Here is a 72,089-nt window from a genome sequence, read left to right on the forward strand (position 1 = left end):
ATATCATTAAGAAAGCAAAAAGTCAAATCACAAACTAGGAGAAGAGATTTTGAACCTACATAACCACAAAAATATTCTAGATATGTATCCCATATGTAGAATACATAAGAAACTTCCACAAATCAATAAGAAAGGAATAGAATACTGAATAGATAAAGAAACAAAAGATTCCACCAAAGCCAACAAAAGGATATTCAAAAGTCCTGTTAACATTTGAAAAAGTGCTCAACTTCATTAATCATCAGAGAAATGCAAAATAAACCACAATGCAATACTATTAAACACCCACTAGTAGAGCTATATAATTTAAAAGGCTGCCAATCACCTGGAGTGGAGGATGAAGAGCAAGACTAGATATCTGATGAGGATAAGATAGCAAAGATGGCTAAACTGATTGAGCAGGATTTTCATTCATATTGGACAATGCAGAGATGAACATGGAAGTCAAAAGTTGAGGCCTAGTTGAGAAAAAGCTCAGAAGACCCTCAGTAGGGTTTTTTCAAGAGGAAAGTATTTGTCAGCACCTGTATTTATTTATTTATTTTTAATTGTTTTATTGTTGTTTAATTACAGTTGTCAGCATTTCCCCCACCCCAACCAATCCACCTCCCTCCCTTGCTTCTACCGTCCCCCTTGGTTTTGTCCATGTGTCCTTTATAGCAGCCCCCCAAAACACTTCCCCCCATTGTGCCCTCCCCCCTCCTCAAGCTATTGTTAAATTGTTCTTAATTTCAATGTCTCTGGTTCTATTTTGTTCTCTTTTTTTCTTTTGTAGATTATGTTCCAGTTAAAGGTAAGATCATATGGTATTTGTTCCTCACTGCCTGGCTTATTTCACTTAGCATAATGCTCTCCAGTTCTATTCATGCTGTCCCAAAGGGTAGGAGCTCCTTCTTTCTCTCTGCTGTGTAGTACTCCATTGTGTAAATGTACCATGGTTCTTTTATCCACTCATTTACTGATGGGCACTTAGGTTGCTTCCAGCACTTGGCTATTGCAAATTGTGCTGCTGTGAATATTGGGGTGCATAGGTTCTTTTGGATTGGTGTTTCAGGGCTTTTAGGATATAATCTCAGCAGTGGAATCAGCACCTGTATTTAAAAGTGGGTTGTAAGAAAGATCCAAGATGGTGGTGGAGTAGATGGAAGCTACACTAACCTCCTCCCAGGACCAAACTGGAATTATAAGTAAATTATAGAAAAATCATCCTGAATAAAGAACTGAACACTAGCTGGAGAGAAGCCTTATAACCAAGGACTTCAGAGAAGAAACTACATCACTACAACAAGACTGATAAGAAGTGCAGAGGCACAAGAGGACTGACTGAGCTCCCACAGGTGGCAGCTGAAATTCCTGGGGGACTCCCCCTGAGAACTGTGGGCTCTAAACCCCAAGTGGACTTCCAGTCAAAATAGAGCCATAGGTAGACACACTGTGCCTCCTCACACGACCAAAAGAAGGACACAAATTTAAAAACAAAAAACAAGCCCTAGCTGGTGTAGCTCAGTGGATTGAGTGCAGGCCTGCGAACCACAGGATCATGGTTTGATTCCCAGTCAGGGCACATGCCTGGGTTTCAGGCCAGTTCCCAGTATGGGACTCATGAGAGGCAACCATGCATTGATATTTCTCTCCTTCTCTCCTTCCCTTTCTCTCTAAAGATAAATAAATAAAATCTTTGAAAAAAGAAAAACCAGAACTGACAGAAAGTCGAACTATATGGGAGTCCAACAACCAAACAGTTAAAAAAGAAACATTCATTCAGACCAGTAGGAGGAGCAGAGACAGACAGCTGGGTGGAGAGGACTTGAGGCTGGAGGACGGGGGCTGGCAAGGCGGCAGCTTTATGAGTAGTGGGGGAAGTGACTGAAAACTGGCAGAGAGGAGAGCAAGTGGCACTGATCCTTCTCAGATCCCTCCCTCACATACAGTATCACAACCCAGTAACATGGGTTGCCTAGTGAACACCTAAGGCTCTGCCCCTTATTATGTAACAGGTGCACAGAGAAAAAGAAATGGCCCAAATGAAAGAACAGATCAAAGCTCCAGAAAAAATACAACTAAGTGACAAAGAGGTGGCCAACCTATCAGATGCACAGTTCAAAACACTGGTAATCGGGATGCTCACAGGATTGGTTGAATACAGTTGCAAATTGGAGGAAAAAAATGAAGGCTATGAAAAATGAAAAAAATGGAAAATGTACAGGGGGCCAACATTGAGGGGAAGGAAACTGGGACTCAGATCAACAGTATGGAGCAGAAGGAAGAAAGAAACACACAATCAGACAAGAATGAAGAAACAAAAATTCAAAAAAATTAGGAACCTCCAGGACATCTTTACACATTCCAAAATCTGAATCATAGGAATGCCAGAAGGAGAAGAGGAAGACCAAGAAATTGATAACTTATTTGAAAACATAATGAAGGAGAACTTCCCCAATCTGGCAAAGGAAATAGACTTCCAGGAAGTCCAGGAAGCTCAGAGAGTCCCAAAGAAGTTGGAACCAAGGAGGAACACATCAAGGCACATCAACATTACATTACCCAAGATTAAAGATGAATCTTAAAAGCAGCCAGAGGAAAGGAGTTACCTACAAAGGAGTTCCCATAAGACTATCAGCTGATTTCTCAAAAGAAATCTTACAAACAAGAAGGGGCTGGAAAGAAAGTCATGAAAGGCAAGGACCTACATCCAAGATTACTCTATTCAACAAAGCTATCATTTAGAATAGAAGGGCAGATAAAGTGCTTCCCAGAAAAGGTTAAGTTAAAGGAGTTTCATCATCACCAAGCCCTTATGTAAAATGTAAAAGGGATTTAGAAGATCAAAACTATAAACAGTAAAATGACAACAAACTCACAGCTATTAACAACTAAACTTAAAAAACAAAACAAAACGAAAAACTAAGGAAACAACTAGAATGGGAACAGAACCACAGAAATGGAGATCACATGTAGGGTTATCAGTGGGGGACTGGGAGGCGGAGAGAAGGAGAAAGGTACAGGGGGGAAAGTAGCATAGAAGGTAGGTAGAAAATAGACGGGGGGGGGGGGTGGTTAAGAACAGTATAGGAAATGTAGAAGCCAAAGAACTTATATGTAAAACCCATGGACGTGAACTAAAGTGAAGGCAAATGAGGGTGGGAGGTGGTGTGCAGGGTGGATTGGAATAAAGTGGGGGAAATGGGACAAGTGTAACAGCATAATCAATAAAATATGTTAAAAAATAAATAAACCCCAAGTGGGGCTCTCTATCATAGAGCACCAAAACTATGAAAGGAACCCAAATAATACCCAGCCGTGAAATGCAGAGGGGCTTTCTTCTGCCAGGGAGAGATGACTAGAGATGCAGAGAGCCTCTTAATGGGCCAATGTACAAAATATCTATAGACAATTACCCAGAGCTCCAGCAGTGGGAGGGCAGAGCACGTCAGAGTGAGGCAAAGAAAGTCTGGGATTGGTGTGGCTGGGGAGAGAGCTAAGGGTCAGCTGCCAGGATCCCTGTGCTAATCATTCTCCATAGTGCAGAAGCCATCTTTCTCACTCCCTCCATAGGAGGAAGCAATTGTCCTACCCACAGGAATCCCTATTGCACCATCCAATGGAGCTTATGCCAGGCTGCTAAGGAGTACAGCTGAAGGCCATTTCAGTGAATAAGCTGAGCAGAAAGCCTGCAGGCAAAGGCAGAGCTCTGAGAGCTCTAAGACTTTAGCCGACCCCAGACCGAATGCGGGTAAAAGCCAGACTTGCTACACAGCTTGGTTCTTTCTGCATACACCCAGGCCCAAGAGGAAGTCACAAGTAGTGGATTGCTGATAGCTCCAAACAGATTGCCCAGGACCAGTCATAGGCAGTGTGTAACATAGGTCTGCACCAGATACTTTTCAAATCAGCCTAATACATAGAAACAAAACAAAGAGGCAGCCAAAATGGGAAGAAAAAGTAACAGGCCCCAAAAGAACAAGAGAATTCTCCAGAAAAGGAGCTAAATGAAACAGAGGAAAGCAATTTATCAGATACAGAGTTTGAAGTAAAGATTATAAGGATACTCCATAGCATGGAAAAATACACAGGAACCACAAAAAAGGACCAGTCCAAAATAAAAACTGCAATATCTGAAATAAATAATAAACTGGAAGAAATAAACAGGTTAGATGAAGCAGAGGATCAAATCAGCAATATGGAAGATGAGGTAAAAAAAAAAAACCCACCCAAACAGAGTAGCAAAAAGAAAAAAGAATTTTAAAAAATGAGGAGAGTTTAAGAAGCCTTTCAGACTACATGAAGCATAATAACATTCACATCATGGGAATACCAGAGGGAGAAGAGAGTGAGCAAAGAATCAAGATCCTATTTGAAGAAATAACCACCAAAACTTTCCTAATCTGGTGAAGGGAAAAGACACACAACTCCAGGAAGTGCAAAGTCCTAAACAAGATGGATCCAAAATACCCAAACCAAGATACGACATAATTAAAATGGCAAAGCTTAAAGACGAGGAAAGAATCTTAAAAGCCAAAAGAGAAAAGCAATTAGTTACCTACAAGGGAGCTCTCATAAGAAGGTCATCTGATTTCTTAACAGAAGAAATTGCGGCCAGAAGTGGTAGGCATGAAGCATTCAAGGTGATGAAAATCAAGGACTGACAACCAAGGATGCTTTACCCAGCAAAGCTATCATTTAAAATTAAGGGAGAAATGAAGAGCTTCTCAGACAAGAAAAAGCTAAACCAGTTTGTTACCACCAAGCCAGTATTGCAACAAATGTTAAAGGACTAGAAGGAGAAGAAGAAGAAACAGGAAGAAAGAAAGTTAAAAAATAAAATGGCAATAAATTCATATCTATTAATAATCATATTAAATGCAAATACTTTAAATGCTTCAATCAAAAGACGTAGGGTAGCTGAATGGATAAGAAAACACGAATATATATATATATCTTTTGTATATATATGTACATATGTATATATATATATGTATCTTTTGTTCTGAGGTGTGTCTTTCAGAGTCAGCATATATATATATATATGTATATATATATATATATATATATATATATATATATATATATACAGTGACTAAAAGATACACAGTGACTAAAACTAAAGGATGGAAAAAGATATTTCATGCAAATGGAAAGGGGAATAAAAAGCTGGGGTAGCAATACTTATATCTGACAATACAAACTTTAACAGCAAGATTAGAGTAAGAGACAAAGAAGGACACTACATAATGAAAAAGTTAACAATCCATGAAGAGAATATAACCCTAGTAAACATTTATGACCCCAACATAGGAGCATCTAAATATGTAAAGCAAATCTTGATGGACATAAAAAAATAGATAAACAAAAATAGTCATCATTGGGGATTTTACCACCACATCGACTTCAATGGATAGATCTTCCAAAAGAAAATCACAGGGAGACAGTGGCCTTAAATGACACACTAGCTTAAATGGATTTCATTGATATATTCAGGGCATTTTATGCCCAAAGCAGCACAATATACCTATTTTTTAGTACACTTGGAATGATCCCTAGGATAGACCATATCTTAGGACACAAAACAAGTCTCAATTAATTTAAGAAGATTGAAATCATATCAAGTATCTTCTCTGACAAAAGTGTTATTAAACTAGAAATCAGTCACACACAAAAACCCTGAAATATACACAAAGACATGAAAGCTAAATGTAACATTATTGAACAATGAATGGGTCAACAAGGAGATCAAGGAAGAAGTCAAAAGATACCTTGAAACAGATGAAAATGAGAACACAACAACCCAAATCTGTGGAACACATGAACAGCAGTCCTAAGAGGGAAATTCATAGCATTACAGGCCTAACTCAAAATGAAAGAAAAACCTCCAAAAACAACAATCTTACTTTACACTTAAAGGAACTTGAAAAAGAAAAAACAACAAAGCCCAAAGTGAGTTGAAGGAAGGAAATAATAAAGATCAGAGCAGAAATAAATAAAATAGGGTCTAAAAATGATACAGAAGATCAATTAATCCAAGAACTGGTTCTTTGGAAAGATAAACAAGACTGAGAAACGCTTAACTACACTGATCAAGGAAAAAAGAGAAAGGACTCAAATTTTAAAAATCTGAAAGAAATGAAAAGAGTAGAAATAACAACTGACACCAAAGGAATACAAAGGACTGTAAGAAAATTATGTATTATGAACAACTATATGTCAACAAACTGGACATCCTGAACAAAATAGGTAAATAGCTAGAAACATACAACCTTCCAAAACTAAATCAGAAAGAATCAGAGAAACTGAATAAACAAATTAAACCCAGTGAAATTGAAGAAGTAATTTTAAAAAACTCCCAATAAACAAAAGCCATGGACCAAATAGCTTAACAGGTGAACTTTACTAGACATTCCAAGAAGAACTAATGTTCGGAACCACCCTGCTTGGTTTGGGGAGCTGTAGACCTCCCATGGACAAGGCTGAGTGAGGGACCTCCAGACTGTGAGCCACTAAGGAGACAAAGCTTATGTCCCCGGCAGGAACACTGCTTCTGCTTCATCCATCTCTGGCCCCCAACACTAAGTCAGTTAGTCAACAATGGGTAAGACCCCTCAGAGGAGGGGCAACCTAAGACAGACACAACCACTTGGGAGACCTTCAAGGAAGGACTTGAGGGGCTGCAGCAAAAAGGGGGTGATGGACCCTTACCCCCCTGGCTTTGACAGAGCCTGAGTCCTCAGTCTGTCTGCAAGAAGTTTCCAAGAATTGCTTGGCTATCTGCCTCCTTGCCTGACTTAAGCCTGAAAACAGTGACTGAGGGTGGTGCAGCCCTGTGCTGGAAATGGTGGGCTCCTTGGGTAATTAGGGCTGAGAAAGGATGTGTGAAATCCTGTGAAACCTGCTTTGCTAAGAGGGCTCTTAATTAAATGATAAAGGCCTAAGCAGAAAATGAGTTTGTTTTCCCAAAGTTCTGTAGCCTTTTAGCTGATAGACTCTGACTTAGAAGAAGCCCTAATAGTTCTTTGTATGCTATCTACTGTTTACTGCTGACAATGATTAATAAGTTGTACCTGAACTCCTGTGCAAATAAATAAATAAATAAATAAAAACCTGTTTAGGCAAGGGTCAGTGCGCTCTTCCCTTGAGAGGGTGGCCAGGCCGTTCTGAGGTGCTCCCCACTTGAGGGAGTAGCCATGCCATCCCTTTTCCTCCACAGGACTTGGTAGTCCGTGCGAATTTGTCTTGATTTTCCATCCATAACTCCATGGGCACTGCTGGCCAGTGTGCACATCAAACTAACACCTCTCTTCAAACCATTCCAGAAAATTCAAGACTCCCAAGCTCATTTTACAAAGCCAACATTATTCTAATTCCAAAATCAGATAAAGACATGACAAAGACAGAAATTATAGGCCAATATCCCTAATGAACATAGATGCTAAAATTATCAACAAATATTAGCAAATCAAATATGGCAATAGATAAAAAAAGATCATACGCTATGAACAACTGAGATTTATTCTGGGAATACAAGGTTAGTACAATATTTGCAAGTCAATAATTGTGATACACCACATAAACAAAATGAAGGATAAAAACCACATGATTATACCAATAGATACAGAAAAACCATTTGATAAAATGCAATACCAATTTGTTATAACAACTCTCAAAAGAGTGGAAATAGAGGGAATATATCAGAACATAATAAAGGTTATACATGACAAACCCACTGCCAGCATCATACTCAATGGGCAACAAGTACAGGTGTCCCCCTTAAGATTGGGAACAAGACAAAAATGTCTGTTTTACCTCTTTTATTTAACATAGTACTAGAAGTCCTAGCCATAGCAATCAAACAAGAAGAAAAAATAAAAGGCATTCAAATTGGAAAGGAATAAATAAAACTGTCATTATTTGCAAATGACATAATACTGTACATAGAGAGCCCTAAAAATTCCACCAAGAAACTACTAGAGCTGATAAATGAATTCAGTAAAGTAGCAGGATACAAAATCAAATCCAGAAAGCAGCTGCATTGTTACATGTCAATAATGAACTATCAGGAAAAAAAATTAAGAAAACAGTCCCAGTCACAAGTACTTCAAAAAGAATAAAATACCTAGGAATATATCTAACAAAGGTTACAAAAGACATGCTTAGAAAATTATAAGATGCTGAAGAAAGAAACTGAAGAAGATACAAATAAGTAAAAACACACACTGTGCTCATGGATAGGAAGAATTAACATCATTAAAATGTCCACACTAGCCAAAGTAATCTATAGAGTTAATGCAATTCCTATCAAGACTCCAATGATATATTTTACAAAACTAGAATAAATATTTCAAAAATTTACACGAAACCACAAACTGCCCTTAATAGCAACTGATCTTGAGGAAGAAGAACGAAGTTGGAGAAATTTACTACCTAATATCAAGCCATACTATAAGGCTATAGTAATCAAAACAGCCTGGCAATGGCATTAAAACAAACATATAGATCAATGGAACAGAATAGAGAGCTCAGAAATAAACCCACACCTTTACAGTCAATTAATATTTGACAGAGGAAGGAAGCACATACAACGGGTTAAAGACAGTTCATTCAATAAATGGTATTGGGGAAATTGGACAGATATATGCAGAAAAAAATGAAACTAGACCACTTTCTTACACTACACACAGGAATAAATTAATAAAGACTTAAGTGTCAGACTTAAAACCAGAAAAACCCTAAAGAAAATATAGACAGTAAAATCTTGGATATTGCCTGTCCCATATTCTGATATGTCTCCTCAGGCAAGAAATACAAAAGATAAAATAAACAAATGGGACTGCACCAAACTAAAAAGTTTTTGCACAGCAAAAACACATCAACAAAAGAAAAAGACAACCCACTGAATGGGAGAATATATTCACCAATACACTTGATAAGGGGTTAATGTCCAAAAGTTATAAAGAACTTATAAAAAATACTCCCCCCCCAAAAAAACCAGCCCAATTAAAAATGAGCAAAGGACCTGAATAGACACTTCTCCAAAGAGGAATAAAAATGGCCAATAGATATTTGAAAAGGTGCTCAATATCACACATTATCAGAGAAATAGAAATTAAAACCACAATGAAATATCATCTCACATCTGTCAAAATGGCTACCATCAATAAATCAAGAGAGGAGAGAGGGGAGGAAATTTTAGGGGAAAGGGGAAGAGTTTACAGGAACAAGTATAAAGGACACATGCACAAAAACTAGGGGGGGTGGAAACAGGAGGGAGGTGGGGAAGGCTGGGGGATTGGGCTTGGATGGGAGTAAAAGACAGAAAACTGTACTTGAACAGTTAAAATTAAAATTAATGAATGAATGAATCAACCAGTCAATCAAGAACAAGTGCTGGTGAACATATGGAGAAAGGAGAACACTTTTGCACTACTGGTGGAAATGCAGATTGGTGCAGCCACTGTGGAAATCAGTATGGAGATAACTAAAAAAATTAAAAATGAAAGTGCCTTATGGCCCAGCAATTCTACTTTTGGGAATTTATCTGAAGAAATCTGAAACACTATGAAAGAACATAAGCACCCCTGTGTTCATTGCAACATCATTTACAATCACCAAGATTTGGAAGCAGCCTAAGTGCCCATCGGTAGATGAGTGGATAAAACTACTACGGAACATTTACACAATGGAATACTACTCAGCCATAAAAAGAAAGAAAATTTTACCTCTTGAGACAGGATGGATGGACCTGGAGAACATTATGTTAAGTGAAATACATCAGTCAGAGAAATACAAATACCATGTGATATCACTCATATGTGGAATATAATGAATGAACTGAACTAACAAGTAAAATAAAGACAGATTTATCAACAGAGAACAGGCTGACAGCTCTGTGGGTAAGAGTTAGCAGACAGAGCAATTGGGCAAAAGGGGAAAAGGACCCATGGACATGGACAACAATAGGGTGATTGTGAGGGGCAGGGGTTATAAGTGGGTAAATAGCAGTGGAAAAATACAACAAAAATAAATTTAAAAAAGAAAAGACTGCTAATTTCAAATATTTCCAAGGACATGAAACTGAAAATTTGCATTCACTGGTGGTATGTAGGTAAATTTGGAAAACTGTTTGGTATTTTCTACTAAGGTTGAATATACAATTACTATATTGGCAATCTATTGCTGCATAACAGCAGTATTGTTCTAGTAGGTTAAAACAGCAAACATAATTTTTCTCACACTGTGCATCCAGAATTTGACAGTAACTTATTTGTATGTCTCAGGTTCTCTTATGAATTTACAGTTAAGATATCAGCAACTCAAAAGCTTGACTTCGAAAATTTCCTCTCAAGATGGCTCGCTCATATGACTGTTAGAAGGAGGACTCAGTTCCTTACTGTGTCGTCCTCTTCATAAGACTGAATGTCCTCATGAGATTGCAGCTGGCTTCCCCAGAGTGGGCAAGGAAGAAGCAGTAATGCCTTTTATGACCTAGTCTTGGAGGTAACACAGTGTCACTTCTGCTATTCTATACATTATGAGTGAGTCACTAAATCTAGCCTACACTTGAGGATCATGGATTTAGGTTCCCCCTCTTGAAGGGAGGATGGCAAAGAATTTATGGACATATATTAAAATTACCATACATGCTCTATGACCAATCAATTTGACCCTGAGTTATAGCAGCAAAAATGAGGGTTACCTGTCCTACATGGCTGCTTGGTGGTAATGTCCTGAAATTCACTCCCATCCGATGGCTGTGGTATCCATAACCATACCATGGATATGTTAAGGTACCATGGATATGTTATGCTCTCCTGGTGAAGAAGCCAGAAAAGGGAAGTTACCCATCTCAGGACCCTGGGCTTTGGAGTAGAGACTCTCCTACTCTGTCACTTGACGGAACGGCAAAGTAGTTGCCAAAGAGAAGCTCAGATAGGAAATGTGTTGGAGAATGTTCTATTTAGGGACTACCCTGGGGAATGCCCTATTTGGTAACAAACCCTTTAACTATCTTTTCAACTCTTGTTATACATTAGAACCCCCTGGGAACTTTTAAAAAATACTGCTTCCTGGGCCTCTCCATAGACTAATTGAATCACACCGTCCAGAGTGGGCTGGAAAGAACTAGATATTCTGAGCTTTACTGAGCTTTACGGAGATGTAAAGGACTGAGATGTGCAAGGACTGAGCTCATTATCTCAGAGCAGTCTAAACAGCAAACTGGGTATTGCCACCAGAGGAAGAAACACCAGAGAGAAAAACAAATACCTCTGATGGAAGTAGAAGTTCAGGCTCTCCTTCTTTGTTTCAGTGACTTCTCCATGGCTCCAGCCTCAGGAAAGCAGGCCCCATCTGCCCCCAGTTACTCTCCTTATAATAAAATATTGAGAGAACCAGATTCTTAGGCCATGTCTGACAAGTGTAGTTAAAGTACCTTGGTTTCATGCATGATTTTAGCAAACATAGAATCTCATCCAGTTTCCCATTTGGCAGATAAAACATTCTCGGCCCAGAGTGGCTTATATAATGCCACACTGGATACCAGTGGAAATGTCCTGGCACAGACACACCTGGTCTGATTCCATACCTGCTGCTCATTCTTGTTTGTTTAAAAGCATTTTTGATTACAAAATATGCCAAAGATACAGAAAAGCACCTAAAATAGTATGATCAGCACCACTTATACCACTTAAATGTAACTGATTCCACATTTTTAGTGTATTTGCTTTAGGTATTTAAAAAAATAAATGGTACAGATTCAGCTAATGTCTCTACCGACCCATTCCTCTCCTCTTTCTTCTCAGGAGGAAAGACACTCCAAGACTGGTGAAGCCCACTTTCCTGAATGTGTTCATACTTTGTTCTACATATACCTGTATCTTTCATAATACTATATAACACTGTTTTTTGTCATAACATTTAATAAGTTTCTGTAAATAGTAACTTTTAACCTCTTTACTGAATATATGTTTATTATACTTATCTATGGTATAGATCTAGTTAATCCATTTTAACAGTGGCATATTATTTCATACCATTGATAAGCCCCATGTTGTTTATTCTTCTTAATGGAAAGTTGTTTCCAAGTTTTGAACAAATTGCTTTGCAATGAACATCCTTGCACATGTAAGTGTTTGCACAGAGTGACAATTTCTATAGAGTGCAGACCTAGAAAGAAAATTGCAAGGTCCTAGGATATGTGCACCTTCAATTTTATGAGGTTTTGTCAAACCGTTCGCCAAAATAAAGAGGATTTACACCTCTTACATCTTTACCAGCACTTGGTGGGCTCACTTTTACATCTTAACCAATTTGCTAAATGTGAACTATTATTTATTGTTTTAAATTTATGATTTCTGATTATAACTCATGTTGGGAATCTTTTTAAAATATATATTTTATTGATTATGATATTACAGTTATCCCATTGTTCTCCCTTCACTCCCCTCCACCCTGCACACTGCCTCCCATCCACATTCTCCCCGCCCCCGCCCCTTTAATTCATGTCCATGGGTCATACATATAAGGTCTTTGGCTTCTACATTTCCCATACTATTCTTACACTCCCCCTGTCTATTTTCTACCTACCATTTATGCTACTTATTCTCTGTACCTTTTCCCCTTTTCTCCCCCTCCAACTCCCCTGTTGCTAACCCTCCATGTGATCTCCATTTCTATGGTTCTGCTCCTGTACTAGTTGTTTGCTTAGTTTGTTTTTGTTTTTGTTTTAGGTGTGGTTGTTAATAACTGTGAGTTTGCTGTCATTTTACTGTATGTATTTTTTATCTTCTTTTCTTAGATAAATCCTTTTAACATTTCATATAATAAGGGCTTGGTGATGATGAACTTCTTTAACTTGACCTTATCTGAGAAGTACTTTATCTGCCCTTCCATTCTAAATGAAAGCTTTGCTGGATAGAGCAATCTTGGATGTAGGTCCTTGCCTTTCATGACTTGGAATACTTCTTTCCAGCCCCTTCTTGCCTGTAAGTTCTCCTTTGAGAAATCAGCTGACAGTCTTATGGGAACTCCTTTGTAGGTAACTCTCTCTTTTCATCTTGTTGCTTTTAAGATTCTCTCCTTATCTTTAATCTTGGGTAATGTAATTATGATGTGCCTTGGTGTGTGCTTCCTTGGGCCCAACTTCTTTGGGACTCTCTGAGCTTCCTGGACTTCCTGGAAGTCTATTTCCTTTGCCAGATTAGGAAAGTTCTCCTTCATTATTTGTTAAAAATTTTCAATTTCTTGCTCTTTCTCTGCTCCTTCCAGTACCCCTATAATTCAGATGTTGGCATGTTTAAAGATGTCCTGGAGGTTCCTAAGCCTCTCCTCATTTTTTTGAATTCTTGTTTCTTCATTCTTTTCTGATTGGGTGTTTCTTTCTTCCTTCTGCTTCAAACTGTTGATTTGAGTCCCAGTCTCCTTCCCATCACTTCCCATTGGTTCCCTGTACATTTTCCTCTATTTCACTTAGTGTAGCCTTTATTTTTTCATCTAATTTTCCACTAAGTTCAATCAATCCTGTGAGCATCCTGATTACCAGTATTTTGAACTGTGCATCTGATAGGTTGGCTACCTCTTCATCACTTAGTTGTATTTTTTCTGGAGCTTTGATCTGTTCTTTCATTTGGACCATTTTTTTTGTCTTGACATGCCTGTTATGTAATAAGGGGCAGAGCCTTAGGTATTCACCTGGGCAGGGTAACCCACGTTGCTGGGTTCTGACACTGTATGTGGGGCAGGGGCCCAAGAGGGAACAATGGCACTTGCTCCTGATTGAGAATCTTTTAATATGCTTAATAATGAATCAGATTTTCTCTTTTGTGAACTGCCTCTTCATCTCCCTTACTGTTGAGTTGTATCCCACTTACATTTTAAGAGGTTTTTAAAAAATATATACTGGTTATAGTTTTCTGCTTTTTAAATGCACAAAAATATCTTTTTCTAGTGTGCTTGTTTTTTCATTTTGTATATGTTGTATTTTTTATGGAACTTTAAAATTTAATATAGTCTTATATATGCCTTCCTTAATAAATTATTCTATTTTGTTTAAGAATTCACTCTTTTCTTCAAGGCCATGTGAGTATTCTACAATATATTCTCTTAAAAGGTTGATACTTTTGCTTTTAACATTTAGATTATAATCAGTTTTAAATTTTATTTGTGATATAAAGAAAAGATATAGGCATGACTCCTTTTATTGTGCTTTACTTTGTTGTGCTTCACAGATGCTGTGTTTTTTACAAATCAAAGGCAAAACTCACCACCAGCAAAAAGATTATGACTCAGTTGATTGTAATACTTGCTTTACTGCAGTGGGCTGAAGCCAAACTTACAATGTCTCTGAGGTATGCCCGTACATCTTATCTTCTAACACAACAAACACTAATTGTCTCAGCATCACCTATTGAATAGTTTATGGTTGTCCTGATGAATTATAATGCCACCTCTGTTATACATTAAGTTCCAATTATATGCATGCCTACTTCTAGAATCTCTTTTATGCTCCACTTGTCTATTTATCTATGAAGTCTGCCCAGAAAAAGTCCAACCATTGTTAATATAATGAGAATGGTTTGTGTGACACCAATGTTTCAGGGCAGCCAAGGTCAGTGGACTGGAATGCACATGCATGAACAATGATGACTTCACTCTACTAGTCAGTGGGGGTGGTAGACGCCTTTGGATGAGCCTGTGTACAGTGTGGCTGTTGCATCAAAAATGACTGAGCCATTAGAGCAACGAATCTGTACCAAATTTTGCACTAAGCTTGAATATTCCTCTTTGGAAACTGTTCAGATGATTCAGAAGGCTGCAGCTCTGGGCAACTGGTGATTGGTAGCTGCATCACTACAATACGCCCATTCATGCATCACATCTCATGCAGAGTTTTTTGGCAAAACATCAAATCATTCAGGTGACTCAGTCCTCCTACAGCCCATACTTGACACCCTGTGACTTCTGGCTGTTCCCCAAACTATAATTGCCTTTGAAAGGGAGATTTTAGACAGTCAATGAAATTCAGGAAAATATGATGGGGCAGCTGATGGTGATTGGGAGGACTGTGTGAGGTTCTAAGGTGCCTAATTTGAAAGGGACTGATGTGTCATTGTCCTATGCATAATGTTTCCGGTATCTAGTATCTTCTTTAAAAAATGTCTCTATTTTTCACATTACATGGCTGGATACCTTTTGGACCTGATGTCATATATATGAATATCACATTGTTTTCATTGCTCTAGTTTCATCATTTTAAGAGGTAAATTTCCCTCTTCCTTCTTATTTCTCTTCAAAGTTAGCTTGGCTATTTACCACCTATAATTTCCATTCAACTTTAGAAATGGCTTATGAAGTTCTGAGGAGATATTTTTGTATTTTTTAAGAAAAATATAGGATTAATTGATTAAATTTAGAGAAATAACCATTCTTAGTAATACTAAATGTTATCCATGAACATGGTACATCTTTGCATTTGTCTTTTAAAATGTTTTCTGTAACTTTACTAATTTTCTCTATAAAACTGTTCCACATGTGTTGTTGGACTTTATTTCTAGTTACTTTATAGATTTATTGCTATTGCACATGTATATTTTAAAGTCAATCTTCCCAATTGATGTTGCTGGTATATACAAATTCTAGTGACATTAAGGACATATTAATATATTGTCCTTGTTTCTAGCAACCTCTCTTGTTGGTCCTTATACATAAGATTCTCAATACTCTGTGCAATCATAATACTGTGAGTAACATCTTTATTCTTCATTTTCACCCATTTTATTTTTATTTTCTTACTGTGCTAGTTATAATATCTAATATAATATTAAATATGAGTGGTAATAATGAACATATTTGCTTCCAGACACCTTTTACTAGATTCCTCCACCTCCTGCTTTTAGCTTTACTCCAAGATTAACTATCTTATTATATCCTACTTCCCAAGAAGCAGGTCACCCAGCACCCCAGACTTCCCTATGTAGATATGTAGAGCCTACCAACATCATCTGATCAATTGCATTTAACAAACTATTCCAACCATCCATAGGCACTTCATTTGGATAGTCCACTATATTTTCAGGTACAATGTATATGAAGTGATTAAAAACCTCTCTATATATCTATGTTCTTTAAATGCAATACCATCCACCCAGGTTTAATAGTCAGAAACTTATATTTTTATCTCAGTTTCCACATCTAATTTATCAGCCAAAATATTCTCTCCTCTCCATTCCCAACACCAGTAATTGGTTTGAGCCCTCAGAATGTACCACTTTGACTACAGTAACAGTTTCCTAACTGTTTTTCCTACCTTTCATCTCGTTTTTTGCCTACCATTCTTCGCATTGCCGCCAAGTTTATCTTTCTAAAATCCAAGTTTGATCATGTTTGTCAGGCTTAAAACCCTTCACTGGCTTCCCATTGTCTACTGTATAAAGTCTTATTTCTCTAGCTGGTTGTGCAAGCCCTTTATTTACCCTGGCTAACTCTCTAACATACTTTCCTACCAATCTCCACCCTGTACTATAGTCTAGCAAATTTTAAATGCTTATAGGAACTATGCTATTTCTTGGTGCCATAAATTTTTGCACATGCTGTTCTCTCTTCTTGGCTTGCAAAGTCTTATTCATTTAGAACCCCACTCACAGCTCACTTCTTAAGAAGTATGGATAAAGAGCTCAATAAATATTTATTGAGCACTATCTATATGCCCGGTATTATGCTAGGTGCTAGCCATACAAAGATGAATAATATATACCGTTGTACCTCAGGGTTATTAGTTCCAGAACTCCACATGGATACCAATATTCATGAATCCTGAAGTCCTTTAGTTGGCCCTCTGTATTTGGGAGAGATTCAGTTGGTTGAACCTGAGGATGTGGAACTTTGGACACAGAGGGCCAAGTGTATTACAAATGTTGCAGTATTAGTACTTTCATTTCTTGCCTTTCTTTAGCTTTAACTGCCTGGGGATGTGCTTACTTACATGTTTATTTCATTTTCTGACACTTCTTTTCTCAATTCTTGATAAATATACATTTGTAGATGAACAAATATCACATTATTCTCAAATACAGAAGCACATGTGCATATAGATGCAGTGTTCAGAAATGTTCACAGACACAGTTTCAGCTAGCAAGTGTGATTGTGAAGGATGAGATCATAAACTTAGTACTTTGTGGTTAGACCCTGGACCAGTTAACACAAAAAAGCGTAGTATGGCTAGGGCAGTGATAAAGGGTGTATGCTCTGAAGGCAAATGGCCTGAGTTTGCATCTCAGCTCTGCTCCTTACAAGCTGGGTGATCCTGAGTAAGTAACTGCACCTTTGTGCCTCAAGTTTTTGACAGTCCCTGTCTCACAGTGTTGTTGAGAGAATTATTCAAGTTAATACAAAAAAGTGCTTAGAACAACACCTACCACATATGTACTAAATGGTAGTTATTAATGGTAGTTATTATTATTACTTTGTATGTGAGTATACTTCGGTCTCAGTCACTATCAGCAAGTCAAGTGATTTTTACTTCTATATTTATCAATGAAAGAACTGGGTTTTTTTTTCTGTGACTGGCCCAGGAGAGCTCATGCCAGTGGAATGGAATTTTCTTTATGCAAAGCTCAATGACATATGTGGAAAGGAACTGCATTAGCACACACTGATAGAGTCAGTTAACTGTTAATACAGATGAAGATATAGCTACGTGAAAGTGTATGGTGTAATAGCCAAGGGCATTAGTCCTGGAATCAGACTACCTCACGTAGACTGGTAACTCCACTAGTTACTATCTTTGTTACCTTGGGCAAGTTATTTCCTTGTACCTCAGCTTTCACATCTGTAAAGTGTGATTGATAATAACTTATTTTATACAGCTATTGTGAGGATGTAATGAGATAATGCATGTAAAGTACATAGAACATTGCTTGGTGCATAATACATAAGTGGTGAAGAAAATAGTTGCATGCAGTCAAGAGAGAAACAGAAAGTTAACCATAAAGTGTTCACTCTAAAAGAGCAATAGAGGTAGATGTTCAACTGAATACTGATTCCCAAGAGAAAATAAAAATTCTAATTCTCCTGCATTTGGACGACCTTTGTTAAAGTCATTTTTTTGTTGTCGTTCCTACAGAAGTCTCCAAGGTATTCTCCCCAGTCATGTTTAAAACACCAGGATTTCCCAAAATATCTATGGCACATCTGCGTAAGATATGTGTAGGGGGCAAAAAAAGGTTTTGTTATTGAACAATGTTGAGATATGTTCCTTTGGAAATTCAAATATACACTAGCACCCTAAGGGTTTGGTAAGTCCTGAGAAAATATTTTATTTAGTTTAATCTAGCATTTCTTGAGTTTATTTGATCCCATATACTATTTCTTAACATCCCACAAAACTACTGTTCCATGATATAAACATGGAGAAATGCTGGCTTCAATGAATATTAAAATGACCTTTATCCCAAAGCAAGGTGAAGGAGTATGGGAGGTAGGTGTGGGAAGGAGAATACTTATTTAGACTAGGATTGAAAATCTGCCTAGAACAACTCACTAAGCAGCAACCACACAAATCCTCCAGGGTTACAAACACTCAAACACATACGATGTTCCTGGGAGCATGTACAGGGTCTCTGGATGGGGGAGGGGGAGCATCTTTCACTCACATTGTACCCTGATGCTATCGTGCTGGGATCCCACTGTAGAAGATTTAAAGGCTGCTGAACGCACTGTACCATCTGCCTTTGGTCATGACTTCCTGAATTTACTTCCTATTTTCTGGAAGAGAAACTACAAGAAAAACATTTAAAGTGGAGAGGCCCAGTTACGGAACCAGAGGCCAGACCCAGGAGTGGAGGAGGAGGAGGAGGAGGGAAGAGGGTCAGAAGGGACTGTGTTGAGAACTCTAATCAGCCTGAGGCCAAGGATGTTGTTTCGGGTGGAGGTGAGATGAGGGACACCAGTTACATCGTGAAGAGGACTCTTCAGAGCAGAGCAGGGCAGGGATACACGAATATTAACTTCTTTTCTTGAGGAGAAAGATGGTGGCTGGGAGGAAGGATAATTGTGTTTGTTACAGAAGCAGGAGGATGATGAAAAATCCCTGATAAGAGAAAGTCATATAAAATGGTTTGCTGTCTATTCACGTTCACCACTGTATAGGTGATTTTCCAAATTAACGTTACCGGTTGGCAACTGAAGGCAAAGGTGCCCTCCTCCTCTATTTTCCTTTTCCCCTTCCTGTGGGTTTCTGCTAAGGAAGAAGTAGAGACAAATTATATCCCAAGAGGCCTGTTGTAAAGAGACCTGGAATCTTTGACCTTGGGAAGGCTGAAGTCTCTGAGGGGCATCTGAGCTGCATGCACGATGGGAAATAAAAGGAAAAAATGTACCCCAGGATATTTTCTTGTTTTCACGAATTTATAGTTTTCTAACTCGTCATAAACACCTGTTACTTTTATAATGGTCATTAAGTTTATTTCTCTAGTTCACACCCTGTATCTTTAGTTTCTAGAAAACCTGAATAGACACAGTGTGTAAACTTCTCATTGGTGTGTATTTAGCGGGGGGTGAGTGGAGGGACGCTTTCCAAGATCATATGAGTGAATGAAAACATTACGCAGGAAATACTCCCTAGTAAGTTACGTTTACATAATTCTACAAAAACATGGTGAGAGATGGTCCAGGGGTAAGAGTTCCCGAGAACTTCTGGAGAAAAAATGGTCACATTCTCTACCGGCGAGAGGGATGAGTGGCAGGAGAAGCTTTTCGGTCAGAAGGGGAAAATACCAGGCACCGTGCAGACAGCGCAGTTGCAGACAAGCAAGGTGGCCGTGGCGTTCAGGGACCTGGGGCGGAGCAGGAAACGGCGGCACCGGTGTGGGAGGCGGAGCCGCGGGGAGCGGCTCAGGTGGGGATGAGCCCGAGTACCGGCTGGCCGCCGGGCCGGCCCTCGCGCTGCTGCGAGGAGCTAGGGGGAAGCGGAGGCATTCCAGCAGAAGTGCTGAGTCCTGGGGCGGCAGCTGATGAAGAGGGTGACCCTGAGCCCCTGAGTGCCTGAGCTGAAAGGGGTTAGAGAGGGGCCGGCATGGGCCTCGAGTTACCTGCACCTTGGCTACTGCTCTTCACCTGGCTCCCAAAAGGTGAGCGCCTGGGCCCAAGGAGACTGGAAGCCATTGTTGCCTGCCTTGCAGAGCTGGCCACAGGCAGGGCCGCGGAGGCCTGGGCCTCGCTCCGCTGGCTCTTGGCACGGGCGCCAGGAGGTGCGGGGACTGGATAGTTTCACCTGTGGGAACCTGTTGTTTTCCTCTTTTACTAGCGCAGGCCCGTCAGAAACAGGTGCAACTAAGAAAAAACCCTCTAGGCTTCCCCTCCTGCAATCAACAGGCACTTCTTAGTCTCTAAAGCTGAAGTGATAGATGAGGTAACACCACTTTTACAATTCCTAATTACTGTTTCCTCTCATCTGATACTTGCTTTTAGGTTTTGGATATGATGACAACCCTATTGCCCCAGAAATGCATTTACTTCACTCCTGGGAGATTATAATGTGCCCTCAAGTATATAATGGATGTTCATTAAGACTCAGAATCTATTTTGCAGGACCACAACATTTAGCTCTTTGCTAACCATCTTCGGGGGTCACTTGTATGCTTTTTTGCTAATCACCCGCCTCCCAACTTCCACCTTGCTTAGTATCTCCCCCTCGGGTGTCCACCCACCCATCATTCCTTCCGCTTCAACTTCTACGCCAATCCCCTGTCTGCTTTGGAAAGCATGGTTTTGTGTGTCTCGGTTGTTATCTCCCGGGAATATGACTGAAGTGTGGATCGGCACGAGTGAAACCTGGTAGCAGAGGGTAGCCGAATGATGGCATGTGCAGGCTCTTCAGCCCCTTTCAGTAAGGGTGCAGGTGTGATCTTGCAAACCAGAACTTACCGTTTCCCTTCGAGTTCTGCCCTGCTTTATTCTGTTTTACCCTTTTCCTTCCCCCTCCACCCCGACTTTTAGGAGCAACTGCCCTCTCACCTTTGTCAGCTAAGTGGGAGGTCACCTCAATTTGCTCACAGATCAATTTACGTCTTGTGTTTTTCTGAGGGAAAAGATACAATCTGAAGGTACAGGCAGAGTTCCATTTTTACAAGCTTACTAGGACATGAAAATCGCTCAGATGGAATGAAAATGCATTCACACAGGATTCTATAATAACTTGAGCTTAATTAAGCTGAGGGACGATTGCAAAAGTGTAGAAAAACTAGAAAATGGGTATCCCTAAGGTCTTCTAGCTTACCACATTTTCTGTAGGAAGTAGGGCCTACGAATTATCTGAAACTGACGAGATGAGATATTGGACACCCATGCATGGTACACAAGAAAATGGGCTAAACCTCACCTAAATCAAAGTGCCTGAAATTCCACCAGGGCAATCAGCAGTTTGGACTATGAAAGCAAACTCATAAAAATCCCAGTTTTGCACAGTTTTCTCTTCGATGACTCATGTGTTCAGCTCAAAATCCACAGCAGCCATGCAGTGTGAGTAGCCAGGATATTGGAGTAAAATAATAGACTGCTGTATTTGCCTGACATTCTTTAAATGCATGACGTGTTTTATTGGATTGGCCCAAAAGGTTGTTTCATAAAGCAACAATTTTTGCTGTATGATGGTTCCTGTTGTGCTTAGTGGTCTTTAACTTCATTCAAAACAATTCGGTTAGATTGTATTGTGACAGCTGTCATATCAGCATGCATTTTAAAAAGACTTACCAAAATTGGTGAATTTTTATGCAGCCATTTTAGTATTGAAGATGGAAGAAAATGTGCAACATTTTCTGTGTATTATGCTTTATTATGTCAAGAAAGATTAAAACATAACTGAAATCAAAAAAAAGATCTGTGCAGCGTATGGAGAAGGTGCTGTGACTGGTCAAACATGTTAAATGGTTTGTGAAGTTTCTCGGGACTACTGACATTTTTGGCCAAATAATTCTTTGCCATGGGGCTGCCTTATGCATTGGCAGATGTTTAGCAGCATCCCTGGCCAACTAGAAGTCAATAGAGGGAGACAGCCAACATACTCAAAATATCCAAATTAAGCCCTGGCTAGTGTAGCTCAGTGGATTGAGCGTGGGCCTGCAAACCAGACGATCACGGTTCGATTCCCAGTCAGGGCACATGCCTGGGTTGCAGGCCAGTTCCTGGTTCCCGGTTCCCAATTCCCAGCAGGGGATGAATGAGAGGCAACCATACATTGATATTTCTCTCTCTCTCCTTCCCTTCCCCTCTAAGATAAATAAAATCTTTTTAAAAATCCAAATTAATAAAGTTATTGGTAACAATGAAAAATATTTCTTTTATTTTATGAAAAAAACAAACAAACAGACTTTTTGGCCAACCCAATAGAACCAGAGAATGCTGAATGAAAAAGAGCAAAGTGAACATCTAATGTCACTTTTATTTCCTAGGTACAAAGTTGAGATTTCACTTGTCGTGACTCCACCACTTTGAGGGGGAAATAGCTCTTTTAGTAGGCACGGACCCTGACTCTGTGCAGGAAATGTAAATAAAGCTGCATTCAACTATTTAACATGCATTTGGATTTTGCATCCATGATGTCAGTCAATTTACTGAGCTGCTGAAAGCCTCCAGTCAACTGGGATGATTACAGTATATATCTCACAAGGTTTTTTGTGTGTGTGAGAGAATTAAATTAAATGAAAGTTTGGTTTTTTTAAAGATTTTATTTACTTATCTTTAGAGAGGAAGGGAAGGAGAGAAGGAGAAAAACATCAATGTCTGGTTGCTTCTGGTGAGTCCCTTTCTGGGAACCGGCCTACAACCCAGGCATGTGCCCTGACTGGGAATCGAACCGCAATCGTGTGGTTCGCAGGCCCGCACTCAATCCACTGAGCTACACCAGCCAGGGCTAAATGAAAGTTTTAAAGCACTAATATAATACAGTTACTGGAATAAAGTGAGGGCTTAGTAAATGTCAGCCACAGTGACTCTGGTGGTCACGATTTAGGCCCAAGTAGGATTTTTTAAAGCTCACTTCAGAGAAACAATTTAGGCTTCTCTATGCCTCCTTCACCTACAGCTAAGAAACTGCAATTAATAGTCAGATGAATGTCAGCTTGGATTTCAGAATCTGCCTCTTACTAGGTGTAACTTTGAGTGAATCTCCCTTCACCCAGGCAAAGTTCCTGACAAGCCCCTTTCCTCCCACCAACAGACCAACTCTTGTCAAGTGGGTTGAGATCAGGCACAGTGTCTACAACACGGTCATCGCTCAGGAAATACTGAGTCCCTCCCCACTGCCCTCACTTCTTTATTTTTAAACCAAACTTACTAAAATCTCTAAGATCAAACTGGTGAAGATCCGCTTTCTCTCTCACTCCCAGTATCTACCAAAGCAATGTTTTTCAAACTTTTTTTCACAGCCCTCAGGAAGAAACACCTTTGTGACATGTAAACAAACACATGCGCGATTTACAAAATAGAAACAAGGTCCACACATACACTCAACCCCCATTACTATTTGGATAAAAAAGTAACAAACTGACATCAAGTATTATGTTAATAATATTTAGTTCATAGATGATACTCCCCAAATTAACAATACTGAATAGAAAAAACCCAGGAAGTTGATTTTCTCAAGATCCGCTGCAAATTGCGATAAGAACTTTGGAAACCTTCATACTAGAGTCTGTTCATTTTGGTCCATTGCCTTATTTTCTTCTGTTTCTAGAGAAGAGTCAACCCAATCCTCTGATTTGCATCCAAGCTTCTGCAATTGCAAAGTGTAGGCCACTAGTGAAATGATGTCAGATTTGGGTACTCACTAGTTGATGTGGCTTGGAGGCCCTGAGGTCAGGGAGTCCTGGGAAGTCACCCTAGTCCCTGTGCTCTGAGCTGAGGGGAGATCAGTTGTCAGGGTTTTTTTTTTAAGAAATAGATTTTTATCACACAGGTAATGCTTGCTTATTAAAGCAAAATATTAAGATAAGGCTAATGTATGTACCTACAGCCCTTCGTATTATTGGCTAACATCTCTGGTTATGTTCATCCAACTTCAAAGTTTATTCCTGGAATGCAAATTCAGTCTTTCCTTCAAACTGTAAAAGGGTGTGTCATTTGTGCTTTTGTGAAAAATAAGATCATAGTGTTAACTTATGGGTCGACATGGCTATCAACATGTAATATTATTCTTTGGGAAATCAGACAGCTGAATCAGACAAGATTGTTAGCATCTAGAACTTGTTATTCTTACTGAAGGGGGTGAATGAAGGTTCGGATCATACTGAAGGCTTAACGACATCTTGATCCCTGGCCTAGTAGATGGTAAAGTGGAGCTTCTCAGGGTGCGGTGTCTGTGGGAGGTGGATGGGAGACTGCCCACTCGACCGCTCCCTTTTTTCCATGGAACCCCCTGAAATACCTGCCCAGAATCCCAGTGCTCTGCTGAACATACGTAGAATCCACTCCCAGTTCCTGTCTTCTTCTTTTGGCAAGTTTTACAGGGAGAAAATCTGTGTTCAGGGAAATCACACATCTCAGGTTGAAACAATGGAGTTAGTTTTAGATTGAGACCAGAATCCTGGCATCCTCATTCAGTCCATTGCTCTTTCATATGTTTCATGCCATGGGGTTGGTTGGTTTTGTCTGATTGAATGAATGTTTGGATGCAGAAACAGAAATAGATTGCCTCTTGGATGTCTAACTAAATGCTGCTTATTAAACATCTTGCCCCAACAATAATGCAGTAGAATGAGATGCCAGGCAATTAATGTATCATTGACTGCCTTGGTTTTCTTCAACTTAATACTTTAGTTTATTATTTGAAGTTGTTGGGAGAGAAATAAAATTGTGTGTTGTAAAAATCAGGAAGACTTTGATCATGTCATCTTTTTCTAGTTCTTAGTTCTGTATCCTCTGATGTGTAAATCTCAGAGAAAGATAGGGTCAGAGGCAAGCAGTTTTGGCTTTTTTAAAAATTTATTTATCTTAGAGGGGAAGGGAAGGAGAGAGGGAGAGAAATATCAATGTATGGTTGCCTCTCGTGCATCCCCTGCCGGGAACTGGGAACTGGCCTGCAACCCAGGCATGTGCCCTGACTGGAAATCGAACCACAATCGTGTGGTTCACAGGCCCGCGCTCAATCCACTGAGCTACACCAGCCAGCGCAACATTTTTTTCATTTCCAAATTCAGTTTATCACCAAATTCTGTTGCTTAATCCCAGGATCTGCCCCTTCTTTTTCATTCCAGGTAACAAAGCTCACACTAGCCTACCTTAAGCATCTTGATAGCATCCTTGCCCATTAACCTGCTACCTCTCTGTCTAGTTCCAGCCATTCTTCTACCCAGATGATAGGTTAATTTACCTGGGTGAATCTTTCATACCTTCATTTTAATCCTCCAAGAACCTCCACTAGATACCCACTGCTTGTAAGAGTGGGTTAAAGCTCTTCCTGTGGGATTCAAGGCTCACTCATTCTCACCTCACCACCTTGGGTGGCCTTGTCTCCACTGATATGACATGTTCTCATACTCCCTCTTCCCCTAACACATACCCTTCTTCCTTGCTTTTTATGTGAACGTACTACAAATGGTTGACTTTATCTTTTTGTACTTTTAGACTACTTCAAATTTGTTCCAAGCAGTTTTCCCAATGTCATATGAAATTTATTTTTTCTTTTACTGAACGAATGCAGTGGAATGAGATGCTGGGTAATTAACCAGCAGGTGTGCTGGCAAACAAAAGCAGACATGGCCCTGGCCCCAAAGTGCTTAAAGCCTAAAAGAAATACAAGCAAATGTAGAAATGCAACTGTGACAGGAAGCATAAGAAAGAGCTATAAGAGGCCACAACAACACAAAATAGATGGACTCTGCTCACTCAGGAGGTCCTCCCCAAAGAAGCTGATGCTTGAGAGCCGAGGAATCATCATTTCAGATTAAAGGAAGAACATGTGCAAGGCTGCTGGAGGGGTCAGTGGGCATGAGGGAAGGAAAGAATGTTAGTGTGACTGAGTGGAGGAATTCACAGGGTGTGTGATGGAAATGAGGTCAGAGGGGTGGGTAGGACCGGATATTCATGGCTTCATAGGTCATGGTAGGAAGCTTCTGTTTATCCTAAGAACAGTGAAGGGAGAGCTTTTGGAAATCTTTAAAGAGCAGGAGTTGGGAGACTGATGGCAATGTGGAATCCACGTGGCTGAAAACCAGAGTATGTGTAGGTACCAGTAAAGCTTAGGCAGTATCCAGGCTGAAAGTGATGATAACATGTATTTGGGTGGAGGTGAGGGTGGACAGAGAGATCGAGAGAGTCTAGAATTACTTAGGAGATAAATAAAACCAATTCAATCATAAATTACATGCGGGGCGTGAGGGGGGAAAGAGATGTCAAGGATGGTTCCTAGTTTTCAGTGCTGCCAATTCGCTGAGACGGGAAATCAAAGAGGCCCAGGTTTGTAGAGAAAGATGTTGATTTAGATTTGGGGCCTGATTTAAGATTTGGAACAACCAAGAAGAGCTACCAGGATTATTTGAATTCGTGTGCCTCTCTTGTCCTTTATTGTATAGTAGGATTTGATAACCAAAGCGCTATCAGTTTCTGGGCAACCCTATAAAGCTTAGCCGTGAAGTACCTTGTCTCTGTGTTTACCTGTTTGTTGTCGACTGTCCCACTAAGAGTATGCGTTCCGATAGTGCAGAGGTGTTGTCTCCCTTATTTGCTGCTGCACCCCCGTCATGTAGAATGGTGCCTGCCTCATAGTAGGTATTTAATACATTAAATGAATGAGTGACCTCTGAAGACCCAGGGGACACAGAGATTTGTCATTCTGGTGAGACTCAAATTTGCATATGATCTGAGATTAGCATGTGGGGAGATGGATGAGTCACTGATTTGATCCACAGACTTTGGGGAACTCCGAGGCTCTGCCTCTCAACCAGGTTTTGCCTTCTACCCTTAAAGAGATAACAAGTTCAAACCACCTGAGTGGCTATTTTTTTCACCTTGTAGTTTATGAAAAAATTTTAAAGATTGATATGTTCCCTCATTGGAAAGACTGTGGTGAAATGAGGGATTGTCACACCGTTGATGGGAATACGAGTATAAATTTCTTTCCTGAAGTTTCTATTAAAAGATAAGAGCCTTTTTTCCTTTGACCCAGCAATCTCACTTTAAGAAACCTATCCTACTGGAAGGCAGGCATGTGAAGAGATACTTTATATAAAGCCAGCCACTTTAACAATTCCTGTCAGCGTCATTTGTAATAGTGATAAATTAGAAGCAAACTAAATGCCTATTATTAGGAAAATGGGTAAATAAATATTGTTCATCCATGTAGTGAATCTTAGGCAGCCACTAAAACAATTAGACCTATGAAATAATTAGATCTATAGAATATAATGATATATACCATTAGTTTGAAGAAAACAAAGTTGTGAGTCAATATACATAATACAATTACATTTTTTTGAAAGAGTAGCACAGGCAAAGCTGTGGAGGAATATGCACCAAGTCGTCAAATGTGGCCCCTCTGGGGCGTGGAGTGAGCAAGGAGGAAGTTTTTGCTTTATACCCTTCTTTATTGTTGGAAGTTCTGAAATTATTTTGTAGTACAAAAAAAGTAAAAAAAAATGGTTTTTATACAAAATGGTTAAAATAAATCTGTGAGTGTGCCTTGAAGTAAATATCTAATAAAGATTAAATTTCCACCATTAGAAAAACTTACTCAGAAGGCAGTTGGTACACAGGAAACCGTGTAGGCTTTGGAATTTGAGCCTGTAAATGTAAATCTAGCTTTGCCACTTTCTAGCCATGTGAGCTTAAATCAGTTAATTTCCCTGTGCATTTTATTCACCTATGAAATTGAAATAAAAATAAAGCTTATTTCATGGAATTTTTGCAAATGTGAAATGAGATACCATATAAACAAAGCACTCAATACCATGCAAGTGCCCAGAATATGTCACTCTTTCCTCCCCAGGGTCGCCAGCCGCGTGCTTTAGTGCCACCCCAAGCCTAGCGCTGCTGAGCCGCACAAGCCAGACCTTTGTTAAATCCGTAGTGTGTAGACATAACTCCTTCCCTGCACCAGCTCTCTCCTAACTCCCTGGGTCCCTTACTTCTTGTCGATACTCATTGCCAGTCACTCTTCCCCTTCAGTTCTCTCATGTTTGCACTGTTATCTAAAGAAATTTAATTACTACCAATGGCAAATATACTTGAGATAGCTTGATCGGAGATAAACTCTGATAGGATGAAACCTGTGTACTTTTTGTTAACATGCGAACTGGAGCAGAGGTGCCTGAGTACCTGAGAAACACTCAGGAATTGAGACCTGTCATCAGCAGCAGCAGCAGCAGGCCATGGCCCTTCCGTGCTTCCTCTCCCTCACTGGCTACCATCCCCTTCTAGGCAGGACCCTCCCTGTGGAAAGGAGGGGAAATGCCATCTAATGTTCTGAAAATAGTTCTCAGTTAGGAAGGAAGGAAGGAAGGAAGACGCTTTGTACCTGTGTCCCTATGCTGTGTGGATAACATGTTGTAGAAACTGTAAAACATCTGCCCAATATGATTGTAGACAGGGAAGACAATGAAAAAAATAAATGTACAACGATACGCTTGTATTCAGGAACACGTAGCATTTAGTTGTAAAGATACTCTTCTTTTTTGGTATGTTTTTCTTTGACTTTAATGTCAGATGGTAGTCCCCAGTCTCCACGGCAGCCTTGTCTTGGAAAGTACCTCGTGGCGGGAAACAGAGAATCCCCTTCCCCTTCCCTCCTTCCCATGAGCTCTAGTACCTCATCTGAAGTTACCTTTCCATCCTTAAATGACAGGACTCCCTCTCTTCCTCTTTCACAAAGGAGGCAAAGTGGGTATGGGTTTGCCAGAATATAAAGTGACACAGCTTTGAAAGCTTTTGAAGCACTAACTAACTCATTTTGCAAAGAGAAGACGGTGGTGACAGTTTTCATTTGTATCATTTTAATTCTTTCAGAATGCTTTTACATGACAGGCTCAGTTGATCTCAATATTTTTAAGGTAGGCAAGACGCATACAGTTGATGCAAATAATAGCTAATGTTTATTGAGTGTTTGGTATGTGCCAGGCTCTTTGCTAAACGCTGGACATTTATCTCATTTAATCCTCATTAGAACCCTATAAGGCAACTATTAGTATCATCCCAATTTTGTGTGTAAAGAAACAACTGGAGTTGGGAAATACCTTGTTAGCTCTTTTCACTGCTGGGGAGTGAAGGTAGAATCTGAACTCAGGAAGTCAGTCTCTAAAATTAAGTTTTCAAGGGAAAAATAATAGAGACAGCTAGGAAATGGGTAGCAATGAGTTGAGGATAAGGTGATGCCACAACATGAAGGAAATAAATGTAAGAATAAAAAGATAATTTACAAATTTAAAAACTTGTAGTATTAAGTTCAAAAGAGCAATGATGTGGGGGGTGGAGGTGAGGGGGTGGAGAGATTGGAGATAAAGGACTCATGCACATGGACAATAGTGTGGGGATTGCTGTGGGGAGGGAGATGTAAGAGGACTAAATGGTAATGGAAAAATACAATAAAGATTAAGTATTTTTTTTAAAGGATTTATTTGTTTTTTGTTTGTTTTTTTTTAAACATTTTATTTATTTATCTTTAGAGGGGAAGGGAAGGAGAGAGGAAGGAAACATCAATGTATGGTTGCTTCCCGTGCATCCCCTGCAGGGAACTGGCCCCTGTCGGGAACTGGCCCCTGTCGGTAACTGGCCTGCAACCCAATCATGTGCCCTGACTGGGAATCGAACCGCGATCGTCTGGTTCGCAGGCCCGTGCTCAATCCACTGAGCTACACCAGCCAGGGCAAGATTAAGTTTTTTTAAAAAATAAAAGAGCATGATGCCGTCTATAAACAGGGCATTTGTCTCTTTGAATCTGTTCATATTTTCAGCCCTGATCTTGCTGCTTTGGGCCTCTTCTTGAAAACCCCTGTTTGCTTAGTAGTGTGCGTGCCCAATGTGGTTAGTTTTACAGAGAAGTAACAGCATGGGAAAGAAAGATGGGAGGTTTTTGCCTATGAGATGGACTTGCTACTTCCTTTGTCTTCTGCCTGATCTGAAAGATCCTCCTGCCTTTAGAGAGTCCAGTGCCTGACTTCCACTTAGAAGGTTAAACTTGCCTACTTGGATTGGGTTTGGGTTAAAAAATAAAAATAAAAAGATTGGTAGAAATGGAGGGAGATGGGGTGGTCTGGGATGGGAGTAAAAGGCAGAAAACTGTACTTGAACAACAATTAAAATTAAAATCAAAATTAAAAAGTTTTAAAGGAAAAAATTAAATAAAAAGATTGGGTTTTGGTGTCAGCAAGCCCTAAATTCAAATCCCAAAGCTGAGAGGACTTAGTTTATTGTCTGAACTTTGGCCCACAAAGACGAGCAGCGCTGATCCCACCCTAGGGGACTTGTGCAGATTAAAGACAGTGTATGTAACAGTAGATGCTGAGATCCAGGCCAACAACCTAGAAGAAGGGTTTGCTGGTTGCTCAGTTACCTTTTATCTTGAGACCCTTCCTTACTTTCTGGGTGAGAGTGGTGGGGGCTGGGGACGCGTTGTAGGGGAAGGTCTGAGAACTGCACAGGATGCTAGGCGGCTGGCAGACCCCTGGAGGGACTGCGAGTGAGCTCAATGTGGTCAAAACATCTGGGAACCTGGCGTATTTGAAGGCTTGAAATTCACATAAGAGATGAAATTGAAGAGAGGATAAAAGGCGGCACAGCCAGTGTTGACGTTGGAAAAGGTGAATTCTCTGCCCTCAGGTGTCATTTGCCTATAATAAGAGCATTCATGCAAGGGGAGCTGACTGAGGATTTGATAATGAAGGTGATCACCCTTGTCCCTGTTCTCCTGCCTCGGAGTGTCAGGTTCAGCAATCTCCAAAGCTACTCCAGAGCAACTTCTGGCTCCAACCAAACTGACTCCCAGAAAGCCTCAGTCCGTCCCCAAATGTTTCACCTCTGTACAAATAATGTTGAGTAGGGTCTTTTTGATTAACTGCTTTTTTAAAAATTTAATTTATTTATCTTTAGAGGGGAAGGGAAGGAGAGAGGAAGAGAAACATCAATGTATGGTTGCTTCTCATGCATCCCCTGTTGGGAACTGGCCCCTGCCAGGAACTGGCCTGCAACCCAGGCATGTGCCCTGACTGGGAATCGAACCTCGATCGTCTGGTTCACAGGCCCGTGCTCAATCCACTGAGCTACACCAGCCAGGGCTCTGATAAACTGCTTTTTATGTTGAATTACCATTCAGCAAAATAAAGAATATGTAGGTTATTAATTATAGTATCAGAGTGACAGCGGCCAGTTGTATATTAATTATTACTCAAGTAGCCTGGACCCATGATCCAGTTCTTTGCAAGCCAATGAATACCAAACCTACTCCTTTACTTAAAGAACAGCCAGGCAGAGTAGAAGGAGCATTGCTCAGGGGACGAATCTTGAATTATATTTTCTTAGAAAATAAATGACCACAGACAAATCATGTTTTCCAATCTTAGATTTGCTATGTATGAAATGGGTACATTTCTCTCTTCCCAGGGATCATATTTGGTGTGTGAAATAAAACATTTGAAAGTGCTATGTGAACCTAGGGTCTTGTTTAGACTGCAAATCAGTGTTTTTCCCTCTATTCCAAAGGGGTGTCAAACTCATTTTCACTGGGGGACACATCAGCTTCCTGGTTGCCTTCAAAGGGCTGAATGTAATTTCAGCTTAATAGTTAAGAAGCAATTACATTTACACAGTCCTAAAATTATTTTGGCCCTTTGAAGGCAACTGCTAGGCTGATATGGCCCCCAGTGAAAATGAGTTTGACTCCCCTGCCCTATTCCAATCCATTTGTGTTACTACTGTGCAAAGAAGCTAGTGTTGACAAATTCATTGTCAGAATCTTACCCATAGCTCCTTCTGTTCAGTTAAAGCTGTGTAGGGCAAAAGCTCCAAAGTCCATTTCAGGTCAGCACTGGAAAGAAAAAGTGAGAAAAATACAAAAGCAGAGTATGGTTGAATCCATATTAGGCTTGAGATACTGGTTGCTGGCTCCTCTGTTCTGATTGGATTGGTTTCCAGGAATCCAACAGCCAGTATGGACAGCAGCTATTTTTCCCCAAACTACTGAAGGCCTATTTTTCAAAATGATGTTCTTTTTTCATTAACAGCTGAATAAGGAAGTCATCCATCTTCCTAAAAACACCACTGTCACCTGATTACTGTTCTTCAGAAAAACCTTCAGTGATTATCTAGAAATATGTATTGGTGTGTCATGTAGTCCATGTCTCCACCTTCCAGTCACCAATACCAGCACCACCTAATTTATCCCCTCTGTCTCCCACTAAGCCAGAGTTGCCAGCTAGGTTGGTTCCCTCCAGGTTCCCCAAGTAACCGCCCCTCCCTGCTAAGGGCCTTTGCTCATCTTCCATCCTGATATGACAAGTTTCTCTGTCCTGTATTTCTCATGTGTAATGTTTATCCTCTTTGAGTTTTACAGTCTAGCTTAAATCTCTTCCTTCGTGAAGTCTCCCCTGCCCACAGGTCTCCCCTACACTTCTGTAGACCCTCTCTTCCACATAGCTGTCACAGGCACATCCTCATTTACAGCCCTGGAGATGGCTCAAGTCATTTCTGGGGGCCAGAGCCTGTCCTGAGCAGCATTCGGCTCTCTCCATGGACACGAGAACAGTGGGGCAGGCGTCCATCGTAAGCCTCAGCAGACTACTCATATGTGGGCTGTGCCCGGAAGATGAGGCAGGAGCCAGAACCAATGGCTTTGGCTCTTGAGTCAGGCCCACCCAACTTTGTAGCAGGTGTCTATGTCTGTTTTGCTTGTGGGAGCAACTCAGTTAAAATAAAGTCAGCTCCACCTGAGAACCCCAACTTGAACCTCTTTCTCCTTGGCTCTTGTAATAAAGGAAAGAGGGAAAGAGACTCATACGCTGACACTAACATGGCAGTGAATGTGCCAGGCCCTGAGCCAAGCCCTGGATGTGGATTATTTCATTGAATTCTTGCAAGGACCTGATGAGGTTAGTACTATGATCATCTCCACTTATAGTTAAGGAAACACAAACTCACCGAGAGTAAATAACTTGCCCAACGTCTAAGTAGTAAAGTTTGATTTGAACCAAGTCACAGCTGAGTCCAAAGGCTACATTGGAGTTTTTTGTTTTTTTTATCTAGTCTACACCAGTTTTCCTCAAAATATGGTGCCCAGAGCAATAGCATACATATCTCCTGTAAATTTATTAGAAATGTAAACCCTTGGGCCCCACCCAAGTTCTACTGAATCAGAAACTCCTGTTGACAGGGATCTGGGCTGTCTCAGGTCTTGCTGGTGGTGCATGCTCAGGTTTGACTACTGCTCCACACGGACCCTCCCATGAGAAGATTCCCTATAACCTGGCCTAGAAACCATATTGACATAGGAACATTAAAGATGCCAATTATGTGCGGCCCTCTGACTGTGTCTAAGTCCCATCTGACATTTCTGTGTCACCTGGTTCCTCATCAAGGCAGACGTGGAGTATGTCTCTATCTTTGGAAGGTAAGAGGGGGAAGACTTTTAATTCCTTCAAGTCTTTCTTAATAAAATTTGTCACAGTCTGATCTTCTTCTTTCATTTGCTTTATGTTTATCTTGACCTGTGCTGCTCTTATCCACTGGTTAATGTATTTTTGGTCATTCATTCCATCATTTATTCATCAAACATTTTTTTGGCGCCAGGGAGGTGATAGGCACAATATGAGGTACTAGGGTTTGAACAATGAGTTACAGACAAACCAGTCAGTTTTCTTGGAGCCTGTAGTAAACAGGCCATTAGCAAGAAGTGTGAAAATGCTTCCTTAAGGTAAGATGAGGCACTTTGGGAAAACAGAGGGAGGCCCCTTTCCCAGATTTGCAGTCAGGCCAGGCTTCTTGAGGAGGGGAGGGCGCAGCTGAAGACCCGAGGAATAAATAGTAATTAATCTAGTGAAGGGAGTAGAGTGGTAGGTAGCCCATGATAAGGAAGAGCGTTCCAGCCAAGACATCCACATGTAGCAAGACTGGAGAAGACAGCAGTCCCAGTGTGGAAAGGACTGAAGCAAGTTCGGAGTGGCCAAACGCTGAGTGTAAGGTAGGGTGGGAAGGGAGATGAGTCAGGAGAGAAAGGCTGAAGGCAGACTTACCAGCCTTATAGGCCTCTTTGTGGTGGTTGGAATTTATCCTAAGTAAATAGGAAAATGTTTTTAAAAGAAAGTGATGTGAAAATATATATGTATTAACAAGGTCACTCTAGTACAAATATTGCCTTATTTTAATACGATTTGTTTATTGTTGTATGTGTTATCACCATCAATGGACCCATGGACCTTGAGCTCCTTGGGAGTCAGCCTTGATCTTTTTCTCCACTGTCTTCCCCATGGTCTGTGCAGTTTTTCACCCAGGCCAAGTAAGAACTCAGACTCCGGCCAAGTAGGAACTCAGACTCCGCCTGTGAGCTCCCGAGCAGTCAGGCAGTTGGTGTGTTCATTTGCATAGCCTTTGTTACCCCACGCACAGAAGTAGGTCACCTCCCGGAGATCTGGTCTGCCTGCAGCATTGTCTCCTGCTCTTGGCTTCAGGGTGCCTGCCCTTGTTGGTGACAGTCCAGCACACAGAACGCTATGTCACCCTGTTTGCCTCCGTCGTCCTCAAATGTGACTACACCACCTCTGCCCAGCTCCAGGACGTGGTAGTGACGTGGCGCTTCAAGTCCTTCTGCAAGGATCCCATCTTTGACTACTACTCTGCGTGTGAGTGCCCTCTCCTTCTGCCTCTGCCCAAGTCCCTCTGTGAAGTATTGCTGTTACTCTGTAGGAATTATTTAGGATCACAAATCCTCGTTTGTGAGAAGCCCCAAAGAGCATTTAATCTAGTCTCCTCATTTTATAGATAAGCAAACTGAGCCCAGGCAGATGCAATAACTTATTGAAGGTCACATACTATTTTATTTATTTAAAAATTTATATCCCACCTTATTCTAAAAAGTTTTCAAGGCAGCTCAGACAACAAGCAAAAGGCAGAGTGAGTTCTGCCTCCTGGTCCGTGCCAGCACACTGAGATAAGGATGTAGATCTGCCCCACCCCGATCACCCCACCCCTAGAATGCCAACAAGAAGACCCCTGTATTCCCCACAGTGCATGAGGAATGATCATTTGTGAGCCTTGTGCCCACTGCCATGTTGGACTTTGTGGCCAGCCTTCCTGGTAGATGGTCATTCCTCTACTGACTAAATTCCGATGCAGAGCTCACTGCCCCCAGGGAAGCCCATTTGTTGTTTGACGTCTCTGAGATCCTCAACTCCCCTATGTTCAGCCAAATCCTATCTCTAAGTGACAATTGCCCCACTCATGTCAGTTCTGCTGTCTGGAGCCCAAACCCTTCTTAGCTGCCCACCTCTGCCACTCTCAAAGGACAAAGGAACCTAGATATCCACAATCATCCTGGGACAATTAACCTTGTGGAAATTTTGGGAACCCTGTCTCACAATATGAACCCCAAAATCTAACTGAGCTACCCACAGAGTTTGATGTCCCCCTAAGAAACCTTCCCTTTCTAAATTGAGGCATTGTTTCCTGGGGGTTCCTCACAAAATGCCTGGGTTAAGTGGGGAGGTAGGAGAGACTAGGGTAGTAGACGTTTGCCCCAGCAAATTTAACAGCTCTCACACTTTGCACGGTAAGGGCAGATGAATGAACCCTGTGAGAGCAGAGTCTGGGGCAACTGAAAATGAGACAAAGGAAGTTGGGATAGGAGATCAGGGGATGCAGCCAGGATTTGGAAATGGTGGCCTATTGGGTGGGTCTGGAGTCTCGCTGCTCAAAGTGTTGCTCGTTGGTTTATCACTTGAGAGCTCATTAGAAATGCAGAATTTCTGCTTCTCGTTCCAGACCTACAGAATCAGAACCTTCATGTTTAACAAAACTCCCTGGGGACACATAGGCTCACAGTGAGGGCACCTTTCTTCCTGGGAATTCCCCACTGCTGTGTGACTTGGGTGTGTCCTCTTTCCTCAGCATACCAGGCAGCTTTGTCCCTGGGCCAGGACCCTTCCAATGACTGCAACGACAGCCAGCGGGAGGTTCGAATTGTGGCCCAGAGGCGGGGTCAGAATGAGCCTGTGCTGGGGGTAGATTACCGGCAGCGCAAGATCACCATCCAGAACCGTGAGTGTGGGGAGGTGGCAGGGGACTGAGGGTGGCAGGGTGCGGACACCAGGCTGAGTCATTGTGGGGATTTCCCTCTTTCTCTGCTGCCTGATGGTCTCCTTGGTCCTCGCCATTGTTCGAGTAAAACGCCAGATATACGGAACGCGCTGCATCATCTGAAGTCACTTCTTTGGAAGTTGGTCTCTGGTTGAGCATTGGCTAAAGGTCTGGGAGTGGATGGTTTGGGAGTGGAAGAGGCTCTTTGAGCCCTTCTACAAATTGCTCTCAGAGCCTGCTAGAACCCAGGCTCCTGAGCTTCCCTCTGGTCCTGCCTGTTATACATATCCAAGAAAACAGAGCCTTCCAAGTAGATGACCACCTTGAGACCAGCAGCCTCCAGTGGTACAGAAAAGAACATTGGGCTAGAGTCAAAACACCTGGCTGAGTGTTCCATTACTTCCACATGCTGGCTCAGTGAGCAGTGGCAGATATTTTCTCTAGCTTCTGTTACCTCCTCTGAAAGATGAGCATAATGGTCTCTGTCTCCTCACACTGAAGTGAATATCAAATGTGGTATCTGAGAGCCATATCTAAAGTGTATCTATTCATTGTGCCCCGTACAGGGAGTGGCGATCAGACTCAGGTGTGAGTCCTCATTCTGCACTTATGGGGTGTGTGAATTTGGGCAAGTCCCTTCAATTTTTTTGGCCTCGATTTCTGTTAAGTGAAACTTGATGACAGTACCTGGGGACTTGTCGGGATTAAGTGAGATGGTGTGTGTAAAGCACTTAGCAAACAGTGATTGTGCAGCGAAGTTTAGTTATGATTACTCAGCATGCGTTTGGATGGATTGGTTAGCACTCCACATTCCTGTCTTTTAATTCAGGATTAGTGTGATGGGGTATCGGCACAAATTTCAGAGCTTATTTCAGTGAGCGTTGTGTGCTGTGTTACATAAACATTTACTGGGTAAAAAGGAACAAGGGATGGGGGAAATACTCTGGGTACACATAGCAGCAATGTGGAGAAATCGGTCAGTGTTCTGTAACCATTTAGAAGTAGATCATTTAAAGGGAGCCAGTGCCCTGGCTTGTGTGGCTCATTTGTTTGGAATGTTGTCCTATACGGGTTGTGGGTTCAATTTCCAGTCAGGGCACATACCTGGGTTGCAGGTTCCATCCCCGGTCCGAGTGCATACAGTAACCAATCTATGCTTCTGTTTCAAATCAATGTTTTGCTGTCATTCTTCCTCTCCTTTCCTCTCTCTCTGAAAGTATTGAAAAATAAATGTCCTCAGGTGAGGATTAAAAATAATAATAATAAAATAAAGAAAGACAGTTTAACAATTGCCTTTCAACTTTGTTTCTAATTTGACTTAAGTCTGATCCTTTTACATTCCACCTCTGATTTCCCTAAGCAGTGCTTGAATTCCTGGCCTTAGGGAACATCTGACCTTCAGGAGCATTCTCAAAGATTCAGGGTGGTTCTACTTTCTCCGGAGCCCACAGAATTAGCTCTGATAGGATTCAAGTTTAAAGTCTCTTTGATAGCAAGTGTCCTTTATAGTTTCTGAAGGTTGAAAGTCCCCATAGGTGATAGTCCTTACGTCATTGTCTTTTCTTTCTCATGGTGAGTGGTGTTCTTTCTGATGGTGAGTGTGTACTACCTCCACTCCCAATCAGCAATTTTGCATCAGCCTCGGACTCTTTCTTACTCCCATGGGAAAGTGGTGTTTCCCCTTGGTTTTCATTTTTACCTCTAGGCTTGTGACATTTGGAGCCCTTGTTTTCTGATACTTTTCTGCACATGTCTGCGCCGTGTGAGATGACCCTGTCAAATCCTGTCAAATGATCCAAGACAGATCAAAAATGTTAACATATTTAAATGTCCTCATTACTCTGATATCCATAAGCAATCCTTAATGTCACTAATAAAAATTGGGGCTGATTTTTAAAACATTTTTTAAATTTAATTATTGTTCAAGTACAGTTTTCTTTTACTCCCAGCCCAGCCCATCTCCCCCAGTGCTCCCCACCTCCCTCCTATTCTCCCTCCCCATCCCCCACTTTTAGTTTTTGTCCATGTGTCCTTTATATTTGTTCCTGGGGCAGATTTATAGTGTGTATTAGATTTTGAGGGGGAATTTGCCCCAAAACATTTTCACCATTCTTCCAAATCTGTGGTAAAGCTTGTTTCTGGGAAAGGTAGTGGAAAAGCATGGGTAGTGGAAAATCATGGGTACAATCAAATTGTAGGGATTGACGTAGAAATAGAAGGAAACAGAAGTCCGAGTTAGCTCCAATATTGCATGACCTCGCATTTTTGTTTCATTTCCTCAATAAACATTTCTTGACAAACAAATGATAAAAAATTGCAGATACACAGATATTTACTAGACTTATCATGGTGATCACTTCACGTGGTGTATAGATGTTGAATCACTGTCGTATACATGAAACTGATACAATATTGTATGCCAACTATATTTTAATTAAAAAATTTAAAAAAAGAATTGCAGCTATGACTGTCAACTAAACAGGGGCAAGTCTGTAATGCTAAGGTCTTGAAGAATTTGGAGATGGCCCCTGGTACTTACCATGGCTAAAATAGAGGGGACGTGGAGGCTGCCCTGATGCCTCTGAGTGGAGTTGAAGCCCTTTTAGGACAGAGATGGGGCTTCTTCCTCTTTGGATCACCCACATTTCCTCTTGAGATCGTCCACAGTGTCTGCCATAGTGCTGGGCCCACAAAGGGTCTTCAGTGAGCATTTGTTGAATTTGCTAATCTTGAACATGCCATTCATCTACCTCAGGGGGTAGCATAGCACTTGGTGCTTGTGAGAATGAAAATTCCTTTTTTGAGTAACATTTACTCTTAAAATATGGGCATTTCAACCCTCCTATTCAGGCTTATCTCATAATCTATCCCTTCAAGAGTCAGAGGTATCTCTTTGCAGGTGGCAAGGCATCCAGGCTGTGGCATTTTCCACCTTGTTTGGAAAGGGCATTAGAGCTCAGTGGTCAGCAGTACCAAGTGTGAGGCAAGGAGGCAGGGGCTTGAACCTACCTCTGCTAAGTACCATCTCTCTGTTGTCAGGCCAGTTTCTTAGCCTCCTGGAGAAGACCAAGGCCTGCTATGCCTTGGTTTCTTCATCTGAAATGCAGCTAATAATTGTACCCACTGTATCAGGATTAAGTTTGATTGTGAGTAAGCAGAAGCCCAAAATATTAGTGACTTAAACAGTAAGGTTTATCTCTTCTCATGTATAAATTGGAAGGTAGACAGTCCAGAACTAGTATGGTGGCTCTCTTCCATTAAATCCTCCGGGACCCAAGCTCCTTCCAGCTCACCAAGAATATCGCCTTCTTCCTCAGGGTCCAAGATCGCAGCCATCACAGTTGCTTTCCAGATAACAGAGTAGAAGAAATGAAGAACAAAAGGGCAAAGGTGTTCCCAGACTGCTTTTAAGAAAGTTCTTGAGAGTCATCGTGTAACACCTCTACTTACATTCCATCTGCCAGAACTGAGTCACATGTCCATTTCCATCAGTAAGAGAGAATGGGAAATATTGACTTTATTCTGGATGGCCACATACATGACCAGAAATTCTAAGACTGTAAAAGAGAGGGAGAATAGACACTGTGAGACAAGTGTTGATCTCTGCCACGCCCACTTAGAGAGTTGTGGTGGGAATTAAATGAGGTGATGCATCCAAAATCCTTTCAAGATACCTTGTAGGGCTCAATGTATAATCCGTTCTACCACCATGACACTGTCTGGAGAAAGAAGAAAGTCTCAAAAGAAGGAATTGAGGTCTTTCTCTGAACTACAAGGGGCCCTTTCAGGATGTGGAAGGACAATGCTAGGTAGGGTCTTGACACTATCACACAGGTCATTTCCCTCTCTCTTCACCAGTGGCACTTCCTCCCTCCTTTCTTGCAGGAGCAGATCTTGTGATTAATGAAGTGATGTGGTGGGACCATGGAGTGTATTATTGCACCATTGAGGCTCCAGGGGACACATCAGGTGACCCAGATAAGGAGGTGAAGCTCATTGTCCTACGTAAGTGCTGCAGGAACTTTCTATTTTTCCACCCATACCGACACACTTTTTTTCATATAGAAAAAAAAAAAAAGGCAAAAGCAGAAACAGGCAAGCCCAGGTTTGCCAACCTTTGAAGTTCCCTTACCAAAGCTAAACTTTTATTCCTTTTTGCAGCGTATTGCTCAACCTTAACCCACAGGTCAAAAGCTGTATTTATGAGACCTCTAGGGTATTAGAAGTGGGAACATGCCCCTGTATATTTAATTCAGCCCCTGCTTGGCTTCTCCCCTGCAGACTGGCTGACAGTGATCTTCATCATTATGGGAGCCCTCCTCCTGCTCCTGCTGATTGGAGTGTGCTGGTGCCAATGCTGTCCTCAGTATTGCTGCTGCTATGTCCGCTGCCCCTGCTGTCCCAATCGCTGCTGCTGCCCCGAGGAAGGTGAGAGTGGGTGGACAAGCAGTGCAGTGGGATGCTGCTGGTGCCTGGTGCCCCAAACAGATCAGATTCAAAACCTTGTATTCTTCCAGGTTCTCATGCATGACCTTCTCCCATCACAGATTTAGGGGTTTTTGGCCTCATCTCAGAAAATGATGCTTGGGCAGCTACGGAGTGAAGTGAGAGGACTTTTCCCTGGCCTTATTCGAGCCTGTCTAAGGCCTTTTCAGATGGCTGTGCCTACTGATGGCATATCCTCGGCAGCTCTGATATCCCCGTGCTCCACTGTATGATCCTGGCACTGACCTTGCTTAACCATGAGATAGCTGAAGGGAATGATTTAAATGTAGCAGTGAGACCCCTGGCTGGGTGACTCAGTTGGTTGGAGCATCATCCTATATACCAAAAGGTTGTCGGTTTGATAAATGGTCAGGGTACATACCCACTTCATGGGTTTTGTCCCAGCCAAGATGTGTACAGGAGGCAACTGTTCAATGTTTCTCTCTCACATCAGTGTATTTTTTCCTCTCTGTCTCTGTCTCTCTCTCAAACCAATAAACATATTGTCAGGTGGGTATAAATAAATAAGTAAGCAAGTGAATAAATAAATAAATGTAGCAGCGAAGAGAGGAGCCCGCTCCTTAGAGATGACTTGAAAAGAGCAGATTAAAGGAAAGAGGTGTTAGAACAGTGGTTCTCAAACTTAAGAATCACCTAGAGGGCTTATGAAAGCTTAATTGCTGGCTTCACCTCTGGAGTTTCCGATTTAATTGATCTGGGGTGGGCCTGAGGGTTGCAGTTATCAGAAGTTCCCAGGTGATGTGATATTGCTGGTCTGGGGGCCACACTTTGGGAATCTTTGTGTTAAGGGAAGGGAAGAGGGAGTGGGAGACTATCGTGCTCTTATTGTGCTCTTTCTTTAGTCTAAAATTTGACTTTTTAAACATTTATTTATTTATTTATTTATTTTTAGAGAAAAGAGAAAGGATGGAGAAAGTGAGGAAGAGAAACATCTTTGTGCAAGAGAAATATCAATCAGTCACCTCTTGCATACCCCCAGTCAAGGGTCCGGCCTGCAACTCAGGCACCTACCCCAACTGGGATCCGAACCAATGACCATTTGGTCTGTGACATGATGCCCAAGCCACTGAGCTACACCAGTCAGGGCTGACATTTGACTTTTTAAAACAGAATTATGACATGCCCTAACAATTTGGCTGCAGGATGCATGATGAAGATAAAAGAATAATGAATTATTGTACAATATCTTTTCTTAGTAGATGGCTGGAGTGGAATTAATTTCTTTTCACGGAAGGGGTATTTGTGTTTTTAAAATAGCAAAAAGAACTTTTCCTGATAAGTACTACATTGTAGATAATTTGAGAAATTCTGGACTATGTAAAGACTAATCTTAGTATCCAAAGATAACCACTCTTATCATTTTGGTCCTTTTGAAAGGGAATTTTTAAAAGGGGGAAATAAGGAATTGCCTCTTAAGATGGAAACAAAACCTAATCTACAGTGTCAAGAAGGTCAATGGTCTAAGTCTGGTTTCAGGCCTGTGTTGAGGTTGCTGTCTTACAGGAAAAGAGAACTAACTTTTATTGGATGTTTGGTCTGCGTAGGCCCTTTGCATATGTTTCCCCATTGAATCTTCACAACCCTCAAAGGCAGGTATCATCACTTTTTAGCAGGTGAGGGCACTGAAGGTCAGAGAAGTCACACGGTAAGCAGCAGCGGTAGTACAGTGTCTAACCCATGTTTATCTGACTTATGAGAGCCTGAATTTCCCACAGCCGAGCCTGCCACAACCTCTATGTATAGATCACAATGGTTGGCTGTAATACCAATAAACTTCTTAAAAAGAGGAAAAATAGCAGAAAACTCGATCTTGTGCTGTGGTGCTCCCTACCTTTAAGGGGCCTCCGGGGGAGATGCCATGAAGAAGTCACTGTCACTGGAGTAGTAATGTGCAGGAAGAGACGAGAAAAACCCTCTCAAAGCCTTCTTAGAATCCCCAAATCAGTGGGACACTCAAAACACGTAGAACTGAGGGCAAACCCTCCACAAATGATAGATGTATCCACTGTCGGTCAGCTGATAAATAGGTTCCCAGGGACAGTAGTTCCTCCGAAGTGGATAGAGGTCATTTAGAAGAACTGGTAAAGGCAAGAAGTGCAGTCCACAACTAAAGGTCCCTCGACTGGAGCAGATGAGGTCACTTCTGAAGTGAGTCACTGTCCTGAGAAATTTGGTGACGAGAAGAGATTATATGGAGGAGGCAGAAGTTGTTAGGAAAGCTCTTAGATAGAGAAGGGGGTGGGGGGGGTGTATGACTGTTTTCTGTTTGGTTTTGTGAAAGAGAACCATAAGCATATTTGTAGGCCAAGACCCGAGGCTTATGGAAAATCAGTAAAGGGAGGTGATCACCGAGGACTGATGGAGCCAGTGGGAGTGGCATCAGGCTTACAGTGAAATGACTGCCTTTAGAAAATAAAGGAAAGACAGCCTGACCTGTGAAGAGAGCAAGGAAGTCATTATAACATAGACAGTGATTAAAATGTAAGGGAGGAAGCTGAGGCAGATCACATTGGACAAATCAAACTCCTAGACACAGAAGAGAACTTTAAGAATGATGTCAGTGGTTCTTAAAAATTTCTCTGACCACAGCCAACCTCCCTAACCGGCTCCACTTTCTAGTGAGAGTTAATAAAGGAGAAAAATGAAAATAACAACACATTTCAGTAACTCTTTTTTTAAAAAAAGGTTTTGTTTATTTTTAGAGAGAGGGAAAGGGAGGGAGAAAAGAGGGAGAGAAACATCAACATGAGAGAGAAACATCAGTTGGTTATCTCTTGTACGCACCCCAACTGGGGACCAAACCTGTAACCCAAGCATGTGCTCTGACTGGGAATCGAACCCATGACCTTTTGCCTTGCAGGATAATGCCCAACCCACTGAGCCACACCAGTCAGGGCACATTTCAGTAACTTTAGATAATTTACTTAGTACTAGTAAACAACCAACAGTAAGTAGAACTTAAAGATGAAAGTTATTGAAATGGAAACTTACTTTTTTCTGTGAGAACTAGAGAAACAGTTTTCATCCCTAGCTCGTCTACTGGCCCTCCTCCCCACAGAGCCTGTGGCATACCCTGCAATAGACCACGGGGCCACACTGGAATCTCTAATCTATGCCACACACCACCTCATCAGCCTCTCAGGTGAGGGATGTGAGGCCTAGTGAGACTTTCTGACAAGTCTACACTATTAGTGGTGGATCCTGGACTAGAACTAGGTCTCTTGATTCCTTACCGAGGGCTGAGTATAAGATGATATCATCAGCTGAAAATTCATGAGGAGGGTAAGACATGAGAAGTGGGATATGTTTAAACTGCTGCTCTGGGCGAGGGAAGCAGGGTCGATAGAACAGTCAGGGAAAGTCAGGGTGGGAGCAGGGCTGCTTGAGGTCAGTTCCCCTGCAGTGCAGTCAGCTCTCACAGTGTGTGGCCAGGAAACATGTGCTGGTGGTTCCCTAAAGCTGAGTTTGTAAGAGTTCAAAGGGTGTGGGATTCTAGAAAGCTCCTGAGGATGTTAGTGAAATGACTAGCCAGTCAAATCATATGGGTGACTGGTAATGTAGGGAAAAGCAAAAGGACTGTGTGACCCTAGATCAAAAGAGGGCAAAGAGTGAGTTCTGTAAGAGTGGAAAAGAGGCGGTAAGGAATGGTAAGCAGTTACAGGCAAATGCGGTTGGAGCTTTCCAGGGGAACCACAGATGATACTGGCTGCAGAAGACAAGAGGCGCAGGTCTCTGGAGGGGTGGGGGCGGGTTGAGTGTCATTTCTATCAGGAAGGAGACATCTTAAAGAATATGCCCCAGGTTTTCCAGCGAAATGAAGATGAATGTGCATTGGGTGGTTTAGTCTCCGAATATGTATTTTTGTCTCCTATGGGATCTACGGCCAAAGAAGCTGCTCATTCTAACAATTTATTAGAACAGTGAGGCCCTGGCTGGTATAGCTCAGTGGATTGAGCTCGGGCCTGCGAACCACAGGATTGCAGTTCGATTCCCAGTCAGGGCACATGCCTGGGGTGCAGGCCAGTTCCCAGCAGGGGACTCACGAGAGGCAACCATACATTGATATTTCTCTCCTTCTCTCCTTCCCTTCCTCTCTAAAGATAAATAAATAAAATCTTTTAAAAAACATTTAAAAAAAAGAACAGTGAGAGCCACTATCTGTTGACAGTCGTATGTTAGGCACTTTTTGTGTATTACCTCACTTAACCTCAACAATCTTGCAAAGTAGGTTTTACTTCTATCTTACATATGAGGAGACTCGGCCTAGACCCTCTGAAAAGTCACTCAGCATCACACAGCTAGTACATGCTGGGTTTCCAGTTAAGTCCATCTGGCCCTCAAAACTATAGGTAAGGAAACCTATCCCTGAGGATCATACTTTTCAAAAGGTTTTGAGGATCCTCAATAGTCAACTCCAATTTCACTCCCTGCATCAGAATGGGGGAATTTGTTGAAAACACAGATTTTCTTGCCTTCCATTAGACTAAAGGAGGGTTTCTGGAACATGGGATCCAGGAGTCTGCATTTTTAATCAGCTCGTTAAACGTGACCAATGAAGACTTTACTCCACTGTGGTTCTGAGATAACTGTCTAGGAGTCTTTTGAAGCTGTGTTGCTTTCTCTGTGCTTCTTATTTTATTGCCTGTCTGATTCCCCTTTAGCTGAGCAGCAGAAAATCTTGATAGTTTATACGGCCCCATAGGGCTGTTTCCAGGGTCAGGATGGCCAAGGGGGAAGCTCAGAGGCTGTGTTTTCCACTGTTATTCGTTCCTGTGCATCAGGGAAGGGAGGACCCCTGAGAAAAGAAAGGGGTAGCAGCTAAGAAAGGAACAGGTGGGTGACTCTCTGGAGTGTGTGAAAATTGGAACAAAATATCATGGAGGATCTGGAAGGATCCCTAGGGAGTTATCTGTGCAGAAAGTCCGTTTAACTTACCAAGGTCATTTGGACAGCCCTGGCAGAGTGGCTCTGTTGATTGGAGCACCATCTGGTATAGCAAAACTTCGGGGGTTCGATCCCGGTCAGGACACATAGGTTGTGACCCCTGGGGGAGGCAACAAATCGATGTTTTCTCTTCCCTTCCCTGCCTTCTCCTTCCTCTCCTCCTTTCCCCTCCTCTCCCCCCCTCCTCTGCTCCATCCCCCTTCCTTCCTCTCTGTGTAAAATCAATAAACAAAACGCTCAGGTGGAGATGTTTTTAAAAGTAAGAGAAGTATTTAGAGAGCATGGAGTAAACCTAGTGCTCCCTTTGTCTCCTATTCAATTGGAAAGTAGACGAAGGAAGTGGCCAAAATGGGGCATGGTACCATTTAGAATAGGGGTGTCAATCAAACTCATTTTCACTGGTGGTTGGGGGGTGGGCACATCAGCCTCAGGGTTGCTTTCAAAAGGCCAAATGTAATTTCAACTTCTTAACAGTTAAAAAATAGTTACAATTTTAGGGGGGCCTAAAATTATTTTGGCCCTTTGGGGAATAATTTTAGCAGAGGAAGCCAGGAGTCAATTAGAGGGGCGGGGGTATATAAGGTTGTTCCCAGTGGAATCAGATGTCCCCCGGCCTTGGGGGCAGAGACTAAGCTGGAGGGGGTTTCGAAAGGTGTAGAGATGAGCTGGAGAGAAATGAGGAGGTAGTGCTGAGCAAGGGCCTTTTGCTTCATAGAAATAAAAAAGTCTGGGGACTCAGGGATTTGGCAGAAAGAGTACAGACATGGGTGTCAGACACAAGGTCACATCCTGTCTCTGCCAGTCACCTGCTGTTGGACTGTGGGCTGGGGAGGTAACATCTAGGAGCCCAACTTCCTCATTTGATCCCACATTGAAGATTTCTCTGGGGACCAGTTACCTTACGTAAAGTGGCACATACCAAGCAGGGCATTATGTATACTGCCGGTGGCGCACACAGGGAGCTGGGGAAGGCATGTGCTGGCAAAAGCAAGAGGAAATACTGAGCATGTGGACTTGTCTTTGGAGGGTCTGCAGTGCTGTCCATTGGCTTGAGGGGTAGCCGCTGGGTGAGCTGCTGTAAGTTTGCATTCAGTTTCCTCCAGGCTGGGCTGTGACTCACCATTAGGGCTAGAGCTCCAGACATTTCTGGGGGCTCTGCTGCAACCACTTCCTGTTGTGCTGGACGTTTTTTTCTGCATTGGAGACAAGCGGCAGAGTAGCTGTCCAGGTGGCCTCACCAAATCCTCCACCCTGTGTTGCTGGGTCCAAAATGCCTGCCTTCTTTTCCCTCTACTGTGGCAGGAGGAGGCTTCAGGCAGAACCTGCTGTGTCAGGGGTGGCCTCAGGGCTTGGGAACGCAGGAGGAGGTGAGAGTGCTAGGCTGGGGGCCTGAGGCAGGCACTTCCTGCCCTCAAACGCACAGGCACACTTCCTACACGCATGGGTAGTCAGGAACTTTGGGAGACACTGCACTCGTCAAAGTTACCTCAAAACAGAAATTCATGAACAAAAACAAGCAAATGCTTTTGTTTTTAAGATTCACTCACTATGGGTGATGCGTTTCAGACCAACTGCACCTAAGGGACTAGAGTCACATTTCCATGGAAACCTTGTGCTGCCTTTTTATATTATTATTTTTGCCCTGATAGGAAATGGTATTTCCTTTGTCCCTTCTCTGCCTCGCCCCACCCCTTAGAGATTCCCCACTACTTAGGGGAAACCCCAACACTTACTAATGTTGAGGAGAAGGGTACAAAATGTCCACTGGATCCACTTCAGCTTTTTGCTTTCTCTTACCTTCCACTGGTTTTCTCCTACTGGCTAGAAACATTCTTTACCAGTAATTCTGCCCATTTAGCTCAGCATCTACGTCCTTCTCTTTTTTGTTTTGCAACTCTGAACAGGCAGCCCTGAGCTTCCCTAGCAGGCAGCCCCTGACTCACAGCCTCCTGTAAACTCTTGTGTCTTTGGCCTGTGGCTGAAAACCTTGTTGGTTTATGGCCTGAGATTTCACTGCCTGCTAATTACCATGTATGTCCCTATACATTATAGGTGACCTTGGGAATGGGCAGAATGATGAAATGTTTTCAAGATTAGAAAGTCAATTTTAAGAGTATACTAACCTGAGGTGCGGGAATCACGGTCTTGCCTAAGGAATTTATTCCCAGTTCATTCCCAGAGGAACAATTGATTCCTACTACCTCGACTCGAACTCCCATGCAAGATACTTCATAATGAACTTTGAAGAGGGAAACTGGCCTTCTGGCAAGGCTGCTGGGCAGCGAGAAGTGAAGTGGGAGGTGTGGGCCTTGCCTTGGATGAGGGTCTGCATTTCACCTTCCACCACCCCACCCCCCCACAGCCCTGGCCCGCCACCGCCACATGAAGCAGGCTCAGACCCAAGGCCCTCAGATGATGGAAAAACCCCTGTACTGGGGGGCGGACAGAAGCTCCCAGTTTTCATCTTATCCAATGAACCAACTGCTGCATCGAGGTAAACCTGGCCAGAGATTTAGGGTGGGAGAGGGCAAGGGTAGGAGCACGGGCTGCCCCAGGCCTTTTTGACCAATGTGGTGGGTATGTATATGGTTGGGGGGGGGAGGGATGGATGAAAGCTAAATAATGTGGCATTTTGGTGTCCCAGTTCCGAGGAGCATGCTGTGGGTTAGCTTTTCTCCAAGTTCTTGTCCTTGTCTTCATACAGATTTGTCCCTGCAATCCAGCGTCCCACAGATGCCAATGACCCAGACCACTGCTCACCCTCCCATCACCAATGGTGTCCTGGAGTATTTGGAGAAAGAGTTGCGGAATTTCAACCCAGCCCTACCCCTGACCCCTGACCTCAAAGCCATATCTGGCCAGCCCTGCAGTATGCTGTCCTCCCTGGGCTCCGAGGTTGTGGAACGTAGAATCATCCGCCTGCCCCCACTGATCAGACACCTGCCGTCTGCTCCGAGGACCAGCAACTCCTCCCGCCAGCAGTGGCTTCCCCCGGTTTCCCCAGAACCCTGGCATCTGAGTGAGGAGAGAAGGCAGCACCACCTCTCCGATTTCCACCAGGAGCTCCAGGACCGGGAGCCTAAGCGATGGGCATTGGAACGAAGGGAGCTGGACCAACTTCGGGGTGGAAGGCACCGCAGCTCCAGGCTGAACACATCGCCCATGCCCTGGTCAGACGGGGAAAGCCTCAGCGATGGCCCTTTGTCCAGTGAGGACCGCTGGCAGTGGCTCAACCACCTGCCTCTCCGGAGCCGTTACCCAGACAGACCCCGCAGGCCCAGCCCCCGAGAGAGCGCCCACAGGCACCAGACACACAGGCACCAGACTCGCAGGCACCGCAGCTACTCCCCTCCCCTGCCCTCGGACCTCAGTTCTTGGAGCTCTGAGGAGGAGAAGGAGAGGCAACCCCGGAACTGGGGGGCCCACCGCCGCCATCCCCACTCCCCAAACTGGCCTGAGGAGAAGCCACCCAGCTACCGCTCACTGGATGTCATCCCAGGCAAGAATGGCAGGAAAAAAGGGAATGTGGAGAGGCGCTCGGTGAGCCTGGGACATCCTGCTGAGGGTAGGGCGTGTTCAGAAGGGACCCTCCAGCCAAGCTGGGCCGCACGCAGCTAACAAGGTCACCTCACATGCCACTGCTGAGGGTACCTCTTCCCTGTTTTGCTCAGCTAGCCCTGGGGTGAGACACCTCTTATAGAGCTAGAAGGCACCTAGTGAGTTCAGAGGGCAGATGAGGTGCTGGATGCTTACAAAAGGGTTTCTCATCCTCAGGTCCCTCCATTTCACAGATGAGGAAATGAGGCTCAGAATAATTAAGCACCAAGTGAGTAGTGGCGGCAGGACTTGAACACTGGTCTTGATGGCTGAAGCTTTACTTCCTGTCACAGCTGCCTTGCTTTACTTAGCAACTGTATTTCCATACCCCAAATTAGAACACGTGGTGCGACAGAGGATGTATGTGCTACTTCTGGCGCTTCAAGTCAGTGTGCAAGACCCTGTTGTAGTCAAAGATGAGGTCCTCCGAAACCCCGCCCCCTTCCTGGGAAAGCATCTTTGAACTGATGAACATAAGAAAAAAGATCAAATGTGGTTCAAAACTTGAGGATTCTGTGAACAGGCAAGGTTATCAGGCTTACCAGCCTGAAAGGGTTGCTAAGAAGCATGTAGGTTTTTAGGCCTCTGAATAGAGATCATTTTTTTAAAGATGTAACTTTAAAAATTATTTCATAACTAATATACCCAAATGATTGTATTCTTTTGCAGATTTTATTTATTTATTTTTAGGGAGAGAGGGGGAGAAACATCAATATGAGACAGATATATTGATTGGTTGCCTTTCCTATGAACCCCGACCAGGGACCAAAACTGCACACCTAGGCACATGCCCAGTCAGTTTGGTTTCCTGACTGGGAACCAAACTGGCAACCTTTGCTTTGCCGAATAACTCAACTGAGCCACTGAGCCACATTGGTCAGGGTGATGGTATTCTTTTTTTTTTTTTTTTAGAGAGAGGGGAAAGAAGGGAGAAAGAGAGGGAGAGAAATATCAATATATGGTTGCCTCTCATGTGCCCCCAACTGGGGACCTGGCCAGCAACCCAGGCATGTGCCCTGACTGGGAATTGAACCGGCAACGCCTTGGTTCATAGACCAGCACTCAATCCACTTAGCCACACCAGCCAGGGCAATGGTATTCTTTTAATGTTGTCATTTTGCAAAGTTATGCTGTCATGACTCAAAAAGTATTTATGAACTACCTTCAGAGTCAACTTACAAGCTATGTACAAAAATCTATTTCTTTATTTGTCCAGAATCCTTTTCCTATTTTGATTCTGTTGAGATAAAGGGATATCTAGCCCTTAGAGCAGTTCCCAGGGGGAGGGATATTATAGAAACAAGAATTATAGTCTCACACACTTTGAAGCATATAGCACACATTTGGAAATGCAGATTTTGCCGTAATTTGTTTAAAAACCAGCACACACAGTTTGTACAAAAGAACAGATACCTGTGAGCCACTGTGCTGGTCTTTCTAGGGAAGCACCCTGGTGAGAGAGTGATTTGTGAAGATGGCAGCAAAGGCCTGTAGGCATTTCTGAAATGATCAATGACAATCTCATCATATTCTCACAGCTGTCCCATGAGAGAGGCAAAGAGCAGTAATACTGAAAATTAGTAGTATCCTAGGTAGTACTGAGCTATGGACATTTATGCTACACCTCATTTAATCCTTATAACACTGGGTGAGATTTGTACTGTTGACTTCATTTTATAGTAGGTACAGCCCTCCCTCTTGTGTTACCAGTAAGAAAATTACATCCTGAGGGAAAGCACAGAATTGGTTAGATCTGGGAAAACTGCTGTTACTTCAATTATGAAGTGACTAAACTGTCTCTTAACTTCATTTTTAACAGAGAAATGCAATTTAAAAGCCAGCTTTGGGCCTTAACCCAAACCCTATTTTCTTTTAATTTCCTTCTTGTCTTTATTTTCTTCTAAGTTAAATTGTGTGGTTTCTTTTAAATTAGAGAAGGGTGAAAGCAATGCCAATCCTGTTGCAGACACTGGGATAAGCCCCTTTCAAGCCGTATTTCATATAATCCTTTTAACAAGCCGTGCGAGGTTCAGTGAGATTAAGGAACATGCCCAGAGTCATGCCAGCATCACGGAGCAGAGCCAGAATTCGAACAGTCCTCTGACTCTCCAACCTGCGCCCTTTTCAATCACGCTGTGTGGAACAATGCTGTTTCCTGGTGACTTTATTTCTTCATTTTCTGAAAGCTTCCTTTATTATACAGATGTGCGCACCAATACTTCTAGCACAAGTAAACCATATTTTTTATTGTAAAGTTGCTGGTGAGAGGCAAAGATTTCACTGGAGAATCATTTTTAAAGCCCTCGTTGTTTTGGATGTCTCTGAGCTTATCTCCCAAAGAGCTATCACTTTACTTTAATCACGTTCAACTGTCCACTCATATTCTGAGTGACCAGAGGCCAGGACCGAAACTTGATTTGGAAGATTGGTGGGTTAGAAGGGCATAGTACTTTGTGTGTAACCTGAACATTGAATGCCTTTAGTGAGGCCAAAATCTTACTCTTCTCCTCTGCTTGGTGGGGCTGGGTGCTTCCCACACACCTCCTTAGCCTCTGAAGGAGTCTTTGGCACTCGGAGCTGACTTCGGAAGTTATAAAACACTTGGGCCACTAGATGGTGATCTTTGATTATGTATGACTTGAAGTTTGTTTTACCCCTTGAGTGGATATGATTGATTACTATTTTCTTTTTTTTTAAGTATATTTTATTGATTATGCTATTACAGTTGTCTCATATCATTTCTCCCATTTACCCCCTCCATCCTGCACCATCCCTTCTTCCAGGATTAGTTCCCCCTTAGTTCATGTCCATGGGTCCTACATATAAGTTTTTGGCTTCTCCATTTCCTATACTATTCTTAACCTTCCCCTGCCTATTTTGTACCTACCATTTATGCTTCTTATTCCCCATACCTTTTCCCCCCATTCTTTTCCCACCCCCTCCCTGCTGATAACCCTCCATGTGATCTCCATTTCTGTGATTCTCTTCATGTTCTATGTTTGCTTAGTTTGTTTTTGTTTTTAGGTTCAGTTGTTGATAATTATGAATTGTCATTTTACTGTTCATAGTTTTGATCTTGTACTTCTTAGATAAGTCCCTTTAACATTTCATATAATAAGGGCTTGGTGATGATGAACTCCTTTAACGTGACCTCATCTGGGAAGCACTTTATCTGCCCTTCCATTCTAAATGATAGCTTTGCTGGATAGAGTAACCTTGGATGTAGGTCCTTGCATTTCATGACTTTGAATATTTCTTTCCAGCCCCTTCTTGCCTGTAAAGTTTCTTTTGAGAAATCGGCTGATAGTCTTATGGGAACTCCTTTGTAAGTAACTGTCTCCTTTTATCTTGCTGCTTTTAAGATTCTCTACATATTTTTAATGTTGGGTAACTTAGTTATGATGTGTCTTAGTGTCTTTCTTCTTGGATCCAACTTCTTTGGGACTCTCTGCGTTTCCTGGACTTTCATGTCTATTTTCTTCACCAGATTAGGGAAGCTTTCCTTCATTATTTGTTCAAAATAGTTTTCATTATTTGTTCAAAAAGTTGCTCTTCATATTCTCCTTCTGGCACAGCCTATGATTCGGATGTTAGAATGTTCAGAGTTGTCCCAGAGGTTCCTCAGTCTCTCCTCACTTTTTTGAATTCTTGTTTATTCCTTCTATTCTAGTTGAATGTTTATTTCTTCCTTTTGTTCCAAATCTTTGATTGATCCCAGTTTCCTTCCCTTCACTGTTGGTTTCCTGTGTATTTTTCTTGATTTCACTTTGCATAGCCATTACTTCTTCCTCTATTCTGCAACCACACTCAATCATTTCTGTGAGCATCCTATTACCAGTGTTTTGAACTCTGCATCAGACAGGTTGCTTATCTCCTTGTCACTTAGTTCTTTTTCTGGAGTTTGATCTGTTCTTTCATTTGGGCTGTATTTCTTTGTCTTGGTGCACCTGTTACATTGTAAGGAGCAGAGCCTTAGGTATTTGATAGGATGGGGCAACCTGCTTCGCTGCATTGTGGCGCTACGGTGCTGCATGTTGGGAAGGGGTCAGAGAGGAAACAATGCTGCTTGCTTGGCTCTCACCCCGCTTTCAGGCACTTCTCTCACTTCCCACAAGCAGATTTTGCCCTTTCAGGTACTGATTCCCAGGTGGGTGGGTTTGTGTATGTTTTAGGACCCTGTGGGTCTCATCAACGAATTGTCCTATGAGACTGGGAGTTTCTCTAGCTGCTGCAACCCCCACAGGATTTTATAGCCAGAGGTTTTGAGTCTTTGGTTTCCCACACTAGAACCCTAAATTGTGTGGTCTGTCTCTTTCCCCAGTTGTTTCTCCTAGTTTATCCGCACACGAATGTGGGACCACCCGCCCTGCCTGCTGCTGCCTTGCCTGCCCTGTTGTTCCAGCGGCTGCCTTGTTGTGCATCCTCACAGCCCAGCTTTCTGTCTTCATCCCTCCTACCAGTCTGGACAAATATTTCTTTAATTCCTTGGTTGTTGGACTTCCATGCAGTTCTATTTTCTGTCAGTTCTGTTTTGTTGTTGTTGTTTTTAAATTGGTCGATATCCCTCTTTTGGCTGTGTGAGGAAGTGAAGCTTACCTATGCCTATGGCTACCTACCTGTGTTTTGACTGGAAGCCTATTACTGTTTTCTTAAAACAGGCTTTTAGCAGCTATAGCTTCACCATAACTTTTTTTACAAAATAGTTATTAAAATACTTTATTAAATATTCAGAAAAATATGAATTAATCAAAAAATCCTTTGGCTCATATGGAATCTTCACCCTCAAGCCTAATGTTTTTTTTTTAAAAAAGAACTTCCATGTAAATGATCTCATTGGAGTGCCAAATAGCTAAGAACTGTTTTCCGAATAGTGCCCATGAGAAAATAAAAAATTATGTCTAGGAATCTCCCATTTGACTCCAGAACTAGGACACTAGCTGAGGTCTTCTCATTTTAGATCTCTGGTCTTTTCCCTCCACCAACAGCCACAGCCTCAGAAATGTGAGAAGCAGTAACACCGAGTTTTAAACCCCAGTGATTTCAGACTAAGTGGTCTCTGTGTTCTGGCCTCCTTCAAATCGATTACCCTTCTTTCCAATCATGCCCTATCAGAAAGGACTTTTCAAGATATTTCGGATTTGTTCTGAGCTTGGTCTGTACATACCTAATACCTGTTAAGTAAGTATTGCCTGTTCTAAGAGAAAATCACTGCATTCTTTCCTCTCCAAGCTAAACTCAACGTTTCTGTCAAGAGTCTAGGATTGTTTTTCTTTTTTCTTGACTCTGTCTTAATAAAAAATATATATATTTAGATTAGGATACTTCATCTTCTCCTTTCAGTAAAATGTCTATCCTTGAAAATGTCTAGGTTTTTTTTTTCTTTCAGCAAATCCTGAACAAGTTCCTTTTGCCCCATTTTGTTGCTTTCCTTTTTGTCAGAGAGTATTTATCCCATAGCTTTTTTTATTAGAAACCCCTACCCTAAAACTCACTTTCCTGATAAAATGGCAACACACAAAAAATTTAAAGTAGAACATGAGTATACATACATATATGATGCATTTTGGTCAATATGTTTTGGGATAGATAACTTATCTTGCCATTTCAAATAAGATAAGAAAGGTCACATTCATGGACTACAGCTGCAGATACTCAGAACCTTAATAAAACAGTCCCCACCAACACAAAGAGAAATATGAGGAATGCAAACCATAGTCCTTACCCTCATAAAGCAAGTTGAAAAAGCCAAAAGATCAAGGGGAAGAATATCTGAAGAAAAGCGACCGAATTCGCTTAGGAAGAGGTAATTAGTGATCTTTGAAAAATAACTTCAGAGAAGTACTAATATGAACTTAAACCCTTTAGATGAGGGCTGAGAAGGAATAGTTCAGGAGAATGTAAACAGGAAAAGAACTGGGCAATGGCTTTATGAGTGAATGGTGGTGAGAGAGACTGATGAATGAAGCAGGGTACCTTTTTTTCAATCTAAAGGGGCCTCGAAGATGTTAAAACTCAGCAAAAGGCAGAGTGAATGAGACTGTAAGAAATTTTCAGAACTTAAAGATGTTTGAGGGAGGCTCAAGAAAAATAGGAAGAGAAACCTAACCCCTTAGGTAGAGCCTGACTTTATGAAGAGTTAAAAAATAATTTGGGGATTCAGATCTGCTGTCCCAGCAGCCACCACTCACCTAAGATTTGCACCTCAATCAAGCACACCTTGTGTACTGTATGCACAGACAACAGAGCCCAGCTGACTGGATTTTTTGTGTTCTTCTATTCCTCAGGAGAGAGACAGCTCCCATAGTGGAAGGAGTGTGGTCATTTAGTCACCGGGCACAGCACCACTGAATACTTCTTAGCTCCTGCATGTCGGCAGCATCACCTAGACTTCCAGGCGACTTGGCAAAGACACTGAAAGTCTACATTGAACAAGTTTGGGCTTAGATTCTGAGAATCAAACTGAAGAATTTTTAAAACGAGATTTTTAGGAATTAATGACTTAATTTTAGCCTTGGTTCCCATTGTCTGCAAATGTCGATAGTCTCTGACTTGTAATGAACCCAAATGAGATGTGATTCCTCAAGATCTTAGTAGCCTGAGTCTTTTGCTAGGTTACACTGCTCAGAACCATGAGCATTCTCAAGGAGAGAACTCAGGAATCTTTAAGAAAAAAATCAACTATGTTTCAGGAGCAGGGAATCTATGGAGTACTATAGGGTAAGTTTCATGGGAACTTATCTCACTCTAGCATATCCAGAGGGTCCCTCCATGTCAGGAGTCCACTGGGCTGCCCCCATGCCCCATCCCAAGTGCTTCTGAGGACCCAGTAAGAGATGGCACAGGAGATACTCCAACAGTGTGCTCTCTTACGAGATATTTATTGCAAGTGTAGAAAATGACAAGAAGCAGTTTTGCACCAGCCTTACTTTTGTCCTTTTTTCCCTCTTTTTCTTTTTTTCTTTTTTGGCCTATATGTAACTTATATTTCTGTGTATGGTATGTATTCATTAAAATCACTTTAAATGTTTCTTGGAAACAACCGAGTATTGTTGTCCTGTAGGGTCAGGTGACATTGCCTCCCCTATCACCCAAGCTGTGTACTCGAGGTGCACCTTTCATGTGGGCTGAGTACACCCTCCTCTTGTAGTTGAGCCTTGGTTGCTGTTGGCAGATCAATGGGAGGGATTTACCCAGGCCAGTCAGGTGCAAGGATTGGCTGTGTCCACTTGCCACCAACCTCTGCTCTCCATGGAGGATCAGCTGTGCAGGGCCAGGGTGGTGGTGCTCCAACATGGTCTATAGCATGGTCTATAGGGTGTGCTGGCCCTGGGGTCTCACAGGTGGTAAAGGCCAATATTAGCTTCCATCTGTGTTTTGCCTGGGGTCAGATTTCCTGAGCTATAAAGCAATCTGAGAAGGCTGCTACTTGTTTTGCACTTGGAAATTCCCAGGTGAAGCAAAGCTGTGAAACTAATCTGGCTGATGCTAGTACCCGGCCTGGAGTTTACTGAGGCCAGCTATTGCTTGTTTGGTAGGATTTCGGAAGCTGTGAAGTGTGAGCCAAGACCAGCCATGCATGTGGAAAACAACTTGGGTGGGCCCTTAAGTTGGGTGGGATGAAGTCTATTGGGGCCCCCAGTAGGGGGGTCAAAGAGTGTTAGCAAGGTTGACAGAATCTCAAATATGGCACCAGCCTGCTGGCTCCATAGCTCTGTGGGTGGAGGGCTCAAAAAGAGGAAAATGGCCTGTGCTCACCTTGATCCCAGACACTTCAGCCTCTCTCAGTATGCCGCTGATGCCCTTCCAGCTGCCACCCTGCCATTGCAGAGGGAGTGAACCTGAGTAGGTGAGTTTGCGTGGTTTTTTTTTTAAAGGAGGATTGCTTGGGGCTCCAGAAATTTCTTCCACTGAGTCAATCCCTGCGGGTTTTGCAGCCAGAAATTATGGGAACTTATATTCCTGGCACTGGAACCCTTGGCTGGGGGACCTGGCATGGGGATGAGACTCCTTCCTCCCAAGATATCCCTCCCAAATTTTAATCTACCACATGAGAGGAGCCCATTCCATATCTGTGCCCTCCTACCAGTCTTGACAGATATGGTTTCTTTAATTATGTAATTGTCAGACTTGTATTCAACTCGATTTCTGATGGTTCTGAGTGGTGGTGGTTCTATATTTTAGTTGTAATTTGGATGTGGTTTATGTGAAGAGGTGAGTCATGTCTGCCTGTGCTGCCATTTTGACCAGAAGCCTCTTCTCCTTTGATTTTAAATGATAGTCTTGCTGGGAAAAGTCTTGGTTGTAGGTCCTGGCTTTTTATCACCTTGCATATTTCATGCCACTCCCTTCTGGCTTGTAATATTTCTTTGAGAGATTAAATGACAGTCTAATTGGTACTCCCTTGTGTGTAATCACCTGCTTTTGTTTTGCAGCTTTAGGATTCTCTCCTTGCTTTAGGCCACAGGTGGCAAACACAAGGAATCCAGCCCTCTACCTGTTTTATCTGGCCCAGCACCTTGTTTCTACCCAGCGGCAGCACTGAGCTCCTTGACCCTAGTTAAGGAATAGTTACATTTATACAGTCCTAAAATTATATCCAGCCCTTTAAGGGCAACCATGAGGCTAATGTGGCCCCTAATAAAAAATGAGTTTGACATCCTGCTTTAGGCCTTGCTGTTTTGATGTATCTTGGTGTAGACCTCCTTGGGTCCAATCAGTTTGGGACTCTCTGAGCTTCCTGGACTTGTGCAACTTTTTCCTTCTCCAGATTAGGGAAGCTTTTGGTCATTATTTCTTCAAACAGGTTCTCTATCCCTTAATCTCTTCTCCTTCTGATATTCCCATGATGCTGATGTTGTTACACTTCATGTTATCCAAAATGTTTAGTAAGCTCTCCTTTTTTAAAAAATTCTTTTTCCTTTTTTCCTTTTTACTGCTTTGCTTGAGTGTTTTATTCTATCTTGTCTTCCAGTTAAGTGATTCGATCCTCTGCTTTATCCTGTTTATTCTTTCAGTATGTAATTTAATTCAGATATTGCATTCTTATTTCTGACTGATCCTCTTTTATGGTTTCTGTGTCTTTTTTTATGCTCTTGAATATCCTTATAACCATTACTCTAAACTCTCTGTCTGATAAATTACTTGCCTCCAGTTCTAGTTCTTCTGGAGAATTCTCTTATTCTTTCATTTGGGGCTATTTCTTTGTCTTTGCATTTGGCCTCTTTGTGTTTGTTGCTATGTATTAAGTAGATTTGTAACACTGATTCAGACCTAAGTCAAATTGTGCCTGTGACTGGCCCTGGGCAGCCTTTGGGGGGCTATCAACAATCCATAGCTTGTGGCTCCCTCTGCAGGATGTGGGTGTGTACAGAAAGAACCAAGCTATGCACCAACACTGGCTTTTATCAGCACTCAGCCTAGGAGAGGATCAGCTAAAGTTTCAGAGCTCCCAGCAACCCACCTCTACCTGCAGGCTTTCTTTAGGGTTAATCAGTGAATGTCTTCCAGTTGTACTCTTCAGCAGCAGGGCTTAAGCACCACATTACAGGCAGAGTAATTCCTGTGGGTAGAGCTATTGCATCCCCTCTGGCTGATGCCATATGGACAGGAGCACTCTGTCCGAGAAAGATGGCCTCTGAAGTATGGGGAATGACTCAGCACAGGGATCCTGGTAGCTGTTCCTTCAGTTCTCTCCCCAGAGCCACCAGGTGCAGACTCTCCTCATCTCTAGTCCACTCTGCTCTCCCTCTGCCAGAGCCCAGGATAAGTGGCCACAAATGAATTTTGTGCATTGGCCCTTTAAGAGGCTCTCTGCATCCAGTCATCTCTCCCTGGTGGACAGAAACCCTACTGCTCTTTGTAGCCATATATTATTTGGGTTCCTATCCCAGTGCTGGTGCTGTAGGCTGGGGAACTCAGCTTGGGGTTTAGACCTCACACTTCTTAGACGGAACCCCCTGACTGCCGAAATATCCCTCTGAAAATTCAGTTGCTACCTGTGGAAGCCTAGCGAGCCCCCTCTCACCTCCTCTGCATTCCCTACCAGACATGTTACAGTGAAGTACCTTTTTCTATCTGTCCATTGTTATAAGACTTCTCTCCAGCTAGTGTTCAGTTGGTTATTCAGGATGGTTTTTCTATAATTCAGTTGTAATTCCAGTTTGGTCCTGGGAGGGGGTTGGGGTAGCTTCTACCTCTCCTCTGTCATCTTCACTCCTCCAGTAACTTAAGTTCTTACCTCAAGAAACTAGAAAAGCAAATCAAAGAAATAAAGTAAAAATAAGAGCAGAAACTAAAATTGGAAGTAGAAAAAAACCAAGGAAATAAAAAGCTGGTTCTTCATAATATCAGTAAAATTGATAAACCTCTACGAAGACTGACAAAACAGAACATGAATCACTAATATTAGGAATGAAATAGGAGGTATCATTCCAGATACTACAGCCTTTAAAAAATAAGGAATGGAGTACTATATACAACTTTATGCTCACACATATGACAGCTTAGAAGTAGAACAATTCCTTAAGTACCAAAGACTGCCAAATTTTAATGAAGGTAAAATAGACAATCTGAAGAGTCCTATAACTATTAAGGAAATTGAACTTTTCATTATGAAGCTCTCTAAAATGAATTCTCAAAGCCCATATAGTCTCACTGGAGAATCTTATTAAATCTTTAAAGCGTTATTAACACTAACTGTACATAATCTCCTCCATAAAATAGAAGAGGGGGAAATACTTCTCAACTCATTCAGGAAGCCAGTGCAAAGACAGACAAAAACTTTACCAAAAAAATTCTATAAATATCCCTCCTGAACTAAGAATATTACTAATATTTTAATACATTGAAAGCAGTTATACATCATGAATAAGTGGGATTTATTCCATGTAAGCAAGACTGGTCCTCAGAGTAGTCAAAAATAATCTTTAAAATTAAAACTGGAGGATTTATACCTTCCATTTTTAAAATGTACTATAAAGTTATGGTAATTAAGATAGTGTGGGGTTCTTCCAGTCAACATGGAGGCATAAGTAGACATGCTTTGCCTCCTCATGCAACCACAAACAGAAATAGAACTAAACCTCAAAATAAGTAACACCCAGAAATGTCGGAAAATCAAACTGTATGGAAGTCCAAGGATTTAAAGAAGCCACATTCATCCAGACAGACAGAAGGGGTGGAGACGCAGAGCTTAACAGAGAGGTGAGGAGATGTGGTGTGGTACAGAGAGGTGGTAGCAGATGGGTGGCCCCACATTCACATGTGGTGTATAAAAATCTGGAGGGACACCTTGGGAGTGAGCAATCCCAGCCCAGGCCAGACTGCGCAGCCCAAGGTTCCAGTGCTGGGGAAATAAATCCCCTAACTTCTGGCTATATTACCAGTGGAGGTTGAGGCAGTGAAAGAAACTGCCAGTTTTTCAGGATACACTACTTAAAGGGCCCACACAGTCTCAGAGTGGGTGGGTTGTATAAAAACCCACCCACTCTGGGATTCACCACTGGGGTAACAGCTGGAAGGGCACCTGTGATATGTGCAGGGTGGGTAAAGTGACTAGGAACAGGTGCATGCTGGGCAAACTTCCAGAAGCCAGGCAGTGGCATTGTCCCTGTTCTCCAAACCCTCCCCCATACAGAACCACAAAGTGGCAAAGCATGTTGCCCCACCCTGGTGATTACAAAATTACTCTGCCCCACACAATTTATAGGTGCCTTGTTTACAATAGGCCATGCTACCAAAACAGGCAGTGAAAGCAGCACTACCTAATACAAAGAAACAATCACAGGGAGACTGCCAAATTAAGGAGACAAAGAAATATGGCCCAAATGAAAGAATAGAACAAAACCCCAGAAAAAAACTAAATGAAACAAAGATAACCAACCTATCAGATGCAGACTTCAAAACACTAGTGATTAGGATGCTCAAAGAACTCACTGAGTACAGCAACAAGATAAAGGAATAAATGAAGGTTACACTAAGTGAAATAAAGAAAAATCTACAGGTAATCAACAATGAAAGGGAGGAAGCCTGGATTAAAATCAACAGTTTGGAACATAAGAAAGAAATAAGCATTCAACCAGAATGGCAAGAAGAAACAATAATTCAAAAAAATGAGAATAGTATAAGAACCTCTAGGAATCTCCAAATGTACCACCATCTGAATCATAGGGATACCAGAAGGCAAACAGGAAAAACAAAAAAATTTAAAACTTATTTGAAAAAATAATGAAAGAAAAAATCCTCAATTTGGTAAAGGAAATAGGCATACAAGTCCAGAAAGTTCAGAGAGTCCCAATCACATTGGACCCAACGAGGATCACACCAAGACACATCATAATTAAAATTAAATGGGTTAAGATAAAGAGAATCTAACAAGCAGCAAGAGAAAAGCAGAGAGTTACCTACAAAGGAGTTCCCATAAGAAAATCAGCTGATTTCTCATAAGAAACTTTGCAGGCAAGAGGGACTGGCAAAAAGTATTAAAAGTGATGAAAAGTGAGAACCTACAACCTAGATTACTCTATCCAGCAAAGCTATCATTTAGAACTGAAGGCCAGATAAAGTGCTTCCCAAACAAGGTAAAGCTAAAGAAGTTCATTATCACCAAACCATTATTACATGAAATGTTAAAGGGACTTATTTAAGAAATTGAAGAAGCTCAAAAATATGAAGATTAAAAAGGCAACAAATTCACAACAATCAACAACTGAATCTAAAAATAACAAACTAAGCAAACAACCAGAACAGAAACAGAATCATATATGTGGAGATCATTTGGAGGTTTATCAGCTTGGAGGGGGAAGGAAGAGAGTGGGGGAAAAGGTACAGGTATTAAGAAGCATAATTGATAGGCACAAAATTGACAGGGGAATATTAATGGGAAATGGAAAAGCCAAAAACTTATATGCATGACCCATGGACATGAGTGAAGGGGGGAAGGCAGTAGGTAAGGGGGATACTGGGTAGAGGGGGCAGATGAGGAAAAATTTGGACAACTACAATGGCATAATCAATAAAATATATTTTCAGAAAAAGATAGTGTGGTACTGACATAAGAATATACAATGGAATGAGCTGAGAGTCCAGAAATAAATCCTATTTATGTTAAATTGGTTTTTGACAAAGGTGTTTAGGCAGTTCAATGGGGGAAAGATACTTTTTTCTACAAATGGTTCTGAGTCATTGGTTAGTCACATGCAAAAAGGTGGATTTAGACCTTCTTATAATTCACAAACAACTCCGAGTGGATAACAGACGTAATGTAAGAGCTTAAGCTATAAAACACGTTTAAAAAAGGGTAGAAGGGAACCTTTGTGTCCTCGGATTAGGTAGAGAGTTACCGATAGCATAATCCTTAAAAGAAGAAAATTATAAATTGGACTTCAGCAAAATTTAAAATGTATGCACATCAAAGACACCATTAAGGAAATGAAATGAAAACACAAGCCACAAATCGTATTTCTGATAAAATACTTATAACCAGAATATTTAAAGAAATTTTATAACTCAATAAGACAACTCAATTTTTTAAAATAGGTAAAAGTTGAACAGACATTTCACCAAAGAAAACATAAAGGTAGCCAATAAGAACATGAGAAGATGTCTTTTACCATATCATTAGTCATTAGGAAAATACAAACTAAAATCACAGTAAGATATCACTTTATGCCGACTAGAAATGATGATAAAAGAGACAGAAAAATTAACTGGTAGCATAGATGTAGAGAAATGGGAATCCTCATAATTGCTGATGAAAAATGTAAAATGATGTAGCCCTGGCCAGGTGGCTCAGTTGGTTGTAACACCAAGTTTGAGGGTTCAATCCCTGGTTAGGGCACGTATCTAGGATTAGCAGGTCCAATCCCCAGTATTAAAAGTGATGAAAAGTGATTGATGTTTCTCTCTCTTTCTCTCACTCCACACTTGTTCTCTCCCTAAAATCATTAAACATATCCTTGGGTGAGGATTTTAAAATAAAATGTAATAAAATAAAATGGTGTAGCCACTTTGAAAAGCCTTCTGGCAATTGGGAAAAAAACACATTAAATATAAATTTAGCATATGGCCCAGGAATTTTACTCCCTTGTATCTACCCAAGAGGAATAATATATGTACATAAAGATTTGTACATAAATGTTCTTAGAAACTCTATTCATAATTTTTTATAAAGTAGGAAAAATCCAAATTTTCATTAGTGAATGGATGAACAAAACGTAGTATATATACACATTGAAATTTTATTCAGTAATAAGAAAAGAACAAATTACTGTTACATGCTACAATGTGGATGAACTTGGAAAACATTATGCTAAGTGATAGGAGCCAAATGTAAAAGACCACATATCATGTGATTCCATCTATATGAAATGTCCAGAAAAGGCAAATCCATAGAGATAGAAAGTAAATTAGTAGTTGCCTGGGCCTGGCATGGGACTAGGAATTCACTGCAAATGGGTAAGAGATGAAGAGAATTTCCTAAAATTGTATCATGGTGATAGTTGCACAATTGTGAAATTTACTGAAACTCATTAAATTGTACATTTTATGAGTGCATTCTATGACATGTCCACTATACTTCCATAAAAATCTTAAGTATACTAGATGAACATCATTCCCAAATGTAACCTATAACATACATGTATAATGAGTAATAGAAATCCTTTAAAATGTGTTCATATGAATTCTAGTTTTAATTTAAATGTTTTTTCTACTTTAGCATAAAAAAGAAATCAAAGTGAAATTAAAGATTTTGTTAAACTTCAAATCTTTCATTTCAAGAGGTTTTGTTTTTTTAAAAGGGCCCTCCCAGGTTATGAAAAAAGGCAAAGGAAAACATTGAGCAGTTGGCATTGTTGTGCTCTAAAGTCCCAGGTTTCAAATGGACTTCCTGGTGTAAAAACGAGAATGCTGGAAACTCTCATGTTTCCTCCAAACTCTCTGCTCCTCACCTCCCTCCTTAGTTTTGTTGCCAAAGTAAATGAATTTCCAAGTATGTTTATTTTAGAAAATCCAAAAAAGACGTAGTTTTTATTTAAGATCATTTCCAACATCTACAGAAGGGATACAAAGACTTCTGATAGCCATCTTAAAAATCACAAGTTGTTCTTGTCTTTTATAACCCTGTAGAGTGCTGTGCTTTTCTTGGGGTAGAGTTCATGGAGGATAGAGATCACAGAGTTCATTTTGAGTTCAGATACATCAAGACGTGAACTAGCCAAGCCTTGGATCTCTTTTCATTATTTCAAACATATTTCACAATGTTTGACAAACAAAAAGATTTAGACAAGTCATTAGACTGTTTGACAGCATAAGTCTCGGTTTCTTTACCTAGAATAGGAGGAACGTACAGCAAAGAAAATTGTAGGTAAATAAAGCATGGTTGAGTTTTGTATTGCTAGAGACCTCATCTGAACCTGAATGAATTAATAAATACAACCTTTCTTTAGTCACTCTGGTCAAAAATACTATACCCTCTAGATTCATTATCAGGAAAAAAGTGATTTACAGTATAGTATCTGTGTATGAAAAGAACTTTTAAGACCTGTTATTAATTTTGTTCAGTTTCTTTCAAAGTTTAGGTTGCTGCCCTCATTAAAACAAGGCTCAAATTTTGGTTTATATATTTTATTCTTTATAGATGAGATATATTATTCTCTTTATGTATACATAAATATTAGTTTATCAAACTTTCTATTTATAATGTTCTTTACAATCACATTCTTACAATTAGTCAATACTGGTTTTGGATGTGATGCAGCTTCTTCATTCCTGAGCTCTTTATTTGTATTCATCTTTTCTTATCTAGATTTCATTACCACATAGTTTTTGCAGAGTTTCTCATAAAGGCAATCTTCCTTGAGTTTGTTCATGTTTATGAACAAGCAATTGTTCAGTAGCCCTACAATTTCAACCATGTTTTGGTATAATTTTTGCTCCATTATCTTTTAATATTGTGTTGCTGTGGAAGAGACTGAGGACAGTCCGTGGGATAGTTTTTTCTTTTCTTTGTAGATCAGGGGTTCTTGCTGTCTGGTCCCTGGATCAGCAGCATCAATACCACCTGGGAATTTGTTAAGATGAAAATTCTCAGGCTCCGTTTTATAGCTACAGAATTAGGAACTTGAGGTATAGAATCCAAGTAATGTTTTAACAAATCATCCAGGTACTTGTCATACACACTGAAGTTTGATTGATTAAATGTGAAATATTTACTTTTTCTGCCTGAACACTTGAAGATTTCTTACTTTGAAATTCAATGACCTAATCCAGGATATCTTAGAATTGAGAGCTTGCTGTCAAAATTTCCTGTATTCATCTTTCAGTGTATACTCGGATTAGTTAAGGATGCATAGCAAACAAAATCGCTTGGCTCTCATGACTGGATGACCATATATCTTGGGATAGTTTTAATTTGTGCCTGTGTTCCCAGCATACTTATTATTAGTGCCTCCTTTTGATCTCAGATTTGTCCTAGTTTGGATGATAGATTATATGGTCACCCTATTTATGACCATTGAGTCCAGTGGTTTGCAAAATATCTATGGTTGATCAAGATATTTTATGTACTCTGTGGAATTCTTGGTAGGAGATTCAGAGCAGAGACCCATATGGTTCTGGAGCAAAAGCATGACATTTTGAAAAGTAACTATCCTCATTTTGAAAGAGAGCTCTTGGCTTGCCATTGGGCCATCATAGAGACTGAACACTTAACTGACTGTGGAACACCAACTGCCCCATGTGAATTGGGTGTCTGATCTACCAAGCCATAAACTCAGGCAGGCCCAGCAGTACATCTCCGTCATGCGATGTATTTGGGACTGGGAGTAAGTGAGTGTAAATTGGATGAACACGTGGCTCTTGCTTCTGGCGTGTCCTTTCCCATTGCACTGCCATCCTGCTATCATCCCATGCTTAAGCCACATGGAGCATTCTCTATGGTCAGTTGTCTGATAAAGAAGACATCTGAACCTAATTTACAGATGATTTTTCAAGATAGCAGGAGATGACCTACTGAATGGGGCAGACTGCCAACGAGTATCCCTGCAGTATAAGAATAGGGAATTCTGCCCTGGCTGGTGTAGCTCAGTGGTTCGAGTGTGGGCCTGTGATCCAAAGGATCATGGCTCAATTCCCTGTCAGGGCACATGCCTGGGTTGCAGGCCAGTTCCCAGTGGGGGATGCATGAGAGGCAACCATACATTGCTATTTCTTTTCCTCTCTTCTTCCCTTCCCCTCTAAAGATAAACAAATAAAATCTAAAAAAAAAGAATAGGGAATTCCTTCCACCAGGCAGAACTGTAAACAGGGCATCCCATTCACCTTTTTGCTTCTAGGAAATCTGTCCTGTGGAGCAGCTCTGTAGAAAGACATGGATCAGGCTGATGATTTGGCAGGACATCAGGGACATTAAAGAGATATGAGAATTGGTAACCAGTTGATCTGGAGACAGACTTCTGTGAAGAGATCTCTCAGAATGAACTCATAGTGTCAGAATATTTGAGTCCTGTGTAAGTGTTCACCAAAGGGCCTTTACTTCACCTAACTTTCTCTTCCCAAATACACAAAATGACCCTCCTACTTCAGCACTAGAGACCCTATACTCAATTATCCATTGCCAAATATTCCAATAGCCCTGTTGTCTCTGGTAATTTGGTGCTACTTACTATTCACTACTACCCTGAAATGTCATTAGCCTTATTGAAATCATAGGAGACTTCCGCCAAGATGGAGGCATAGGTGGAAACACTGTGCCTTCTCCCACAACCAAGTTTGACTACAACAAAAGTTTTGGAGAACTAGAACACACCCAAAGACCAGAACACGGAATTATACGGAAGTCCGACAGCTACGAACCGTTCAACGGGGACGGTAAGAGAGGCTGAACCAGCAACGGAGCTGGGTCGGGCAGGACAGATCCCCCGACCTAGGCGCTAGGCGCAAGGGCAGCCCAAAGCCAGTCAGGGTGCGGGGCAGACTGACCAAGGTCGCACGTTCGCGCACAGTGAGACGGACCACACAGGCCCCAGGGGGACGAACCCAGTGGTGGAGGGCCGACATCGGTGGCACACTCGAGTGCAGTGGAATGAAACGCGTGGGTCTGGTGACAGTGGTGGCTGCAGTGCCGGTGGGGGTCACGGCAGCAGGCGGCAGAGGGAAGCCCTTGTCTCTCTTTGACCCCGCCCCCACATACAATGTCACAACCCAGCGACTTTGTTGCCCTGCTCTGGTGAAAACCTAGGGCTCCGATCCTGCTACTTAACAAGCATGAGCAGCCCAAAAGATGGCGCAAGAGGAACTCAAAGTCCCAGAGACAATAACCCTAAGCGACTGGGAAATTGCCAGCCTCTCAGAAGCACAATTCAAGACACTGTTTATCAGGATGCTAACAGAACTGGTTGATTATAGCCACGAATTAGAGGAACATATGAAGGCTAAACTAATAGAAATGAAGGGAGATGTCCAGGAATCCAATAGCGATGGAAAGGAAACTGGGACTCAAATCAATGGAATGGACCAGAAGGAAGAACCAAACATCCAACCAGAAAGGAATGAAGAAATGGAATTCAAAAAAATGAGGAGAGGCTTAGGAACCTCCAGGACATCTTTAAATGTTCCAACATCCGAATTATAGGGGTACCAGAAGGGGGAATGAAACAGCCACGAGTGGAACACTTATTTGAACATATAATGAAGGAGAACTTCCCCAGTCTGGCAAAGGAAATAGACTTCCAGGAAATCCAGGAAGCTCAGAGAGTGCCAAAGAAGTTGGACCCAAGAAGGAACACACCAAGGCACATCATAATTACATTAGGCAAGACTAAAATGAAGGAGAGAATCCTAGAAGCAGCAAGGGATAAGGGGACAGTCACCTACAAAGGAGTACCCATCAGACTGTCAGCGGATTTCTCAAAAGAGACCTTACAGGCAAGAAGGGGCTGGAAAGAAATATTCCAAGTCATGAAATCCAAAGACCTACAGCCAAGATTGCTTTATCCAGCAAAACTTTCATTTAGAATGGAAGGACAGATAAAGTGCTTCTCAGATAAGATCAAGTTCAAGGAGTTCATCATCACCAAGCCCTTATTATATGAAATGCTAAAGGGACTTATATAAGGAAAAGATGATGAATAATATGAACAGTGAAAGGACAGCAAACACACAGTTATTAACAACCACACCTAAAACAAAAGCAAACCAAGAGGACAGCTAGATCAGGAGTGGAACCATAGAAATGAAGAACACATGGAGGGTTAGCAACAGGGGGGTGGGAGGAGGAGGACAGGGGAGAAGGCACAGAAAATAGCATAGATGGTAGGTAGAAAATAGATAGGGGGGAGGGCGAGAATAGTGGGGGAAATATAGAATCCAAAGAACTTGAGACACGTGGTTATAAACTAAGGTGGAGAGAAAGGTGGGGGAGGGAGTGTGGGGGTGGAAGGGAATGAAGGGGGGAATAGAAAAACTGTAATGGTATAATCAATAAAATATATTTTTAAAAAAAGAAATCATAGGACCTACTTTATTATCAGCATTTTCTACCTTCACCTCTGACCTACGGAAGACAGCCATTGTGCTACTTTTAAAATAATTTGGCACTACGTGCATTAATGCATTTTCCATGCTCTTATGACAGGTGTGTCCTCAGAGCCGGGATGGCTAAACAGGTAATTCATAACAAACCCACTCTAACATTCTCATTTCCCTAAATCTTTCTATCCTTTCCTCTACAAGGGATTTCTGGCATCTCAACTCAGCATAGGCCAGCAGTGAATCCAATTTTTGATCTACCAACAACAAAAAGAGAAAATTCTGTACTTAGAACTCTACCATCTGTGTGTGATAGCACATTGAATCCAGAATCTCTGGTAAGTGTGCCTATATAATAATGTCAACCTAAGGAAAGTTTATTTTCTCCCACCTCTGGTCTAAGTGTGCCTATATAATAATGTCAACCTAAGAAAGTTTATTTTCTCCCACCTCTGGTCTAGTACACTCATAATTCAGTTCCATATATATTCACCCAGTTCTTGCTGATAAACATTAGTTCAGTTTTATAACTCTTGCCACATAGGCCTTTTGCTCTGCAATTAAACTTGGCAATTGGCCCACGGACATTTTGGGCATTTTAGGATCTGTCTATGGTTGTAGATATGGCAGCAATGAAGGAGAGTGGAATAGGGCATGGGGGGAATTGGCATTCATTTGCCAAGAGGGCACCCCAAGGGGGATCACCACAGGGTCTTCAGGTAAGGCAGGATCATCCTCAGTCAGAGAGGTGAAGGGGCTTCTGCTGGCAACACAGTCTCCGTGGTATTTGCAGTTAGCAGATACTTGGAGTTATCTGAATCCTTCTAGGGTGACCATTCTGGTTCTTTCCGATTGGATATCCTATCCCCTTATCTTCCTCACTTTTCCCTGAATGTCTGTCCTTTTATCTGTTTTTGTCTCTTTCTATTGCTCTTATCTCTCTTTTAATCTGTGTCCTCATAGTTCAGCTTTTCTCTCTGTATGTGCTCATCTGTCCTCCTGCTGACCATTTTCTTTTGCAGGATTCTAATTTCACCCCAATGTAACTTTTGCTTCTGCAAAGTCACCGTGGTGCCAATGCCCCTGCCCCCCGACAACCTACAAAGCCCTCTCAATTCAAGTGCTCTATATCATCTGAATGACTCTTTGAAACGTTGTCTTAATTCCAAACTCTTGAGTGACTCTGATGGGCCACTTGTACCAAAGTCCACTCTTGGTCACATCTCTAAGGATGGCAGAGTTAGTTAATATTTAGAGTTTCCCCCTTTTTCTGGGTTGTGGCTGAAGATTGTCTCTAAGAGAAGAGTTTGAGTAGGGGGGATCCTATGGAGAATGTAAAAGGAATATAAAATAAGATGTTTTTTGTCAAGAAGTCACCCTGTTTAGGTGCAGTGCTCAAATCAGGTTGGGTGAATGTTCAGCTTCCCATTGGATCCTATGACACCACCACCTCATAGCTGCTGGGTTTAGGTGGAAGTTGAGGTCCCTGCTGGGCCCCACTGTCACTAGAGAAGAGAGTAAAGTACCAGGTAGCACCACCTTGTCCTTCCCTCTTCAACCCCATTGCTGTTGGTTAGGTGTGGAAGTTCAACTCTACAGAACTCCACTTAAACTGAAGCAGAGGAGAAACAGGTGGGCTGAAAAAATTTCCAAACAAGTATTCAAAGGCTGAAAAAAATTCCAAATTTTGTGAAAGGCATAAATCTGTACATTCAAGAAGATTAGCACACCACAAAAAGGATAAAGCAAAAGAAGAAAGTGCAAGTCACTATATTTTATAATCAAACTTAAAAAAAAACCCAAAAATCTTGAAAGCAGTTGCAGAGAAATGATGCATTTTCTACAATAAAAAATGGTTCAAACGACAGCAGTTTTGGGGGTGTGTTATATAATTGATTATACAAAGTGAATCCACCCAGGATGCACAACTAAAACCCTGCAGCAGTGGCAGCCCCCACGCCCTGGACAGCAAATATTTATCTGAAACTGTGGAGGCCAGAAGGAAATGGCAAACACTTTTCACATGCGGAAAGAAAAGAACTGTTAACCCTATTTATATAACCACTGAAAATATATTTCAGGAATAAAGGAAAAATAAAGGTATTCTCAGATGAAGGAAAAGTAAGAAACTTTGTCACCAGCAGACCTACCAGGAACGAATGGCTACAGGAAGTTCTCTAAACAGAAAGGAAATAACAGAAGGAGGCCTGGGATTAGGAAGAGCACTGGAAGGAATTTTCAAAACTCCCCTTTCAAAACTCTTTTCCCCAGCTCTCCCTTAAAAATATTTGGCTGGTCTCTTGCTGCCTCAACCTATAGTGTAGCCCTAGGCAGCTGTGATGCTAGCCATGCCCATAGTGCGGCTGCTTGCTGTTCTTTTCAACAACACGCATGCGCGGAGCCTTTCTGAGGCGCTCCAAGTCAGGTCAGTTTCTTCCAGCAGCAGCAAGTTCTGACAACTACCTTACCACAGAGCTAGCACAGAGCTAGAAAAGGGGGTGGGGAATATAAAAATTAATATAATAAACATAAAGAATAGCATAAACTAGTCTATGAGTCTCAGAAGGTGAGACCGGAAGGGGGTGGAGGTGCGGGGTGGGGGGGCGGGGAGGAGACGAGGGAGCAGGGAAAGGCTAGAAGGAGGGAGACAGAGAGAGATTTGGAAGGCTCAAAATGGTGAAGATGCCAACTTGCTCCAAACTGATCTATAGATGCAATGAAATCCGATTAAGATCTCAATGGACCTCTCTGTGTGTAGGTGTGTGCAACTTGACCAGGGCCAGTGGCAGGGGTGAGCCTAGATAGAGGCCAGGCCAGATGGCCTTGTTGAGGAGTTGAAAGTTTATATTTAGAGTAAATAGGGAGCAGAGGGTTTTTAAGCAGCAGAACGATATGGATTGCATTGTAAGAAAGAACATAGTGCCAGGAATGCAGGAAAAAATTGGAGGCACAAAGGAAACTTAAAAGGCTGCTGTAGTACTTTAGAGGCATGGTGATGCCTTCATCTGGTATAATGGCAGTGAGAAAGGAGAGAAGTGGACAGTGTGAAACCTGTTAGGACCCACTTGTGTGTCTTTCTGCTTGTCCAGGGTATCCGTGGAGCTCTCTTCTAACACTGTATTTCAAATGAATCCATTTTTTTCTACCAACCTTTTTCACTGCCCAAGTTAATATCTGTTCATAGTACCAGGGGGGGTCCCAATAAACAACCAGAATTTATTTATTAAAAAATTGTGTATTTATTGTTACATGTGTAAATTCCA

At 41.7% G+C, this 72,089-nt stretch overlaps 1 protein-coding gene across 4 annotated transcripts; it reads left to right on the plus strand.

The window, feature by feature from the left end:
* The first annotated feature begins 19,855 nt into the window (after positions 1 to 19,855).
* Positions 19,856 to 56,185, plus strand: ILDR1 (immunoglobulin like domain containing receptor 1). 4 transcript variants are annotated; one of them, XM_037051507.1, is made up of 8 exons: positions 19,858 to 20,114; positions 34,629 to 34,799; positions 36,064 to 36,213; positions 40,138 to 40,257; positions 40,534 to 40,680; positions 48,065 to 48,196; positions 48,407 to 49,242; positions 55,584 to 56,185. In XM_037051507.1, exons 1-8 carry the CDS (start codon positions 20,060 to 20,062, stop codon positions 55,623 to 55,625), a joined length of 1,653 nt encoding a protein of 550 aa, XP_036907402.1. In that variant the 5' UTR covers positions 19,858 to 20,059; the 3' UTR covers positions 55,626 to 56,185. The 4 variants fall into 4 exon arrangements, with proteins under 4 accessions (XP_036907404.1, XP_036907401.1, XP_036907402.1 ...); XM_037051508.1 differs by having other exon boundaries at positions 48,407 to 49,201; XM_037051506.1 differs by lacking the exon at positions 55,584 to 56,185 and having other exon boundaries at positions 19,857 to 20,114; positions 48,407 to 49,989.
* The last annotated feature ends 15,904 nt before the right edge of the window (positions 56,186 to 72,089 follow it).

This window comes from Sturnira hondurensis, unplaced genomic scaffold (genome assembly GCF_014824575.4).
Source record: "Sturnira hondurensis isolate 20B ecotype Veracruz unplaced genomic scaffold, ASM1482457v3 Scaffold0007222, whole genome shotgun sequence".
Taxonomy (NCBI): domain Eukaryota; kingdom Metazoa; phylum Chordata; class Mammalia; order Chiroptera; family Phyllostomidae; genus Sturnira; species Sturnira hondurensis.

Bases quoted from the DNA above. Each gene is read 5' to 3' on its own strand.
- ILDR1 (XM_037051506.1), top strand. From the start codon at position 20,060: ATGGGCCTCGAGTTACCTGCACCTTGGCTACTGCTCTTCACCTGGCTC. The intron at 36,214-40,137 runs GTGAGTGTGGGG...CCTTTCTTGCAG, and splicing joins CAAGATCACCATCCAGAACC to GAGCAGATCTTGTGATTAAT. The intron at 40,681-48,064 runs GTGAGAGTGGGT...ACCCCCCCACAG, and splicing joins CTGCTGCTGCCCCGAGGAAG to CCCTGGCCCGCCACCGCCAC.